A 72,089-nucleotide genomic window follows, 5' to 3' on the forward strand; every position below is an offset into this window, starting at 1 on the left:
CCATCTTAACTTTTTTCTCTACAGAGAGACTACAGCCCTGATTGGTGTGGCTCAGTGAGTCAGGCACCAGCCCATGAACCAAAAGTTCTCCAGTTCGATTCCCAGTCAGAGCACATGCCTAGCTTGCAGGCCAGGTCCCCGGTTGGGGGTGTGCAGGAGGCAACCGATCGAGGCTTCCCTCCCTCTCTTTGTTCTTCCCTTCTCCTCTCCCTAAAAATAAATGAAATCTTTACAGAAGAAAAAAAGAGAGAATACAAATATCTGCCCAATGTGTGGGACAGCTGTTTGGAACAAGTAAACCTGTAAATATAAAAGGGCTGTGTACAGTGTACAAATATACAGCATTATCATTCACAACTTAGAGTGATCTCTGCAGTCCGGGTTACTGAAGATCTTGTATTTAGGGGACTGCCAGCTTTCTTCTAATGATCACATCCTCACTATCACGGAATGAAAACGCTAGTGCATTTACTCCTACTGGTACACATACCTAAATCAGCCCCGTGGATAACTGAACAATAGAAAGGCCACTTGTGCCTGTGGCATCTGGGCTCTACCTGCCACCAAGGGTTCCCAGGCCAGCCTGGTGGAGTGTGGCCCACTTCCAAACCTTCAGGTTGTCGCCTGCTGTCTTGGACCACTTCCAGTACCTACGGCTGCAGGTTAGTGTTTCTCTAACTAAGCAGGGTTGCACAGGGGAAGAAATTAACTGTGAGGTTGGCCCAACAAAGCCTTTGGTCACCAGCAGGAAAATCTCGAGCCAGCATTGCCTGTCAGTTTCCTCACTTGGGCCAGAATGGCTATGCCTTTATATCCCCGCCCCCCTCAGTCATTGAATTCGGGCTCTTCTGGAAAGGGCTTTATCTCAGATGCGGCAGCTAGCTCAAGCCGCTGTCTGCTGATCACACTCCCTGTAGCTGGGCAGCACATCCGTCCTCGTAGGGGCACCCGAGGGGCACATCTCTGTGTGTGCCGCATCCCTGGGGTCGTGTTCTTCACGCCCGACTCTGCTGCAAATAACAGCATTACAAAAGTTCATTCCAGTTGCCAACCAATCACAGAGTACCCTAACATTACAAATACAAGTCTGATAGCATAAATCTCATCCTGAAACTGGGGAACAAGTCATCTAGCCACGTATTTTTGAGAGAAATAACACCCTTAGCTATTTCTTCATCACAATATGGACACTCAGAAAGAGATGAGTCACGTATATTTCCCTCTTTTAAACCTCTTAGAAAACATCTTAAATGCTTTTTCCTTTGTAGTGCCATTGGAAAAGCAGCGTCACCTAGTAAACCTTGACTAACGTACAATTAAACGGCCCCGAGTTAAACACAGCTCGCATGACTGTCATGGGTTCCCTCTGAAGCGCTGAGTCACCTGTACAAGAGCAAACTCCCCTCGAAGAAGAACAGAGACATGGAGAATGAGAGGAAGTCCTGCTGATAGAGACCCAGCAGGAAAGGGAGCTTGGAGGTTAGCCACAATGCGAACTCCCATGGTGCTAAAATAACAAAATAATTTAAGTCCACCAAAAAAGTGTTTACTCTGCCTCTTCAGTGTTGTCTCTGAGGTCGCACCTGGTCCTGAGGGGAAGCTAGGGGAGAGCCACACGGACCGAATGACCCCTCCAAGGTCATGATGCCTTCACAACTGGGAATAATGCCTAGGCTGTCTGACTGGAAGAACGAGCTTGTTACTCTCTTCAGGTTGCTCTCTCTTCAGCGCTGAATATACTGGTATCCATATGAATATGAGACATAGCAAAATCAGAGCTGTACTTTGTTTTCTGCCAGCTGCATTTTCAAGATCCCCTTAGCAACGCTGTCAGTATGCACTGGCTGTGAGCGTGCCTTCCACCGCCAGCCACACGTTCTCGGTCGCAGCCCACTTCACCTGTGCTCCATAGGGAGCAAGATTTCCCTGGTGCTGTCGCCTCTTCCACGTGCCCCAAGAGCTGCCTCTAATCCATGACTGGCAGATGTGGGGCGTTCTGAAACCTTTCCTCCGATGGGACAACCCTGAGATGGGCTCTACCTCCTCCCAAGTCACCTCTGCTTGGTGTCACCCCCTTACTTGGTCCCCTTTTCTTTCCTGTCCCACTTCCTTATTTTCCTTGTGGTTTTTCCTGAGAACACTCCCTTGTTAGAAATGCTCAAGAAGCAGAGGTGGGAGGAACTGGATGATCTGATCCAAGTACCTTTATTTGATGCTGCACTTACAGGCGGTCTGAGTCTAGACTGACTGCAGCCGCGGGGAAGGTAGGAATGTGGTTTTTTTAAAGAAAAAGTGCAGAGTTTGTGGGGGATGGGGGAGGGGGCTAGTCTCTTGTTCTTCTGGGTGGGTGCCTCAGGGTTTCAGTTTGTGAGCTGGGACTATGGGTTAGGGGAAGGGCCGGGCTGTTCCCAGGTACAGAAGGGTCAGTCTGAGCACCAGCCATTGTGGCTGGTGCCAGGTGTCTGCTGTGCAGGGTGGGAGGGAGTTTTGATTCAGCCTCGGGCTATCAACTGACTTGGGATAACTGAGTCACGAGCAGCCCAGTGGGTTGGAAAACTGGCCTGACTGGGTCTTGAGCAGTCTGGCGGGCTGGGAGCTGGCCTGACCCTTTCATCCCTAATGCATCATCTTCATATGAATTTTCTGTGTCTCAGAATCTGCTTCCAGGGAATCCAAATGAAAAACCAACTCTAAAATAGCCCCTCCCCCTCCCCCCACCAACAAAAACCACCCTTTCCTGAGCACATACCGTACAGAGCTGAGCATCAGAGAGCCTTGGTTCAAATCCTGGATCCACTTCTGATTTGTCATTTGATGTGACGCATGCTATGGAGACCCTTTTATCGAAGTCCCCCTTGTGTAAACAGGGAGGTAATCTCGCTCTTGAGGATGCTAAGTGCCTGTGTTTATTGAGCATGGGTTGGGGCTTGTACTTAATTAGGGAAGAGGACAGGTCAGTGCCTTGTTATGTACTGAGGCTGCCGTCAGATAACCTGCCCAACTGTTTATCACTGATGCCTGTGACTACAGAGTGAAAAAATTTATTTCCAAACCTGGCTGATGAGCAGGGCAGGAGGAGTGGTATTTTCTCCTCCTGGGGCTTGACCATTGAAGGGCTCTGGAAGCACTTGTTGACAGACTGATGAACACAACGAAGTAAGCTCCCGGAGTCGATGACAGGAGCTTTGTAGGGGACACCGTGGGAAGTATTAGAAGAAGCTATAGGGAGCGAGTGGAACAGGTACGAGCTGGGGTGTCAAGCCTGAAATGCGGAGGGGAAAGGGTGCCTGGTCCAGCAAGGTCCCAGGCAGTAGTGGAAGATTCCAGAGGAGGACGGGCTGGGGTGGGAAGGCCTGAAGGCTTAGTTGGAATAGGTGAAACCGGACGGGGACACAGCACGGGCAAACATCCCAGAGGAGAAGCTTCCAAATAGATGTAATCCCTTACTAACTGCTAGGTAAACTGTCAGAGCTTGTGGCTAAATAACCCACCTTGCCCTATTTGTGTAGGAAGAGCCTGCACTGTCCAGCTGCAATGACTGGAATTCCCACAATTAATCAATCCATTTGATTAAGGCCAGATTTCTTAACCTAGTCCCAAGGCCCAAGGACCTTGAATTCAGGGAGCTCATGAACTTACAGGAGGAAAAAGGACACTCTTGACACTCTCATCTAACTGAAATTTTAATTATGAATGTAGTCCACAAACCTTAGCGCTACCTAAGACTTTGTCACCAACAGAAATCATAGATGCTTTTGTATAGCATTACAGTTGCTGTTTTAAGAAAAGTATTAAGTTTGCCTCTAAATCTTGTTTTCTAATGTATTATTAAAAAAAGAACACGTATCACCACATCACATTTTAAATGCATTTTATGCATTTTATGTGAGCAGTATTTTGATATAAGTAGTCTTCTTTTTATTTTATGCATTTAAAACCAGTATTCTGAAGATAGGTCCGTGGGGAAAAAAATAAGAATTAAGGCCCTAAAAGCCACATATTAACAAAAGCTCATGTGAATAAAAGTTACTGTTTTCCTTAAACACTCATCAGATGGGCGTCATGCTCCTGTGAAGAAAGGGGACAACAGAAAAGACGAAGTCTGGAGGAGGAGACAGAAGGGAAAGCCGTGGGGGAACAGAGCTGGGTGGGTGTGGTCACCACACCTGGAGGCTCTTTAGCATCCGGGCAGGTCCTGCCTCAGAAAAGGAAGGCAGAGAGGGTCTGTTAACACAGCAAACACACACCAACCTTCTTTCTGCAAAGCGATTGGAGATTGAGGATGAGTCAGCCACCACGAGGGTGTTTGTTAAAAATACAGATTCGTAGGCCCCGGGTTGTGTGTGGGCATTTGTATTTTTAACAGGCACCCCAGCTGATTTGGGGATAAAACTCGAGTAGGGGGTCTCGCCTATATAAGAATGTTTGGATGGAAGGAAATGCTGTCATTTTCCAGGGAACAACTGGGCTATCCTTGACATGCTAATTTGTGCCTGAATTCCCAAGGAACAGAGACTGTGACCCTGCAGGTTACAATCCAGCCTCCTACTGGGGCAATTGGATCTTCTACCCTCTAGAAATTTTAAATCCTGCGACACTCACAATGTATGGTGCCCTATTTTTTAAAGCCTTAGGTCTGGGATTTCCTTGAACTAGATGAATCTTTTATAGTAGGTCTGTGTTCTAAACTACACTTCCCATCTTACTTTTATAAAGAATGAATACTTATTAAAATATACTTATTATGTAAATCACAATGTCCTAACATTAGTATAACTGAATGAAGTGGGCTTTCTTTCTTTCTTTCTTTCTTTCTTTTTTACTTTGTGAGGAGTAAATCCACAGTATGTTTCAAAGAGAGATTTAAATTGCTAATTTCCCAGCATTGAAATGTGAGGAAGGATTGTCACAGATTTAGCATGGAAGCCACGTATGTATTTAACATTCCTAAGTAGTAACTGTCTCTTAGGTTGAATTTTAGCTTGAGAAACTGCAAGAACAGATTCCGCAGGATGGGGAAACCTTGTTGCTTATTTTAAATGTAATGAAAATGTGTGAGAGCCTCTGCCCTCCAAGAAAGAGCTTTCTCTTTAGCCTCCCACATGATTTTGTACCTCTGATCACATCGGAAAGAACCTTTTTTTTTTCCCCCCCAATGCTGCCTGAGTTCTGCATTTTGGTGCCTGGAACAAGGAAGTGAAGGGATTGATACGTAGGACACACATGTAATAGAAATGTCAAGAACAAGCATATCACCAGACAATATATATAATTTGGAACAAAGATGTTGTGGACAAAAAAGGGGCCACACAGTAAACCCCACAAGCTTAGGGGAGGCCTGTATGGTGGCCTTACACACTCAGACTGAAGGTAAGTAACCACGTAGGATGGTTTGAACATAAAAATTCCTAACCAAAGGAAGGCCATGGGGGCAGTCCTGTCCTGGGCCGGTAGCTTCCTTGATGAGGGTCAATCTTCGCCTTAACTGAGCCTCTCTATTGTCTTTTTGCTTCTACATAATATACCTTTGGGATGTCATAGCAATCCTTTTTTCCCCCAGACCCCTCAAGGCACAATCTCCCACCAGAGCAGAGACCACAGAACCCCTTGTTGTTATCTTGTTGCCCACATACAATTTCTCTGTGCTGTAAATGTTCACTGTTAATGATCCTGTACCCATCAATGCAAAAGAAGTATTTGTCTCTCCATTTTTTAAAAAGATTTTATTTATTCAGTTTTAGATAGAGGGGAAGGGAGGGAGAAAGAGAGGGAGAGAGAAACATCAGTGTATGGGAGATACATTGATCTGTTGCCTCTCACACACCCCCAGCTGGGGACCTGCCCCACAACCCAGGCATGTGCCCTGACTGGGCATGGAACTGGTGACCTTTTGGTTCGCAGGCTGGCACTCAATCCACTGAACCACATCAGCCAGAGCCGTCTCTCCATTTTACTTTTTATCCAGTCTCGGAGATTTCCCCCTTTTGCTTTCTCCTGCCTCCCTAATTTACCACCAATGTGAAATTTCATATAACATCCCTTTTATCTCTTCCTTTGATTCTAATGTATACATTAAGCAGTAAAGTTGCCATTCTCCAGAGCATTTTCTCACTCCATTGAGATTTTGTTTCCTGGCAATTGTCATTAGTTTGGCTCAAATAAACTAAAAAATTCTCTAAAGGTTTGGACATTTCTGCCATCAACATTTTATTTGCCTAGGGCTCAGAAGTCATGCTGGAATTACTGGGAGGGACTGAAACCCGGTCTCCCCTTTCCCAACCCCTGTGTGGCCTTCCAGCTATTCCCTTTGGTGCTCGTTCTTTCTTAAGTGGCCAAGGCATGTCATTTTGACTGGTAGCAAAACCTCATTGTGGCTTTTCAATGGCATAATTGTTACCGTGGAGAGTTAACTAATTAATTAATTATTAATAAGAAAGAGGGTAAAGGGAATTAGACATTGAGCTTAATAAACTGGGGACAATGAGTCTATTTGTCTCACAAGGAAGTCACAGCTTCACACCCCAGAGGATCATAGCACTGCTCAGCCAGAGGGGTTAAAACTCCACCCCTCTCTCCTCCTCTGTTGGTATCAGATTGTTGGCGGTGGGGGGGGGGGGGGGGGGGGGGGGCTGTAGGAGGAGGTGCTTGACCATAAAGGCCTGTCAGTCTAGCCTGGGGAAAGAAGAGATTGGTTGGGAGGTGGACCCATCAAAAGCCTTCAAAACTTGGGAAGTTGATTGGTTGTTTTGAAAAAAAACCCCTGGTTAAAACCCAAGGGAATAAAGAAGCGCCCTCTCCCTCTCCCTCTCCCTCTCCCCCTCCCCCTCCCCCTCCCCCTCCCCCTCCCCCTCTCCCTCTCCCTCTCCCCCCCCCACCCCCACTCTTACTTGGGCCATTCTTTCATGCATTTTCTCTGACTCAGAAGCATGTGACCATGCAGGCCTAGCTGCTACCGGGACCCACAGCAGACTATGGGGGCTTCAAAGGACCAAGCTTTGATATGGCAGGGGATCTCTGGACATTGACTCTGTTTCTGGCCCTGATGTGCCATGGCAGGATGGACAGAGAGGGGACACTGGAGGGCCATGCTTTTGATTTTGCTTCCTGAATAAATCTTACCACCAGACCTCATCCTATTTTCTGGGTCCCTGAAAATGCTTTCCCTTGCAATGCCACAAGAACCCCACTTCCACTGGCAACATACTTAGCGACAATTCAGCCATTTTTTATTGGTCACTTCCCACATGTCCCAGGGTCTGGGCTCAGCCCCACACGTGCATTAGCTCATTGACCACTCACAGTCACTCCATTAGGTGGGTTTTTATCACCCATGTTTGGCAAGAATGGGATTGTACACTGGCTGGCACGGAGTAAGGGCTCACTGAATGGTAGCTCTTGTTTTCAATCTTTATTATTACTTCTATGATAAACTTCCATATGCAGTGGTCAGGACAATTGCAGACTCTTGGACTTTGACAAAGAGGTTCAGATTTGATAGGTGGAAACAGGGAGGAGGCAAACAGCCGTCTAATATGAAGCCAAGGCTGAAGGAAGGGAACCATAAGGAGTATGTGGGTAATGAGGAGTAACCAGCTCTTTTGAATTGCAGAGTTTGTATAAAGGCATATTTGGAGCCATGCTGGAAAAGATACTATGGGCCTAATTTTGGAGCCTTTCTAGGCCAAGGAGTGTGGATGTGAATTTAAATGCAGTAGGAGCTCACTGGAGGTTTCCAATTGTTCTGGATTTGGTGGTGAAGGGAGAAACATGGAAAGGAATTCATTTTAGAGACATCACAGTATTCCAGGTTTAAAGAGATAAAGTCAGAGTCTGAACCAGGATAGCACCTGCAAGAACAGAAAGGAATGGGTGCGTGTGAGAGAAATTATGGAAAAGTACTTGTTAGGAGCTGGAGACAGGTGAAAATTAAGAGAAATATGGAAAAATCAAAGAGCAGTTTGAGGTCTTAATCTTGAAAAAATTATAGTATCAGTTCCTAAAAAAGAAGATGCCTTTCAGATATAAATTGGTAGGTCTGACTTTGAACACACTGATTTTGATTAGAGTGGAACATCTGGGTGAAACTATCCACTAAGCAGTTCAAATGTGGGATGAGGGACGGTTTAACTTCTAGCAGAAGGAACAGAGAATGGAGAAGCCATTCTTTGGGAAAACACATCTTTCATATGTAAAGGAGAAAGGGAACCATTGAAGGAGAGGAAGGACGGGTTTGATGAGTAGAAAGAGAAGCGACAATGTAAGCAGGTGTCAGAGGAGCCGAGAGAGGAGACTGATGGAAGCCGGGGGTGGGGGTGGGTGGTCGAAAAGGAAGACAACAGTGGTGGCCACTAGATGTTTGTGGGGGCCACTCACCTTCTCATGACCTTCATGCTTCTGAATGGCACGCAGGCCAAGGTTATAGGGGCTTAGGGAGAAAGAGGAAGGCTCTGTGGAGTAAAGATTGTAGGTCCTGCGTTGATATTTTTATTCACAGCCTCACAAATAAATCTCAGTCATGGTCAGTGGCACCATCTTTGAATACAGCAAGTCTATCAATTAATATGGCAAGTTCTTGTCAACATCATCTTGAGCTACCCTGAATCATCAGTTAGGATACTTTGGCTGCAAGTTCAGAAACTGGCTCACACTGGTGTTAACCATACGTTGGAAGTCCTGAGGTAGGGTAGACGTTGCAGTTCGTTGATTAGTCATGAAGGGCCCAAGTTGTTTTCATTCCTCCTCTCTGTTCTCCCCCACTGGGAGCTTACTCCTCAGGGAAGTGGCAGGATGGCTGCTGCAGTTCCAGGTATCACAACTGAACTACAACTATTGGGAAGAAAGGAGAGACCACTTCTTCCTGCAGCTCTCCCCTAGGAGTGAAGAAACTTCACAGAAGCCTCCCAACAGAAGCAGTTCTGTCATGCTTCACTGGCCAGACATAGGTTGCCTGAAAACACCTGTCACAACATCTCAAGCAAGGGGTGTGACACGCAGAAATCTGTGATTGTGACAAGTCAGGAATTCACCATAAGACTGGCATAGAGCCACACATCTCTGAGCTAGTGAGTGAGCCTAGCTAACACTTCAAGGTGGCAATGTGACCACAATTTATCACACGATTCCACTGAACTCTTACAACAATACAGGTAGATATAGTTTCAGTTTTACAGACACAAAACTGAGAGAATTATATACTCTTGCTGTTGATCAAGAATTTGGGAATCTGAGAATATTGTCTAATACTGGGGTTCTGAGCCGCAGCACCATTGACATTTTGAATTGGGTCATTCTTTGTTGTGGGGCTGTCCTGTGCATTGTAGGGTGCTCAGCAGCATCCCTGGTTTCTCCTCACTAGATACTGATAGCACCCCTTTTTCACAGGCTGTGACAAGCAGAAATATCTCCAGACATCACTAATTGTCCTCTGGTTGAGAACCAAGGTCTTCCATTTATTAACCCTGATCATTAAACTCTAAACATTCAAGATATAAACCTCAATCCATTTCAACACTTCATTTCCATCAGGGGCTTAGTTCTTCAACTAAGGCTAATGAATGGTGTTGATGATAAAAACATATATTAGGGTGTAATGAACATATTTTGCACACATATTTTCCTATCTTTTCCATTATTTTTACCCTAATGTAGATCAAATAGAATGAGACTTTTTAAGGCTTCTCATTCATACGCTCAAATTGCTGACTGTAAAGGTTGTGTCAATGTATTGTGAGGTTTCTCAACAATGTAAGACTCTATCTTAGCACACCTTCCCCTGCACTTTCTATTATGTCAATATTTCTATATTTGTTCATAGAAGATCTTATTTATATTTATTTTTCATAGATGATTATATTGCCATTGTCTTATATGTTTGAGCACTAGTAAGAGTGAATGTTTTCCCATAAGGTTTAGGCAGTGGTACTTCTTCTTTTCTCAACTGTTCATACTTCTTGCTCATTTGTGTGTTGAGATCTTATTGATTGTTCTATTCACTTTGTCCGAGCTCTTTATATTACATAACCTGGATAGCATATATTTCTACCAAAGAAGCTCATATAAAGCATATGATCTTAGACTTTATTAAAGTTTGAGGTGGATGGCTAAGGATTGACATCGTAGCAATTGAAGGAAATATCTGGTGGAGTTCTAAACACTCCTATTTCTACAAAGCCTTTTTTCGCATTGCTTTCTTCTTTCCCTTCTCTTTTCCTTCACTGGCCTATGCTTCCAGTCCTGCCTTCACTCCACTCCCCCACCACTCCTGCTCCTTTCCGATCTCTGTAGGAAACAAGTTTAGTTATGGCTTTCGTTTCTTTGTCTCCATTTACCCAAGCTCCCAGTGTATCTTCCACTCTATTAGTTCATCTAGGTATTTCCCTACACAAGGACATTTCCTTTCCTAAGGGGAATACCAAGTTTCAAGATTTTTTTGATATTGTGGGGAGGTGAAAAATGATTTTGGTTCCTATTGTGCTATTTTAAATACTTTCCTGTGTTTAATAAAAACATTTGTCTTTTTTCTTTGAAAAAATAAACCTTATCTATGCATTTTTTCAGTGTTTTAGGCTTAAAAGGTGTTTCCAGATGGAAAGTATTTAGATAGTTGGAAACAGAGAAAAAGGCGCGGCATGCCTTTTATACATACTTAGATACATAGCTTGCTCTCACATACTCGTATAGTGAAGCAAGCTTCCTTTCTCTTTATAAAACATTGCCTTACTATCAAAAGTCACTAGGAAGCAATCATGCCCTGCTTATACTCAACATATTTGCTAGGTTTTTACATGAGATATGGGAGACCTAGTAATAACTAGAGCTGATATTTATTGAGGACTGCATTATACTGCCTCTCAGGTGGAACATGGTGTTTAAAACATTGGAAAATGTCACATCAGAAGTGAACAGTGGATGCACTTGACTTGAAAAATTAAGAAGCTGAGATGAGAATTCTGCTTCAGGCCCATACACAAGCATAAAGAAAGCAAAAGGTTCCAAATGTAAACCCTAAAATCACATTGTCCAAACCATTTGCCACTAATTAAAGTGAAATAAACTTTAGAATCCAATAGTTCAGTTACACTAGCCACGCTTCAAGTGCTCAATAGCCACATAAGGCTGGTGGGTACCACATGGACAGCACAGGGGAACATTTCCATCATTGAAGAAAGTTTTAACGGACAGTACAGATCTAACAAAATATTGTCTTTAGGCCCATTTTGTGATACTAGATAAACTCTTTAGAATGCCCTCAGGTTTCCAAAGCTGTGTTACAGACCGGTTGTTGGAATTGCCTGAACTTCATCCACAAATGGTATCAGGTTGGGAATAGTTGGGTTGGTTGTTACTTTCTGTCCAACCTGACACTGAGGCTCCAAGAAATTCTGTGGTGAATTTCTGCAGGAACACAACAGAAGAAAAGGCATAGGATAGGTCAGAAAACCTGGGTTCTATATTACATGGTAATAATGGGAACCATTTACTGGGTGTTTCCTATGTGCCAGGCACTGTGCTAAATACAGACTTCATTTGATCCTCACAATACCTCTAGGTATAAGATATGTATTATTACCACCATTTCACAGCTGAAGAATTTGAAGTTTAGAGGCCTAAGATCACACAACTAGTCAGCACCGGAGCCGGGATTTAAAATCAGATGTCTAGTCATTCCCTGGTGTGACAACAGCGGAGACCTATAGTTCTTCACTTTTCTCATCTCCGAACTTAAAGAACTGAATTAGAATATCACAAGTTCTCCACCACTTCTGAAACTATATTCTAAATTCGAATAATACCATCTATCTTTCTATGCCAATGATATATACAAGGTGTAGAAGAGCGGTTGCTACCTCCCCTGCCCACCACTCTCTCCGCTGCCGCGCAGAGGATGTGCTTCCTCTTGTCCACGCCTTTGACCTGAAACCCTCCTTGGTTTCTTTCTGATGTGCTTTCAAATATTTATGTTTATCACACACTACACTACTCCTGAACTAGATAACGTAACTAGATAACATGCTCAAAGAGTGATTTGCTCCGATACATAACCCTAAAAAAAATTAGCTCAATGCCTAGGGCACAATCAATGCTCCGTGAACATTCACGGAATCAACTCCAAGTGGGCTGGAAGGAAAACGTGAATCAGCTGAAGTGAACCAGTAAGGATATTACTCAGAAAACGGGGCTGTCTGAAGAAAACCCCGAGGGAAGGATCCTACGTAGAGAAGTACTAACCCGCAGAAACCTACAGAAGTGAGACAAGGTTAGGGATGGTAGCGATGATGTTTATGGGGGGCGAACCAGACTCCGCCCGGACCCTGGCGGAGCGGGAAACTCCACCCACTACGGAACTCGGCGCCGCCAGCCCCGACTCCCGGGTCTCCCAGCTTCCCCGAATCCTTCCAGCCCCGCCCCCCTTCGGAGGTCGCGGGAGAGGTTGAGGCTGCGCAGTAGCGCGCGCGTAGGCGGAGCGGCGCGCGCTGCGGTCAGCTGACTGCTCCTGCTGGCACGTGACTTGCTCCTTGGACGCTGAGGACGAGGAAGCCTTGAGGCCGGAGCTTAGGTCTGGGAGGGATGGAGCGCTGAGCCGTTAACGTCTGCCAGGCGGCCCGCCTCCGTACCTGTTATCTGCTGCCAGTTCCTCGTCAGACACCTTCCTGGGTTAGTGAGCGATGACTTCCCCAATGGGCGTCCTGGCCAGGCCGAAGCTTGCGCTGCGGTCGCTGGCTGGGAAGGATGGGGGCGGCGCGGGGCCCGAGGCTGTGGCGTTGGAACTTGCTGGGTGGCTGTGACTGGTTTCTCGGCACAAGTTCTTCGTAACCTTGGGCCCAGGTTATGTCTCTTAGGAAGAGGAAGGAGGGGGAAAGCGAAGGGGCTACTCAGTGGCAGAGGCAGAAAGGAGAAACACTGCGAATCTGGGACATTTTTCCTTGGATGAGGTTGGGGGTGGTCACAGTATCCACGCCCCCTTGATTGATGGGGATGAAGGTGGCAGAGTGGCCCAAACGAGGACCTGGGCTGATGTGTGAGATCACAGGGAGCGCAGGTGCTTTTTACAAGGTGTAGGAGGGTGGCAGTTTAAAGGGACTGGGAGCCCCTCCGTGTAGGGGTCCCTCACAGAGGACGCAGAGTCCTCGTAGGCAGGGGGAAAACTAGAATCCAGAGAATTCAAACCATTCGTTAAAATGGGGGAAGGGCAGGCAAGAAACCCCTGAAAAGAAACTTGAGGGGAGAGTCACATGCGGCAAATTGAATCACTGACCAACAGGAGTTAGGGGAAACTAATATTCTTTTTAGAGATAAAATGTGGTATGTCGGGGACAACATTTCAGTGAGCGCTCAGTACTCAGCAGTGCTCTGGGAGTGGAGGAGCGGGGTGTGAACAGTTCAGTCTGAGGGTTTGCACCAGTGTTGGGGAGATAAGTCACACACATGACACATTGAAGTACTATGAGGTTACATGTAATTATCGAAAAGAATGTTAAGTGCTTTGGAATTGTGGAGCAGGCGCAGATGTATGGACTGGCACTATCACGAAATATCCCGGAGGAAAGGTAATGGGTTAGGTCTTAGCAAGCCAGTGGGATTTAAACAGGTGGAGAGAAATGGGGAGAACTTCTAGGCAAGGAAAGCCGCAGGATTTGAAGACCTGAAGATGAGGGGAAAAGTATTTCTAGGGGAGTCAGAAGTCTAGTTTTGTGGTGGATTTGAATTACGGAGAAGTGGGAAATAAAGTTGGGGGCAGGTAATGAAGACTTTTGAACGATTTATTTACTTACTCAACTAATACGTGTTGCGCCATGTACCAGGTACTGTGCTGATGCTAGGGTTTAGAAAACACACAGGATCTCTCATAGAACTTACAGGCAAGCGGAGGAGATGGATTTTTAATAAATAATTGTATAAGTCTGATACTTGCTTTGAAGGAATAACAGAGTGATGTGAAAGAATTTATAAAGGACATGACCTTTATAGAAGGTTCAAAAAAGGCTTTTTGGAGGCTATGAGTTTCGAACTGACATCTGAGAAGCAAGTGAAGATGTAAGTGAAGTCAGTTCAGGCTGAGGGAACAGCATGTGTTGAAGTCCTGAAGCCCTGGCTGGTGTGGCTCCATGCATTAAGCACTGGCCTGCGCTTAAGGGTCGCCAGTTCGATTCCCAGTCAGGGCACATACCTGGGTTGCAGGCCAGGTCCCCAGGTTTCGCTCACATGTCGATGTTTCTCTCCTAGCCTTTCTCCCTTCCTACCACTTTCTTTGAAAATAAAATCTTTAAAAGAAATAAAAATAAAGTCCTGAGCTGTGAGGAGGAATAAAGCTGTTGAGGTGTTGTAGGGGGACTAGCATGACTGAATCTGGAGGGAGCCACGTACGACTGGTGGGTAGGTGGGGGAATCCTGGGGTTAGGCCCAGCAGGGCTTTTATTCTTAAAAACAGAGGGAAACCAGAGAAGATTATAGACAGTGAAGTGAGTCAGATGTGGATTTGAAGAGAAAATTTTGTTGTGAATGCAGAGGATGCAAGAGTACTAAATGAAGAGAGATCACTTTAAGAAGACATTGTAACTTTACCAAGAGGTGGCAAAGTAGTTGAAACTTTCCAGAAACATTGGAAGGCAAAATACTTTATCTCTTCCCAAAGGTAATTAAAGAGAATGTTTAACTATATTTTTAGAGGCTAAGGATTTGGGAAAGGGAGAGAATGATTCTATTTGCACTTTCAGCAGGGGTTGTTACAGCTACTCCTAAGCAGTCCTGAAGTATGCAGGGGAGCCTGGGCCATTTGGGGTTGATGAGGACTTCCTTACAAAAATCCGTTTTTGCCTTCCAAGTTTATCCTTTGGTAATGTCATCTACTCCAGAATATCTTTCGCTGAAGAATAGTCACAGGGAGGACTTAGTTACCTTTCATGTTTATTAGCACAGGTTTTTGAGGGAAGTAGATGAAAATGCTATTCACTGTATAAATAGGACTCTATCTAGGACTTTGCAACTAGGAAATAAAGTGATTTGTCTAAGTCTGGCATAACTTCCAGGGTAGCTGGTGTATTGTTCCTGCTGATTACCTATGTAGTGCTTAACACAGTGGCATCTAGAGAGAATGGTCAGTTTCTTGAAATGCTCTGTAGTCTTTGATTCAGAACTTTGGGGTGAACTTTTCCTAGTAGGACAGCTTCAGGGGATTTGGCAGCTAGTGGTCAGTGCTTTAAAAACCTGTTTCTGTGAGCCTGGGTGATGCTGTTTGTTCAGTTGGAGGTGATAATGAACAGCAGAGGTGAGCACAAAGTGCTCAGGTCGTCAGTTGGTTCTTTCCGCAATAACCAAGTCTCAGAATGTGCTGAAGACTGAGCCTCAGGGTTGTGTCTCAGAGTTCCTGGATCTTTTTATCTTTTGGTATGTTTCGCAGGGACTAGACTAGATAAAATATAAAACAAACAAACAAACAGTACTTGGGGTCCGACTAAAGTAAATGCTGAAAGTTAGGTGGTTAGAGTAATTCTGCTTTTAAAACTCTGCAGGAAATGCTCATTTTTGTTGGCTGGCATGTTAGTCTTTAAGAGCCTCGTTTACATTAGTTTTTAGAACCTAAAAAGGAACTTTGGGCTTCAAAAGACTGATTCTCTGATTCCCTGCCCCACAACCCTCCCCACCCCCAGCTTATGAAATAATTCCGTTAGCAAGAGAACAAAACTGGAATGCTGGAACAAACCTTTGCGGAAGGATCTCCTTGTAGCCCACCAGTCCCTGAGCAGTCTTCCTTTGGACCTTGAATCCGCTTAGGGGTAACTGCAGTTGTGTAACTAGCTACCTCCTAATTAAATTGTTGTTGTGTGTATTCTGATCTGTCTGCAAGAGTAAATCTTTTTCACTCTTTGGGTGTGGATTTTTATACAGTTTTCATTGTAAACTAATTCATATTAAATTCCCATTTCACTGATGTTTTTAAGACATAGGAGAAACCATTAGTATAATACCTTTGGAAAGATAGCTTAGGCAGTGAGCCAGAGCAATCTAAAATTTCCTGCTAATATGAGTGACCCTTGGAAGTAGAAATTTCAAACTGTATTCTTTTTTGTTTTTAAAGATTTTATTTACTTATTTTTTAGAGAGGGGAAGGAATGGAGAAAAAGAGGGAGAGAAACATCAGTGCGTGGTTGCCTCTCGTACACCCCACACTGGGAACCTGGCCCACAACCCAGGCATTGTGCCCTGACTAGGCACCAAATCGGCGGCCCCTTGATTCACAGCGGGGCACTCAACCACTGAGCCACACCAGTCAGGGCTCAAACTGTATTCTTGATAATGAAACAGAATGATTTTCCAGTTGCAAAGCTACTTCAAATGCTGTATCATTATGCAAATCTGCTGAGAGGAGTCAGGTGGGCAGTGGAGGAGAGGTGCTTTGGTTCCATCCAAGAATAAACGATGGAGCATTGGCTCTACATTTAAAATGATATGCGTGTGTATTTGAAAATAAGTGCCAGGTAAATGCAAAAATGGTGTTATGTAAAAAGAGATTGATGTGTCTTTTAGGACATTTAAGCAAGCTATTAATAAATACGAAGTTACTTGTAAATTAAACTGATGAGCAGGTGGATTAACTTTACCATAAAAGGATTTCTTTATGAATGAACCTGTGAATTAGAGTTTCTCAATGGGTGCTCTTGGTATTCAGACAGTCCCTTGTTCATCCCCCATTCACTAAATGCTGATAGTGACCCTCACATTGGGACAAACTAAAATGCTCCATTTCCAGACTCCTGGAGGAGAGGGGTGCCATTTGGTTGCAAAACCCCATGAGTGGTCACCATTTATTTGTTGGACAGATAGATATCTGAGGGCTTGTTAGTGACAGATACTCTCCTGGATGTTGGGAGTGTGGAAGTTAAGAGTAATTGAATAAACTAGCGTGTAAAATGTATGTTGTTGCCAGCTGTGTGACCCTGGGCAAGTAATTTCATTAATTTTTCTCTCATCTGCAAGTGGGAGTGGTGATAACATCTTTGAAGGAATTAAGCACAAAATTGCTTAGCATAATTAAAGTGCTTATTACATGGTACATATTCAATAGGTGATTATCCTTACCAGTAAACAGAATCTCAAGCTTACTACAGTGATGAACTGAGGGAAAACTAACGTGTTTTTAGTCTTTTACTTGATGAATGTCAGGTTAGAATACATTGTGTTAGAGGTATCAGCACCTTCTAATGCAGGGGTGTTCAACCTTTTGGCATCTCTGCACCATACTGGAAGACGAGTTGTCTTGGACCACATATTAAATACATTGTGACACATAATCACAAACAAATCTTAGTGTTTTAAGTAAACTTAAACGATTTTGTGTTGGGCTGCATTCACAGTTGGGCTGCAGCCTGGGCTACATGCAGCCCATGGGCTGCAGGTTGGACATCCTTGCATAGAATCTAATGAAACATGGTATTGTGGTCCAGTCACTACTCTAAAATACTAGTCTGAGAGAAAAGGGAAGTGATATTTTGGGAGCCATGAGTGTAGATTCAGGGAATCCCGTGGCATGGAAGGAATTGGTTGCTCCTTGGGCGGCTGCTGAGTTGCCTGTGGTGGAGAGGAAGTCTCTGGGAACTCAGAAGGCTCTGATGATAACTTTCAGTAATAAGTATACAGTGCCCTCCTGGCCATGCCCACCAGTTTATCCAGCTTTACCAGAAATTACAAGAAATTTTTTGACATTGAAAATACTCTGTATTCTGTCCTCCATAAATTAAATAAAATTGTGCATTTCTTGACAATGAAAGGGTTTACCCAGATTTTGTTTTGCCCTTTACTTGATTTTATATATCATATTGCTTTTCACTTTTTTTTAGGTTTGTAATCTTACATAGACAGCATGCAATAAGTCAGTTGATGTATTTAAGGTTTCCAAACTCCATAGAACGAAAATCATTTCTGTATTACAGGGCTCACAATAGTGTGTGATTCTTGATGATGATACGGCATTTAGCCATCTTAGTAAAAAATATTTCCCATTTCTTGTAACATTATATAATTACTATAATCACAGAAATGCCTATTTTAGTACAGTGTTCTGAAACCTGACTTAACTCTCTGAATTACCTGAGGTACTTAACAAGAAAAGAGAAAAAAAAGAGTCTTGGGTCTCACCCAGTATAGATTTGTGGTGTTTAGGAGCAGACGAAGATCCTGGATATCATAATCCAGTTTCATCTTCCAAATGAAATTTATGCAGCCAGTGATAGGCAGAACTGAGATTAGATTCGAAGTCTTCCGTTCTCAGTGCAGTGCTCTGCTCATGCCAGTGTGCTCCCTGAAGTCGGCACTGGGTTTTCTCTGGCTGTAATTCCCTGTGAGATGAAAAGGCTGGTACCCGCCTCGATCTCATGCTTCAGACATAGCTGCTGCTAACAGCCTTGCCCTTCTGTGTTGTGTTACCACCAGACTTCTTTCTGCCATGCTATTTAACGAGTGGTTTCTAAACTTTTCAGTCTTTTCAAGAGTGAGGATACCACCCTACCCTTTTTATCTTTAGGTATTTTGGGTGTGTGTGCGCACGCGCTTACATGTAGTAATTTATTGTTTACAAAATTAAGAGACAAATATACAGAAAGAATGTAAACAAACATAATCCACTCCCAGGAAATAATCCTTAACAGTTTTTTAAAAAGTAATTTACTGTTAATACCGATATATATCCTTGTTTCCTTTCTTAAAGTTGGAAAAAACTAGGTCAAAATGTGGGCACATATTTATGACTCTTTTAATTTTTTAAAAAAGATTTCATATTTATTTTTAGAGATAGGGGAAGAGAGAGAAACATCAGTGTGCCAGAGATACATCAATCAGTTGCCTCTTGCACACTCCCAACTGGTGACCTGGTCTACAGTCCAGGCATGTGCCCTGACTGGGAATCAAACCAGCGATCCCCCGCTTCTGTTGGTTCATAGGCTGGCACTCAATCCACTGAGCCACACTAGCCAGGGCTATGGCTCTTGATAAATAGTGACAAACTGCCTGTCAGAAATTGTCCCACAACCTCCTTTTAATCACAGCACTTTTTTAGGCTCTCATGTGATAAAATTTTAGATTAAGGACACATTAATGATGGCAAATTATATCTTTATTAATGCTTTAAAATAGATTTATATTTTATCACGATAGCTTGCCATATATCTTCAAATCAATGACACATGTGCATGTAGGACATGTAGGACATTTATTCAAGCTGCATCTGTCTTCTTATTTTTAATGAATGTGAACATTATTTTCTTATTACCAAAACAGTACATGTTCATTGTTGTGCCTTGTTCTTCATACAGTATTACTACGTTCTTTCAGCCTAGACTTGTTACATTTTTCATGTTCTGTTGTTGTTACTCCTGTTTTCTATTAAATGTATAAAATATGGGGCTGAAAGGGACTGGGATATTGCGGCTGAATCCCAACATAGAAACAAACAGCAGTTTGCTAGCAAAACCAAAGACGAGTAGTTCATACAACAAAACTGGGTAAGACTTTAATGTCTGGGTGATGGAATAACTGATAACATATTTGCTTTCCCACCATAAAAAATAGAAAACTGAACAAAATGCATGAAAAAAACTGCTTCCAGATGTTGGGTGACAGGTAGTATAGGAACTGAGAGATAAGAAACAAATGAAGTGAACGCTGTAATCCCCCTGGCCGTCTGCCTGAGGGTCTACTCTCTGTGGACCACGGTTTAGGAAGGGAAACCAAGCCAAGCATGTTGTCTTGCTGAGTTGAAGACACTGGAGTTGGGGAAGGTTTATCTGGCTGGAATTTGCAGGTCATCTTGGCAGAGAGGAAGGGAGCAAGACAGGAATCTGTATGGGGTCTCTGGAGAAAGGCTAGCAAAAAAAACATTAGAGAGCTTTAAACTAAATAATTTCCAGGGCTCATGGGGCTGAGAGGCATCTGCATGCTTGAATACCTGGAGCATTCAGTAGAACCCCCAGAAGGTCCGACCTTAGAGCTAAATGAGCCCCAAAATGCAGCCTTGGACCGTCTGAACAAAGTTTAAAAATAAGCCTCGAATGGATCATGCTGCTCCTCAAGTGACCTGACTACCTGTCAGAACAAAGTACAATATTCTTAAAAAAGGAAGGCAACAAAATCCAGTGATCGACATTGTAATGTTGTGAATTACACATGTGCTCAGTGATGTAACAGAATACATGAACATAATGGGAAAAGAAATGGAAGGTTTAAAAAATGGAACATATAAAGGTGAAAATATATTTAAGGTGAAAAGTTTACTTTATGAGATGAATATCAGATTATTCTAAAGAAAAAGTCAGCAAACTAAAATACACAGCAAGAGACCATCCAAACTGAAGTGCAGAGAATAACACAACTAAAAAAAATGAGACAATATCAGGTGGTTTAATGTGTAATTTCCATCTCAGAAGGGAAAGGGAAGCAGAAAAAGACTTGAAGAAAATAATGGATGAAGTTTTTCCAAATTTGATGAAAACTAAATAAAGGTCAAAGAAGATCAGTGAAGTCCAAGCAAGATAAATCCTCGAGTTTGGCACTTTCTTTTTTTTTCTGGTGAAAAAGGTTTATTCAGATGCCAGCAATCTGAGAAGATGGGACACTCTTGTCTCAGCTCATCTTAACATTTCAGTGCAGGCAGAGGCTTTTATAAGGAGGGAGAGTGGAAGCAGAACAAAGAAATCGGGGCGGGGGGGGGGGGTGTTGAAAAGTTCTTTACCTGCACACCACAGAGTCCATTATGGTAAGGACCTCAGGGACCTCAAAACTGGTCAATTGATGGTCTAGTGTGTGTCATTCTGGAAGATCAGCAAATCTCCCAGAGCTGGGATGCCTGAAGGTCAGAGTCTATATCTTTTGAGGTTAGTTCTTAGGAGGCACATTTTTCTAAAGCCACAGAAAGTATATACAGAATTGGGCAAAAGTAGGTTTACAGTTGTTCATATGGAAAATAATACAATAATTAATAAATAATAATGCAAGAATAAACTGATTTTTATACTGACAAATGTAAACCTACTTTTGCCCCACCCAGTATTATACAAGAAAAAGACTTCCCAGAACTGAGTATTGGAGAGCATGTGGAACAACTGGAACTTGCATACCTTGCTAATGGGGATAGCAAATGTTATAACTACTTTGGAAAACAGTTTGGCAGTTTCTTATAAATATATGCTAATCAGTCAACTCAGAAATTCTACTTCCAGATGTTTATCTGAAAGAAATGAAAAAAATATTTTTTATAGCACCCTTGTTAATGGTCCCAAACCAGTAACAATCCAAATTTCCATAAATGGATGGACAGATAAGCAAATAGTACATTCATGTGATGAAATGCTAAGCAATAAACAGAATGGACTGCTGCTGATAACACTGAACATGGACAAATGTCAAAGACATGCAGAGCAGAAGAAGCCAGATGTAAAAGAAGACATAATGTATACTTCCATGAATTGGCAATGGAACTCTAGATCAGGCAGAAGTAATTCCACAGTGTGACAGAAAGCAGAGTAGCATCTGCCCAGTCTGCCAGCGGGTAGGGACTGACTGGGACTGGGTGTGAGGGAGGCTTTGGGATGACAGAAATGTTCTTAGACTTGGTTTTGGTGGTGGTTACACAGATGTATACATTTGTCAATAACTCACGAAACTGCCCTTCTAATGGGTGTATTTTATTGTATATAAATTATATTTCAGTACAGCTGATTTTTGAAAAATACAGGGGAAGTGAAGGGGGCTAACCAATTATAAGGAAGATACTTTATATTATCTCATTTTATCCTCTCAGTTATTTATTTGTTCAAGACTATTCAACAAATACTCTTTGAAGTTCTACATGCCAGCCTCTGTGACAGGTACTGAGGATACAATTGTGGGCAAAAAACTATCAGTGTTTCCACCTACCCTAATGGGCAGCTTATTTGGAAGAGGGATGTTAATAGAAAACGTCCCTCAGGAAGGTGCTATGAGAGCATATAATACATTTATTTTTAGCATGGAATATATGCTCTCATATGTTATATGACATCAATATATATTATGTGATATATCATAATATATGAGGCACTTTCTGTGCCTTGGTTTCTTCATTTGTAACTACTACCCATCTGATAGGGTTGTTTTAAAAGTATTCGGTGACTTAATACATGTAAAGTATTACATTTGACTGGTGCTAGTAGACAGGAAGTGCCAAGTAAGTATTGCCTGCTGTCTTGATGACGCTTGACAATTCTAATTGACACCTGTGCCAACTCAGGAAACACTGGAGTACGGCCAGGTTTGGGAGAAGAAATAATGAGTTTGACGAGAAATGTTGGGTTTTAGGTGCTTTTGAGACACCCAGTTGGAGGTATCCTGTAGTTATTTGTGGAGACTTGTTGGGTACGGCTCTAGAAGCAGTGGAGGGGCTTGGGCTGGAGGTACAAATTTGGGAGAGTGTTCAGTATCTAGACTGGAAATTGCCTTGAGTATAGATAAGATTATACTATAATATATACACGCACATTCAGATGCCCATATAACAGAGGTCTTGGACCTAGATCTGAATCTTGAGGAACTCCAACATTTAATTGGTATATCTTTTTAATAATATTCTCTTTTGTTTAACATAATGATTTGCCTGTATTTTTGCCTGGCTTCCAAAATACGAGATGAAACAAAAGGAAATAATGAAGAATAAAAACAGAAGTCATGTGAAGCCATTAGAGGAGGTGGAGGAAGGTGCCTAGTTTCTTGGCGAGATGATGACCAGTGGACACCAGCTTTGACCCTCTGTTTCCATGCAACAGAGAGAAGAAGGGGAAGCAGCATGGGTTTCATTTTCTGACCATGAAAGCGTGTACACTGTATGTTCATCTGCAAAGATAAGTTTTGTTTGGAACTGAGCTTAAATTGTTCCTACATTTCAAGGAGAATTTTTTTTTATGTGACTTGCATATATGACAGGTAACAGTGGACATTGTTTTAAAGACAGAGAAAACGGTTTTGCAAAAGACTTACTGATGCTGCCCTCATGGGCAGTTCTTACATTTATCCTTAGATGTTTAAGTTTAAGTAAGCTTGTATTTCCTGTGGGCTCTTTTCATAGTTTGCTTTGACTAGGGGATCAAAGAACTGAGACCATGGCTTTGTAAAGTACAGATAAGTTTTTTTCTGAAGCCCTCTCTTATATTTTGACTGAGTTCACTCTTAAATAACAAAGTCTTAGTAATCTGCAGCTTAACCAATTTTTAATTTACAAACTAAAATTAGAATTTGTTTTCTGAAAGCCTCTAAATAAAAATGATTACATAAATTTTTTGGTCCTTTTTTTTCCTCTAATTAGCTGTTTTGATTAATTGAGTCACTTATAATTACATTTTATTGATTCATAAAACAAGTCTTTATTAATTGTGTATGCTGGCTTTTAGGACTTCAGAGACAATATGATTCTGGCCCCTCAGGATTTCCCAATATGGTGAAGAGGCAAGTATGTTATTTAAAAAGAGGGAGGATAGTGTGATAAATGCATAATAGTGGCATTTGTAAGATAGTAAACAAAGTATCTCCCGTCTGGGATACTGGGAACAGCCTTTGGAGGCAGGATAGGTTGGGACAACAGCTAATACAGTCAGGAAGGGAGGGAGGTCTAATGGAAAAGAGAAGATCTAGGTACATCATTTTATTTATTCTAATAGTTCTGTGAGGATATTTGTAATATTCCACTTTACAGATAAGGAAACTAGTAAGGCGTAGGGTGGAGTCAGGGTTTTAGTTATGAGAGACTCCAAAGTTTGTGCTGTTTGTGCCAGGTCTCTTGAAGATCTAATTTTTAAAAAAATGCTTTTCTGTTCAGAGGAATCATTGTTTGTTCTAAGAGACAGAATAGTTTTGGAGGCTGGATGATACTGTTTTAGAAATGAAAGCAAAATGGAGAGGAAGTCTAGATCCCTCTATCTGCTAGCAGAACTCACTCGGCCTGCAGGGTACTATGAGCCTGGAATCAGACATGGGGTGAAAAAGGGTTTAAGGCTGTGTGTGGATCTCTCTTCCAATAGGAGAGCCCAGGTAGGCTTGGGTGCAGAACATTTCTCCTGGCGTGACACAATAGAAATAACATGACCTTTATAGTCAAATTCAATGAGATTTGAACCCTGTCTGCTAGTTGTGTGACCTTGGTAAATGACTAACCTCTCTGAGTATTACTATCTAGATAGATTATAGGGCTGGCGTGAGAATTAGATAATGAATGAGAAGTGTATATGTAACAGTATGAAATACGGAAGATATCTTTTCCACCTGATCTCCAAACAGGCTCCAGAGAGAGCTCCATTTAAAGGATGGACTTAGAAAACATAATTTTCCTAAATATTTCTGGACTTCAGTTTTGTTTAGAATTATGATATCATTTTACTTGATCCTGATAAAAAAGCTCAGTGATGTAGGATAGGGCAGGTATTTATAACGAGGAAATAGGATCCTTTTTCTAAATTCTTGAAATCTTTAGAAACCTGTTGGATAGAAGAGATTTTTCTAGAACTCTGGTATGATAGTGACATCTACTATGATAATGCATATTATTACAGCTTCAGTTTAGATAGTTTAACAGTATCAGGAAGGACTTAATAATTGATTTCATCACCTGCCATGTTTTGGGAGAGAGGAGGTATAAAAAGTGTCATCAATTATACTTCAACAGAACTGTAACCGAGCAAACTGGGGCTTATTCATGTGGCACCTTGGTGCATGACCCTACAATTAGTGTTCAGGGAAACAGGTTTTCATTTACAGGATTCCATCCTCGGGCCTGAGAGCATTCCTGCTCGGACCCCTGTTCTCCCTTGAGACCCAGCACTTCCCTTGCTCCCCATCAGGCTATAAGCCAAAAACATGCCCAGAAGTTCCCCATATCTTATCTGTCCTTAAGCTGGCTGCGCCCACAGTTCTCTGTCCCCCCTGGAATCTGCGCGTGTGGGTTTCAGAGTTGTCATCCTCTCACAGCAGCTGTCTCCTTCAGGATCTGGGGTATGTTGTACTCAGTCTCCATGTAGTAGTCCAGGAAAACATGTGCCATGTACTGGATCATGGTGGAGTCCAGGAAGGCACAAGTCCCAAGAAAGTGGCTTCTCTGTATATCCTTCAGAGAATTAGAAGTCTACAGTCTCAGCATTCCTGGCCACAGTTCAGCATTCCAGGCATCTCCCACTAATTCATGCTTGGTTAGACGGGTTCCCACATAGCCTTGTAAGTTTTTCTGGATCCTTGCATGGCTCCATTAGCTCTCTCCTTACACCCTTTCCTCAGCCTGCATGGCTGCCTTCCTTACTACCCCAGGCTGCATGGCAGAATCCTGACTACAGATTGCACAGCCACTTGCTTCCTTTCCCAGTGCTCATAGCCAAATCCCCCTACATCATTGCTCTTTCCTCATGCCTCCCCTCCTCATGGTTGGTACCTACTCTCTCAGCCTCTGTGGCAGACCAGCTCCCTCTCTTTCAGCCCACCCTGATTTTAAATGCTGACCCAGAGCTTCCTATGTGCCCTCATATCTGGCCCCTCCTACAATATGCTACTTTTGCCAGTTCCCCCATATCTTTAACCTTCTTTTGGCTGCCATCTTTAGTCAGGGCAAAGGTACCCCATGACACAGGAGCTTCTGTCTCCCTGCTGTATAAGCTGTCCTCTGCAACCTCCCACCCCCCCACCACCTCATGAGTCATTATACGTTCTGAAAGTCACATATGCCTTTTGCTCAGGGTTGTAGCACAGCTATCAACTTGCCATTGTTGTGAAAAGTATCTTCCTTCTTCCATCCCCCAACCATGGACTGTGGGGAATATGCTTTGTTATTTTGGGAGACCCTCCACTCTGCATGATGTTACAGGACCACTTGTATAAATAATTAAAAATAAAGCCTCAAGTTTCCAAAACTACGATCACTTAGAAGATCTGGTTTATTAAAAGATGTTTAAAGATACAGTATATTGGATTCAACTGAGAACTTCAAAGTTCAAGGTTGTTCTATGATTGGTATTTCGGCTAAAAAAAAAAGCCAGATTTGTTAAGTACAAGAATATTAGATCCAGAGACCAGAGACAAGGAGACGGCCAAGGCCAAGTGGCCAAAGGAAAGTGGAAAGGTGGAAAGGGAAAAGGTAGCAAGTGTTGGAGCAGCTTGGGGAGGTGACCCAGCTGCAGTGGTGCAGTGGAGAACAGCAACACAATGATAAAGCAGGTGTAGACCCATACCATTTCATTAGGAATTTAATTTAAAAAGCAGTGTAGACAAATGCTGGTATTAGTACAGGTGTAGCCCAAGCTCTGACTTTTGCAACACTATACAATTAGAATTGTGAAATATAATGACCTGAAAATACTTCTTAAAAAAAATTATGAAACATCAAAACAGTTGGTATTCAGAATAATACTCTTGGTTATAAGATTAGAAAGCATATCCACTAGGGTTAAAACAGAAAAATTGTGCTTAGAGGATTAACTTGGTATGTAGACTATTTGGCTAGTCCATTTGAAATTTCACCGAAGTTGTATTTTTTGTAAGTTTGCTAAGCATTGTACTATTTAATTTATCATAAATTACATTCTTATAAGAGTTTTAAAATATTTAATTTTGAAATAGTTCCAGTATACAAAAAAGTTCAAATTTTTCAGATTAACAGACATTCACATACCCACTACACAGATTTAACAGGATTAGGATGAACAGTTTGCCAAATTTGGTAATTTATTGCACCAGGCAATTTATTAAAGAAAACTAAAGAAGCACCTTTCTCCTATGTATGTTTTTGAACTTCCTGTAAGCATATAGTTATGAACAATGTATACCATTGTGTGGGAATTTAATGCTGGTAACTGCTTTTGAGAACAGGTTGGCAGCACCCAATAGCGTTGATGTGGTCTTTTCAGTTATCTCATCCACAAGGTATGTCCAGAAAGTATCCAGCCACACAATATGAAAAATAGAGACATTTGAAGAAGATGATACAAGATACAAGAAGTGTTGTACATAGGACAATGACACCTCAGTCCCCTTCAAAGTAGGCACCTTGGAACCTCTCACAGTTCTCCCAGTTGCCATCAGCTCCTCCATCCAGTTTTCCCGAATCTCATCAACATTCTGAAATCTCTTCCCTTTCAAAGGTGATTTTAGTTTTGGGGAAAGCCAGAAGTCACAGGGCACCAAATCTGGGTGGTAGAGGGGCTGAGTCACCTGGGTGATCTGATGTTTCACCAAAAAAAACTGCAAGAGACATAATGCATGAGCAGGCACATTGTCATGATGAAGCTGCCAATTACTAGTTTCCTACGGCTGCGGCCTTCTGAATCATTCGACTAGTTTCTGTGGTAGAATGTTCAAGCTGAACACAATTTTGTTGCTCTACTCAGTCATTTTGAATGTGACAGCCTCACAGTGCACATGCTCACTCAGTGGCACCTACTGCCCCCAGTAACCAGTACAGTGAAGTTATCATTCACACAAGTGCATTCCAGTTCACTCTTCTTGGCTGCCAGGTTACATCAATATTGTGCAAATTGTTCTCATTATATTAACAATGGTTGGTCTTTTTCCAGGCTAATCTCCTCATATATAACAGACCACCCTGGAATTTAGTGGCTTACACAGTGATTTCTAATTTTTCCTGGTTCTGTGGGTTGTCTCGGTGGTTCTTCTGCTTGTTTCACATGTGCTCATTGATGGGACTGCATTCGGTTGGGATATTGGCTGGTCTGGAAGCTTCAGGATGGCCTCACTCACCTTTGCCTGTTTATGCTGGTTGTCAGCTACAGTGTTACTGTTTCTGTGCCATGTGGCCTCTTGTCTTACATTAGGCTAGACTGGCTTCCTTCTGTGGTGGTCTGAGAGCAGCCGTCCAATGAACATAAGTTGAAGTTTCAAGGTCTCTTGAATCCTGGGGGCCCTGAACTTATAGTAGCGTGGTGTTTTGTTGGTCAGAGCAAGTTACAGGCTATCCTAGATTCAAGGGTAGGAGAAATAGGCTCCACTTTTGATGGCAGGAGTGACAGTCACATTACATAGGAGCATGGAAAGACTTGTTGCCTACATCTTTGAGATAACTCTACCACATTATCATACTCTTCCGCTGAACTTTTTTACTCCTGTCTGTCCTGGAGAAACTCACAAAAACTCAGGAAGTACAAAGTTGTTCACTGCAGACTTGTTTATAAAGCAAAAAAGTAATTTATTGCTATTCATCCAGAGGAAAATAGATAATAAATCTTGGTTTGCTCATAGAATACCATATAGCGTTTAAAATGAATGAATTAAATTGATAGGTATTATTATAATAATTCTAAAAATAGGTTGAGTGAAAAAAACAGGTTGGAGAAGAGTATGGGTAGGATTATATTTATATAATAACTTTGAAGTTTAACATTTGAAGTTTCTCATGTAGGCTAAGGAGGGTTTTGTTTTTGCTTTTGTTTTAAATCAAAGCTTATTTTTGGATGTCCTCCTTAGAACTTGGTGTTTTGAGTGGCTTCCATCCTTGGCAAGCCAGTTAAGTTTGCCATTTTTCTGGCTGGACCGATTGCTTTGTCTGGTCTGGTCATCACTAACAAGTCTGTGTTTAGTTGTTGGCCATCTGATTGTAGCTCTTTGTGCAGCTTTATCACTATTGTGGGGAAAAATCATCTTAGTGTACAGTTCTTGAGGTTACTTATTTAATACCACCATCTAAATTTATACCAGTTTAACTTCTCTGAGTTTTTTATCTGTGAATGGGGAGGATGGCACATATCTCATAGAGGTGCTGGGATGACTGGGATAATCGTAAAACATTTAGAGCAGTACTGCTATTTGGTAGATGCTCTGTAAACTGAAGTTCAAAAGAGCACACAAGCAAATAGAATGGCATCTATGTTAAGTTCACTTTCAATTGTGTAATGACTAGGTAGGATTACTTTAATTGCAGTGGGCTTCTGAAATTACGAAAGTAAATTTTGATGAACTATAATTTACATTTTATATACACTTTTAGATTTTATTTATTTATTTTTAGAGAGAGGGGGAGGGAGGGAGAAAGAGGGAGAGACACATCAGTGTGGGAGAGAAGGTTGCCTCTTGCGTGCTGCCAGTGGGGTCCTGGCCTGCAACCCAGGCATGCGCCCAGGCCAGGAACTGAACTGGCGACTTTTAGGTTTGCAGGCTGGCACTCAGTCCACTGAACCACACCAACCAGGGCTATAATTTCATTTTAAAGGAGATTTAAGTTTATCAAGTTCTTTATAAATTTCACTGATTTGTTATCAAGACAACTTTGTAAGAATTTTATCTTCTATCTAAGACTTCAAGTGTCAGGACAGGCTAAATAAGCAATGGTAGTGGAAAGCTAACAGTGGTTCTACTAAAGGCATATTAAAGTGGAAATAATGATATTTTCATTTTTATGATTTTTTTGGTTTGTATACTTAGATTCTGAATACAGGTGTCTCTGGACTTATTTTTTACATGCGCATGTGCGGGCATGCGGGAGCAGGGGAGAGGGAGGGAGAGGAAAGGAAATGGAGAAGGAGAGAAAGAAAGTGGGAAGGAGAAAGACTGTAGAAAGTTGGTTCTTAATGGGCCTGGAACTCTTGGAAAAGGAGATCCACAGCCTCTTTCTCTCTCAGTTCAGTACTGTTGTATCCCCCACCCAAGGTTATAGATTTAAAAGAATAAAAGGCTGATTGGGAAGATTTTTATTTATTTATTTATTTATTTGCAAATTTATAAATGTTTTATGGCAGCTAAGTATATGCTAGAGATTTGAGAATCCTTAGGTTGAGTGTGGGTTAAAATGAACCCCATTTGGTTAACCTCGTAGGGTTTGCTAAGCCAGATGTGGCAAGTTTGCTTGGTGGTTACTATTCAAAGGCATTGATTCAAGTTGTCCATGTTTTTTATTTCCTATTTTCGTTTGTGTTTTAAAAGTTTAAGATAAACTTATAAATTTGTGACTCTCTGACTTTTGTGGAATGAAACTATTAGTGGTCAGTATTTTAGGTAGTCCATCTTCTTGAAAGAATTCCCATTTTAGGATGTTTTCTAATTTTTAAAAAAAATTAGATACTTCATGTATTAGGTCTTCATCATCTCTTTTATATTATAATAAATAAGTCACATTTTACCATTTATATGGATTTACTTCCAGGTAAGTAAATTTGACTTTGCTTGGGATCATGTGCCAGTGGTAGATTAGTTTTGAAATATGACTCTGAAATATTTTAGAAACGTGACACTAAATTTGTTTTCTGTTTTATTTTATATTTCAGAATCTCTCTTGATTTTGGAAGAAATACTGGATAACAAACATGACTGAGTTCTGGCTTATATCAGCTCCTGGGGAGAAAACCTGTCAACAAACATGGGAGAAATTGCATGCAGCAACTACAAAGAACAATAATCTTGCTATTAGTTCAAAGTTCAACATTCCTGACTTAAAGGTAAAACTGCACTGTGCAGAATAGTGTATGAAGGACAGTTGTGTTTCTGTTTACCTTTTGGTATAAATGAGATAATAGGTTCTTTCTCTAGCCATTGGCTAGAGAAACCTGTCTTGTTCTTTTCAAGAAATTGAGATTTTAGAAGTCAGCTACCAAAACAAGATAACATTTTTCCTAAGCATTTGTGCTTTTCTAAATTAAAATTTAAATTGTAATGAGAAATCTTATGAAAAGATGTGATATATTACATTCACAAATATGACTTTGAGGAGGGGAAAAATCTTAGTAATATATATTCTTAAATATCACAGTGAATCCACGTTTCTGTAATTAAATTCATATAATGTTCACTAATGTTTTACCATTGTACCTCTTTAATCATACTTGGAAAATTTAACCTAATTATTTAATCTAGTTAATCAATGTAACATTTATTAAATACCAGTAACCTAGCAGTCTCAAAGTGAAGCAGGTTGCTAGTGTAATCATTTGACTGACCTTTTGTAAAGAATGAAAAAGATCGTGACAATTTATATTTTGCTAGGTAACTAAGAAGTGAGGCAGTTATACACAGCACTCAGTATTCAAATATTTCTTAAGTATTTAAGAAATACTTAAATTGACTGGTTTTTATAACAATATTTTGGGAGTTATGAATTCCTTCAAGACACGGATACAGATCATGGATGTTACTTCCAAAACATACTCATTTATGCACATACAGTGTTGTATATAAATTCATTACGTACCCTCTCATGCACAGTCAATGGACCTGTGCTTAAGAGCTGCTTTTGTAAACCATGGCTTCGAGTGATCCACCATCACTGGGCAGTACAAGCAGAGGCACAGGCCGGCCGTTGCAGAATCATCGCGTCTGAAACGGTGGTTGTAACCCTGCATTAGAGGATTGTCTTGTAGATATAAATAGCTTTGAAATGTCTGGCAAGCATTTTTTAACCACACTTGCACATTATGAAATAAAAAAAGGAGGACTTAAGTTTTGTGGGTCCTTCAAATTAAGTGTTGTATCATCTTGTAAAAAGAAAACTAAGTAATAAAATGCTGTGTTGCCCTTCTAGGTCGGCACACTGGATGTCTTGGTTGGTCTGTCGGATGAACTGGCTAAACTGGATACATTCGTAGAAGGGTAATGTACCTGTATGCACAGATCAGAGCAAAGTGAGGGTGACTGCCATCAGGCTGCCTGGACATTGGGTTTTTTATCACATGTGTACTGTGCTTATGGAATGGTTTTAGATATGATGACTCTTTTTCTTTGTAATCAACTTTGTGGTGATACAGTTTACATACGATAACATATACCTGTTCAAAATGTGAAATTACCATTTTTATTGAGATACAATGTACATATCATACAATTCACCTATTTAAAATGTACAGGGCAGTGGTTTTTAGTATGTTCACAGAGCTGGGCAGCCACCACCACAGTCAGCCACTCCCTGCCTCCCAGCTGCTCACTCTGCTTTCTGACGGTACGAACTTGCCTCATCTGGGCATTTTGTTGGAGTCCTACAACATGTGATCTCTTGTGACCATCTTCAAATAAATGGCATCAGGAAAACATTTTTTTAAACAGTGGTTTCTCTTAAATTTTTTTTTTATTTTATTAAAACTTACAGTGAGTCCTGAGGCATATCATTTTCCATTGTGTGATGGTTTATTTATTGGCTGGCACCTAGAAACAGTACTTCTTTTGAAAAATTCACAGTGGGAACTGACAAAAGGGAGAGAAACTAGTTGTTGAGTGATATATAAGGGCAAAAAAAAAAAGAGGTGGTGACCAATCATTTTTGTTTCCTTATATCTAACTCTAAGATGGTTAAAGTTCCAAGCAATAATACTGTCACAGTGCACAAGAATATTATTATTACCTCAGCCACTACAATTGACAAAATTAATTTATAATTAATTCACCTGTAAAATTCAATCTAACAGTGTTTTCAAGGTTCTTCCACATTGTAGCATGTATCAGTATTTAATTTCTCTGTATTACCAAATAATATTTCATTGTGTAGATATACCACATTTTATTAATTTATTCATCAGTTGATGGACATTCAGGTCATTTCCACTTTTTGGCTAATATGAATAAAGCTGCTGTGAATACTTGTGTATAGTTTTTGTACATTCATAATATTTTCGTTCCTCTTGGGTATGTATGCACCTAGGAGTGGAATTGCCGGGTCATCGGTAACTCCGCTTTTAACTTTTGCAGAACTGCCAGGCTGTTTTACACAGGGGCCACACCGTCTGACAGTCCCTCACAGTGTCCGAAAGTTCTGATTTCTCCATAGTCCTTTTTTTATTGTTGTTCTGTTACAGTTGGTCCCAAACACTTGTTAACTGTTCACCTTTTTGGTTAGAGCCATCCTAGTGGACATGAAGTAGTATTTTATTGTTTTTGATTTGCATTTTCCCAGTGGCTAATGAGTGTTTGTTGATCAAGCATCTTATCATGTGTTTATGGGCCATTTATGTTTCTTCAGAGAAAGGTCAATTTTGGATCGTTATAATAATTCTTTATATATTCTAGATATATATCAGATGAATTGCAAATATTTTCTCCCATTCTGTGGGTGGTTGTTATTTTCTTGAGACTGTCCCCTTTGAAGCACAAATTTTTTATTTCAGTGTCCAATTTAGTTTTGTCCAATTTAGTTTTAATTTCATATCTACAAAACCTTGCTTAATCCGCAGTTACACAGTTTTATGCCTATTTTTTCTTCTAAGAGTTTTGGAGTTTTAGCTTCTATGTGTAGGTCTTTGATCAGTTTTGAGTTTATTTTGTATAGGGTGTGAGATAGGGGTCCACCCTCATTCCTTTACACGGAGACGTCTACTTGTTCTAGCACCGTTTGTTGAAAAGGCTGTTCCTTCTCCATCGAGTTGTCTGGGCACCCTTGCCAGAAGTCAGTTTGGACATAAACACGAGAGTTTATTTCTGGACTTGCAGTTCTATTTCATATTTCTCTATTCCATATTTCTATTTTTGTGCTAGTACCACATTGTCTTGATTATTGTAGCTTTGTAGTAAGTTTTGAAATGAGGAAGTATGAGTTCTCCAACGTTGTTTTTCTTTTTCAAGATTGTTTTGGCTATTCTGGTTCCTTGCATGTCTGCGTGAATTTCAGCATCATTGTATCATATTTCTGCCAAGAAGTCAGCTGGAGTTTGGGTGGGGATTGTGTTGAACCTGTAGATCAATTTGAAGAGCATTGCCATCTTAATAATGTTGATAAGTCTTTGATCCATGAACATGGGATGCTGTATAATTTATTTGAAGACGGTGATGCTTTTGTTTTCAGATTTTAGTTTCATTAGAAGAATTTTTCTAACCCACGGTTTCAGTAGCTTTTAGAATTTAGTTATTGTGTATTTTAGCTGAAGTTGGGTATGGGATCCTTGATAACTCTCTGCATTTTGATTAATTGGCAGAATCAATTCCTTTACTTTTGGTATACATAGCTTTTAAATACTTAGGCTTAAGTAAATAGGCATATTTTGTAAAATACAGAATTTTGGAGAATCTTAGAAATGTACATTTGACTAAAGCTTTAAGGGAACAGGTTTGAATAGAAGGGGATTTATTCTTGAAACCTGTGCAGAAGGGTGTACTATTTATGCTGTCAGGCTTTTCTGAATGGATAGAACCACCACAATGCAAGGGCTCCGGTGATAGAGGCTGAGATGTTCCAGAGAGATCTTTGAACATAACAACATGTAGTAAGGAAATAAACAGACCTAAAGATAATGCTGATAGTCTTTAATACTGGACCCAAGAAGACTGGTTAGGAGACAGTTTTACAGTAGATTAGGCAAGAGCTATCAAAGGCCAGGCACTTGACAATAGAATGGGAAAGAGAGGATGAACAAAAATTAACTCATTACATATAAGGTTAATAATTCCATGCATTCACGTAGAGCAAATGTGAAAATAATTATTGGTGGTATTCTCAAAGAACTACATGGTCATCTCTTGGTTTCTTGAGTACAGGTGTTTTCATTTAGAGTTTGAAGAAACTTTCTGTGGTTGCTCTTCCTGAGATTATGGTCTTCCCTTACAGTTTCATCTACCTCATTACAGTTTCAGGGCAGGACAACCAAGGAGACATTGAGAAGGGTGGATCCTGAGAATGTAATTATTAACACTTACCTGAATCCTTACTAAATACCTTTATGTCTTTATAGGTCTGTCTTTAAATTGTCAGCGGACTGTCCCAAATGTAGTGAAGGTTTGGCCACATTTTTCTAGGAAGGAGTCCGAAAAGTTTTCACAGCAATGTAGTTCATGTAGTCCGTAGGATTGGGTCACTTGTGTGGTTTGTCAGCTGTTCTTTTGTGCACTGTTGTGCAGTCTTGTCTTACTAGTCTTCCTGAAAGAGAGGAAGAATTTAAAAGTCACGTGGTTGTTAGGCCTTGGCAGAATTGACAAATGGTAGCTCAGTGACTTAAATGTTCCAATTTTTAAAGTCTAAACATTATGCTGTGTGGAACAAATTATAGTTTAATCTTTTTCAGCAGTCTGATTATTTGAGCAGTTTTTGTTTTTTTAAGGTGACCAGGTGTACGTTGACATAGGCTCGTAGAGATGCATAGGGAGGTTGTAAAGGTCTGAATCAGTATTACATTAGTGTGTAAATGTGGTGCCAGAAAGTTCTGTACTTTGAACTGTTTCTAAGGTAAATGTATGCACATTTTTGAATGTTCATAGCAAACGATTCTGCTTACAAGATACTTGCTAACTTACATGGGAATAGTAGTTTGTTTCCTTTGAAGGAATAGGTGAAAATTTTGGAGACATGGCCAAAAGTGTATGTACAAACCTCAAGTTAAACATGTCGGAGACTTATAGCTTACATTTTTTTCTGAAATTGTTTCACTTTCCTAGCTTGAGGTCATTCAGATTTAGCCCTTCTGTCCATTTTTCTGGTCCTTATTGGTTATTGTGCAGGAGTTTCTTCATTTGACTTCCAGTTTACCCTCCCTGCCAGTGAGCACACAGTCATCAGATAATCCGGAGCCCTGATTTGACCGCGTTACCCTTCCTTCTGAAGTGTGATGTCGGAGGCTGCCTGCGGCCTGTTGCTGCCTGCGGTCTGTCCTGTCCCGGCCTGCCCTCCCAGCGCAGCAGCCCCTTCGCCGCAGTGTGCCGGTCCATGCAGTCTGGACCCGTCGTCGTTCTCTGAGCGTCAGTTGCACTTCTGCCTCTCCTGGTTTGGGCTCATCTGATGCCCTGTGGCAAGAGTGTACTTTCTTCTGGTCTAGTCATCCTTTCAAAACCGTTCCTGCCCTTCATGACCCTGTTCATGAGCCACGTGCTTCGTGATTACAGTCGCTGGCAGTGATCCCTTTTCCTTTATGCTTCTCTGTTCCCCTGACCTGATCATCTGCACTGGCACTTATCACAGATTGCTTTGGATTTAGTCATTTGTATGTTTTGGTAGCTCTCCAGTTCACCTTTAAGCAGTGTGAAGTGAGTGATCTTTGTTTGCCTTACATAGTGTGGAATATGTAGGGCCTAGAGGCACACGTGGACGGGGGAAAGAACACCGAACTCCAGAGTCAGGACACCATGTTTCTGATCACAGATCTGCCACTGACTGGTTTTGTGACTCTGACTTTTGTGACTTATTCTCTTTGTAACTTGGTGTCTTTTCTTATAAAATGAAGGACCAACAGGGTGATATCTAGGTGCCTCAGAAGTTTTGGCACTAAGGTTTCTTGTATAGGCTTGCTCCTTGCAAAAGTAAGTGCTCCATAAATAGTTAATGCATAAATGAGGTAGGACCTCATTCATCGTCAGTGTTGTTGCTTGTATTCTGTTGCATGCTGGGAAAGCATGTAGTTGGTGAGTGCTGGCTCTCTGCCTCCTCCTTTGTTCTTGGTCCTTACAGTCAGATCCATTGCCTAGCTTTTCAGTTTATACCACATGGCTCTTTATAGGCTGTTTCTCACTACTTGTTTTTTTCCAGACTAATAAACAGTTATTCAGCTGAGTTATACGTAAAAATTTTGGTCTGTTCTGTCCTTCAAACATTATTTATAGAAGCTAGGATCCATTTGTTCTATATTATATAGATATGCATAATGGAGACATATAGTCAGATTTATGTCTTTATGTAATGTGTTCATTGTATAGCATGGAATTCAGGTCTTTTTTTTCCCCTGAAAATGATGTGTGTTTTTTTTTCTCTCTTAAGAGTGGTTAAGAAAGTGGCTCAATATATGGCTGACGTATTAGAGGACAGTAAAGACAAGGTTCAGGAGAATCTCTTGGCAAACGGAGGTAAGCTAATGTTTCATGATTTGATGTTGACTTGTATAAAGAAAATGACTAAGCTTCAAAAACAAAAAAAGAATTTAAATCTATAGATAAGGATCTTAAATGTAATAGACAGCTATTAAAATATAGTAATTACTGAATTCAGTGATACTGCTAGTTACAACCTGCCCCCTGAAACACAGGCTCATGTGAGACAGTCTTACATAATATATAATATAGCTTATGATACGGATGTCAGGTCCTTCCAGACGCAGTATTATAAAGATTTACCTTAGTTCTTTCCGGGATTTATATGTTAGCTGACATTTACAAGTGTGTTTCCAAGTTATGTGTTTGAGCATTTTTTTAGTTAAGTACTTTTGTCTTTTCTAACTTTTAAAAATTTAATAGCATCCAACTGCTAAAGCCTTAGAATAAAAATTATTTTTTTATTACAGAGTAATGTCCTCTGCCTTGAAACTTGAATGCGACATTTCTTTACCTTAGTACCTATACAGTAGTCTAGTACTGATCTTTCTGTAGCTAGAACCTAATATTTACATAGAGTTTGCTCTGCGTAATAATGGCTTTGTAAAGATGGCTTTGACATTGTCATTTGTACTTGGATTTGTTGTTTTCTTGGAAAATACCATGTTAGCATTTGCATCATTTTAAAGTAGGCTGATCTTTAGTTATGTCTTTATAATACATATAATTAAATCCATGATAAGGTCACTGATGTGATTTTGTCAAATTAACATTTGTTAACTAGAGCTCCAGGGGGTCATGGGATGGGAGTGTCATGGAATGGTGAGCTGCTGTCCAACGAGAGACCTCAAGGGAAAGTGAAATAGAGAAGTGTATTACTCGCAGCTCCTGGAGGAGGCAGGGCAGGGTACAGCCGAGAGTGTTGGGACAGGTGCCTTTAATAGGGTCTGTGGGTGGAGTGCTTTGTGGTTCTCAGGCTAAATCCTAGTAGGTCAGTTCAGACCAGAAAGAGTAGGGTTTTGGTAACTTGGGAAGTGTCTTATCTAAAGGGTCCACGAGAGGAAGGCCCTAGGCAGTGGGAGAGTTATCTCAAGAACTCACACTTAGTTGTGAGCCTGCAGGCTATTATATAGGGCTGCTATTGAGGGGAGGGGTAGTGTAATTCCTAGGCCCCTCCAGGTCACTTGGCCACACACAGTGGATGCCAAGGCAGCAGTATGGAGTAGTATGGCTAAACTCTCTAAAGTAACAGTATTTTAAATCCATGTTTCTCTAATCTCATTTCTTCTCATTGCAAATAAGTATATCTTCAATAAATACATAGTCTATAAAAACATATAATTTATTCCTGCTCTTTGTTTTGAAAGTGCTGCTGATCTGATTTACTGTTTGTGTTAACTTTTGTTTGGGACATAAGGACAGAAGGTAGATATGCTAATTTCGGGCAGTTTTACTAATCTTTTAGGTGTTTGATGAACTAGGGCCCCAGTCTAGTAGGCGGAAAGGGGCTTGACAGTCTAGGGGGCAGTGCCTTTCAAATTGATTTTGGAAGCACCGTCTCCGTTGTTGTTGTTGGTAATAAATGGGGAGAAGCTGAGGAGAGAATGATATTTTGAGATGAATTATTTTTGCCAGTTAGCCATACTTGACATTTGGGTTCCCTGACCCCAAGTCTGATGGGATCAGGCTTGAGGGGTAAAGTCATCTTGATGATTAAAACTTTCAGGAAAAGTTATTGACTGTCTCTTTGGCTCTAAAATTCTTATTCTTTTTATTCAAAAGTAAAAGGTTCTGTGTTTTGAAGATTGTTGAAGTATAGGCCCCTAGGGACAATCATCACATGGTCTTAACAGACAAGTTTATTTTCAGTTTGTTTGGGTCATTTGGCAAAGACGGCATACTTTTGTCAAATGCTGCTAATTGAGAAAATTTGAAGCAGTTTTCTTTATCTTTGTATCTCTTTCCTACATATGAGGCATACCATGGGAATATTCATATTGCATTTATTAAGTCATCAAATTAGAAGGAGTATTTTAATATATATTAAATGTTGAGTAAGGATAAGAGATCCAATCAGATTGCAAGGAGAATTTTAATTAATTCATCATACTCAATATAGTTCTACCGTTACTTAATCAGAATGCTTTGGAAATGATGACCTCTTTACCAGTTTTTTCAATAGCAATTTCAGTATTAAATTATGAATGTTTACTGTACAGCAAACTACAAAAAATCCTATTGCTTCTCCTTAGTAATTAACTTATTCCCTTATTTCAGTTGACTTGGTTACTTATATAACAAGGTTTCAGTGGGACATGGCTAAATACCCAATCAAGCAGTCCCTGAAAAATATTTCTGAAATAATTGCCAAGGTAAGATAAAAAATGACACAGGTAGGACACATTGATTTGTAGTGGCTTCATTTATTTTATAAGCAGTTAGCTATGGAAATACTCTTTAGGTTTTGGAAAGGCAACTTAGTTATATGTGACTGATATAAATAGGAGGTACTCCTACTACTTTGCTAAAAACAAAAGGATAGCACTTTCATGTATAGATTATCCAAATTATGTAGTTCATTTACATAGTTAACTTTAATGTTGCATCAACAGAGTTTAAGTAAGAAAAGAAACATTAAAATTCTATATTGTATGTAGATTTTAAGGGTAACTGAGGTCGTGTAGAATGGGAAATCAGAGTCTATTGAATAGGATTTGTGAGTCACATAGATGGTAATGGCCCCTTAGGTGTGTTTATGTCCAGCACTGACTTAGACGTTAAACTTTGTGTCCTCTGATGCCTTCTGACATTCAGTATTGCCCCTCTACCTGGAAAGGTGCCTGTGTTTATGTACCACGTGATTTTATGAACAGTTCCAGGGAGTACACAAGTCCTGCAACCCATCCATGAACTCACTGAGTTAAAAGCTCCTTTTTATATTGCAAAGTCCTGGAGCTTGAGAGGCAATGTGGAAGTCTTAACCTGAAATTATAATGAGGCAAATAGATGAAGACATACTGTTGTCAGTATTTTTGTGACCTGGCTATAGAATAAAAAGTGTGGTGTAAATTACTTGAACAGACATTTCTTGGTTCTCAATGACTTTATTTGTATAGTCTACTCTATAGTTAAATGTAACTGAATAGATTATCAAGGATTTAACTAAAGTCATCATGTAATTTAATGAGAATTAATAGTTTGATAATATTATACAATAGTGCTCATACTATGACTGAGCCTATTTTCTTTCATTTCTTGTCAAGGATTTAGTGTTCCTCTTCCTGATATTATTATAGATGAGGAAGCAGGCTCAGAGCAAGTGAAGTGACTTACCCAGTATCACACGGCTAAGTAATAATGGTAGAGCTGAGCTGAAGCTGGTTTTTCAAATATTAAATCAGGATGTCAGGATGGTTAAATGGTTTAAGGGGCCAGACTCAAGGTACTCAAGTGTGAAATCCACTGCTTTGTGTTTTCTCCCTAATTGTTAGCAGTTTTAATCAGCTCTTGTAACATTCATAAATAAATTCAACTGCAATTCAAATTACATTGAGAAAACTCTTTGTGTAATAATAGTGGAGTTGTGAACAATAAAACTAACTTAGTTCCTTTTGGGAACAGTCGGTCAGCCTTGTGAATTAAAGCCTTTTAATTAGTAATCTCTAAACCTGTTGGCCTGGATTCCATTTAGGTTTAAGAAGTAATACAGTAAATAATTAAAATACACAAAGACTAAAATATTATCTTGAGTAGAAAAGATTCATATGGAAGTTACCATTGTTATTAGAAATGAAGTATGTTATTTTCTTTTTTCTTTTAAATTTAATCTTTATTGTATTTTTTTTCCATTACCATTTAATACACCTTCCCCCCATTAGGTTATTTTCTTAAATGACCTTTTAAAGTTGTGCTTTAAAAAACAGAATATTTTTACATCAGGAACTAGGAGTTTTTTTAAAGTTAATGTTTGTTTAAGTACAGTTACCTTATATTAGCAGATGTGGATTAGGAATACCTGGCCTCTTTCTTTTTTTTAAGGGAGTAACTCAGATTGACAATGACCTGAAATCTCGAGCATCTGCATATAATAACCTGAAGGGGAATCTTCAGAATTTGGAACGAAAGAACACGTAAGCACACCCAGTGTTTGTGAATATGAGGAATCACAGAAGTGCCTGGCCGGGTGGCTTGGTTGGGGTGTCATCCCGCACACCAAAGGGTTGCAGGTTTGATCCCTGGCTGGGGTGTGTACAGGAGGCAGCTGATCCATGTTTCTCTCTCTGTCCCCCCCCCCCTTCCTCTCTCTTTCTAAAATCAATAAACATATCCCTGAGCAAGGATTTAGAAAAAAAAATTAGAGAAGTATTCTAGCATGCACTGAATGAGATATTGTTGGGGTTTAGTGAGTTACAGCTATTTATTTTTTCACTTCATGGAGAAAAGTTTATTAATTGAGTCTAATCAAAATAGATGTGAGACTGATTTTTCATGCTTGTGAGTGATACTTAAGAGCTCAACCCTGGTTTATGCCTTTGTGCATTTGATGAAAAAATGTCTAAAATTGTTTTAAATCATAGTTTAATTGCAGAATCTGGTTAAAAGACTTCTGTAGAAGAATCCTTTTATAATGCAGTACTCATTCTTCATTTTCCCAGTTTAGAGGTTTTGCACAGTAAGTTTCCTTAAACTGAACGCATTCCTTTTGGCTGACCTCTTGGTAGCAGGACTACTACAAGCACAGCTTTAAGCACTTAACTGTTAAGCATTTATATCCCAGAGGAAAAGCTGGTTGATTTCGTATACTGTCAGTGGTGTGAACAGGCAAGATACATCCATCAGGAGAGGATCCGTACTGGGAGACCAGATGAAGACTGATTTGGAAGAGCTGACTACTGGACTAATAACCAAAATTGCCTGGTATCAAATGATACCCAGGGAGAGGGAGGAGAACCAAGGGTTGTGCTCAGATCATATAATTTCATAATTACAATGAAATAGACTTTAATTAAAATCTAATGAATAACACTTTCTCAGTCTAGATATTACATATGTAATCAAGAGAAGACCCGAGTTACATTAATTAGAGCAAACACTAAGGGAGACACTGGAGACCTATTTTGATAAATTGACATTTCTTTGGTTGCAGGGGTGAGAAATGGCTAAATTTTGACAACTTATAAAGTAAAAATGTTAACTAGACCAGTGCCTCTCTTGAGATGTCTGTATAGTATATGTGGATATAATTAGCTTGCTGTTTCTTTACTTGTGTTGTGGGAACATGTAATTATCAGCCTAATGATTTCTTTCTCCTTCCTCAGGGGAAGTTTGCTAACTAGAAGCCTAGCAGAAATTGTGAAGAAGGATGACTTCGTTCTTGATTCAGAGTATCTCGTCACGTTATTGGTCGTAGTTCCCAAGTATGTCTTTTTATTACGAAGGTTTTTACTTGTTAAAATACAAGAAAAGTGTTCGAAACTGGCATGCTAATTTTAGGTTTTCCACAAAACCTGGAGGTAAAGGGACTGTCACCTGTCCTTCTTTCTGTCAACCAGCATACCCACATGGCACGGATGGTCGAGTTTAGTTATAACCTGAGACCTCAGTTATAAACTGAAGCTTCAGAATGAATTTAGCAGCTTAATAGAGTTGGCTCATTAAAAAGTTAGGTTAAAGTATTTGATTTAGAAAATAGATTTACATTTTTCAAGATATAGAGCTCTTTGTTCTTGTGTTTTTGTTTTTTGAAAAATCTCTATGCTTGGTTAGGATGAATTAAGCCATATAAGAAGCAAAGGATGGCCCTGGCTGGTGTGGCTCAGTGGATTGAGCGCTGGCCTATGATCTGAAAGGTCACCAGGTGATTCCCAGGCAGGGGGCACAAGCTTGGGTTGCAGGCCAGGTCCCCAGCTGGGGGCATGTGAGAGGCAACCGTCAATGTTTCTCTTGCACATCAATGTTTCCCTCCCTTTCTTTCTCCCTTCCTCCCCCTTCCACCAAAAAAAATAAGATTTGTGTTTAAAACCAGAAGTTTTCATAGTTTTCTCTACACTGTAATTGAAACGTAGGACCGAAGAATACCTTATTTAAGGTGGTAATGAATTATTCTCTGTCCTGGCCTACAAATACCATAGTTCTTTATTTTAAATTACAGACATAATTGTCTCTTCCCACAACCCCCAAAGCCAGTGTTCTCTAGAGAAGGTTGTTGCACAATTGTTCTGTGGCAGCAGGGTTTACTGGCACTTTGCTCAACACTTCCTGGCACTCAGTGCTTTCAGTAAATACCCTCGTGTCCAGCCTTCACATGGCCGCCAACAGGAAGTAACAGTGCTCTTGGTGTGGCCTCTTTCTTTCCCTGCTTCCCTCCCTTTCTCTCTTTCTATTTTTCTCTCTTTCTCTCACTCTCTTTCTCTCCCTTTCTTTCTTGCATGAGGTAATGCATGTCAACCCTAAAGTTGAAAAGTAATTTAGAAAATATGCTTTGCCTTACTTCCTTTCCAAACTCAGCTCTAGGATGTGTCTGCTTTGCAGTAGGTAGTGGATATAAGGGTGGTGAACCATAGTTACCTCTTCGCTCAGTGTGTTTGAAATTCATTCTCAGTAGGAAATGTAAATATTTTTATTAGATAGATTTGACATATATTTACTATAGCCAAATTTCCTATTTGTCCCATGATTTCTTTTCTTTCTGGATGTGGCAGGAGGTAGGACTTATTTTTCTTTTCTAATGCTTGTTGTACCTTTTCTGCAGGCTAAACCACAATGACTGGATGAAGCAGTATGAAACACTAGCTGAAATGGTAGTTCCAAGGTCTAGCAAGTAAGTAGTCGTCTTTGTAATCCGTTTCTTTCCTAGAAGATTCCTTTCATAATTTGGATGTTGGATTAGGAAATATCTTTATGGGAAATTTATACTTTTAGAACCATCTTTTTCACCTTATAAATAAGTTATATTAATTCTGGCTATCATAATTTTAGACCTGGGAGGGACACACACAGTCTGATTCACCCACTCGTGTTTACAGACGTAGACGTTTGCGGCCACAGAAGTGAGGTGGTCTGCCCAGGGTCACACGTCCTGTGAATGCAGGGTAGCACCGGAACCCAGGTCTCTGGTGTGGCACCTTTTCTGCTGCACCGTGCTGCCTTCCGAAGATTGTTTGTTCAGTGTTCCAGGGTGCCCACGGCGAGTGCTCGCTCCCTTGTGAAGGCAGCGCGCCAGAGCGGCCTTAGGGTTCTGTGTTGCTGTCCGATTCGCCACTGCCATTGTCCCGTGGCACATTCTACCTGATTTATACTTTCCATTAAAAAAAAAACCTTTTATTAAGCACTTTATAATTTATGGATTAACATACATTGTCTGGTTATAATAATTCTGTGAAGTCGTTTGAAGAGTTACTCTTACAGACGAGGAAGTCAGAATGCAGAAGGCTTAAATAGCTGCTTAAGGCCTAAGGCTCTCCGCGCCACCTGGTGGGGTCGGACCAGCGCTCCCGGGCGTGTACTCTTTCTGACACCGTGCCGTCTCATTTTCTCTGTACTCGGCTGTTCCGCACCAGGCGTTCTCTGAGACGATATTGAATGGCAGTGTGTGTACTCACACCCTCGGAGGTGGCGGCGTGGTGAAGGAAAGCATGGGCAATGGCAGGAAGTGCTACTCGTGAGGCCAGGCCCGTGAACCGTTTTCTTTCCCAGTTTCATTGTGTCAAATGGGAGGCAGCTTAGTATAGTGGGGACAGTCCTGGACCCAGGGGTCTGAGTTCTATTGCTCGTTCTGCTTCCGACTTGCTGTGTGACCTGGGGTAAGTCCTTTAACTTCTCTGGGCCTCATTTTCTTTGTAAAGTGAGTATAGCACCTACCTTGTACATGTTGTGAGGTTATTTTAAGGCTTTGATAAGACTTACAAAATACAAAGTAATGTGATTAGTATTGTAGTTTCACAAATGCTGAGTATTTTTGAGACCTAAACCACAAACCTGTGCCCATCACGAATTTCAGAGTGGGGACTGGGAGGGGCGCTGTACCTTCCACTCACATCGGCCCTTCACGTGGTAAACGGGGCAGGGTCTTGATGCTGGTTTTCTGCCGAAGCTCTTTATCCTGACGGAGAGCATGTCTCACACCCCTGTGCCCTGCGGGGCATTAGGGCCAGAGAGGTTGGCTTTGTCTGGGAGGCCGGGGAGGGACGAGAGTAAGGACCCTGCGCACACAGGACGTCCGCCCGAGTTGTACGTGTGCCAGACCTGAGTTCCAGGGGAGTGGTGAGCAGGCTAGTTAAGTAGGCCCAGATTTACTCTGAAAGAAGGACTGTAAAATACTACTTTAGAAATGTACATCTTCTGAAAGTCACTTTAGTAGTTTCAGAGGGAAAGTGGCAGGCAGTAACCATTTAGTGCGGGCAGTACTGGTCTTCTGACCGACCCGTAGGCGCCCACTGACCACCTGAGCGTTCCCAGCCCTTCCTCACCCAGCGAGAATGTCTGTGCTGCTCTGTGTCTCCACCCAGACATCATTTGGAATCACTGACGTGAATACTTCCGTTTGGGTTAGTCGCCAAGAGCAGAGCAGTGGTGCAGCCTGCACCGGGAGGACAGTTAGTTCGCGGGGCAGGCAGGCCCAGTGGGTTCGTCGTCGGGAGTGTCATCCGCTGTTGAGGAAAGATCTCTGTGCCTTGAGGCTAGATTTTTTTGGCTATCATAGTACTTAACATTTTTGACTAATTACTTTGTGATAGTCATTGTTCTAAGTGCTTTACAAAAACTCATTTATAAGTAGTAATACTCTGACTTGTTGCTTTTTGGTGCAATACTTGAGTGACTGTCTTGGGGGAAGTGAAGATGACAGTGTGGAATTCTGAAGTAGAAGAGTAGATTGAGAAATACCATCTCAAACCTGGAAGGAACAGTTTTATTTAAAAATGCGTAAAATCTGCAGAATGTTCTACCTAAAGGCTTAAACGCTTGCAGTTTGCAGTACCGCCATGTCGTGTAGTTATGCGCAGGGATGTGTAGAAGTGCATGTCGGTGTAGCAGAGAAGCGGAGGACGGGCTGCTGTTCTGCTTCTTTTTGGTTGAAAAACTGTTCAGAGCGAGGTGCTTCTCATTCGTGCTTTCAGAATTACCTCTTTCCTTTTTGTCCGTGCACTTTTGCTTGTTAAGATGGTTTGATTAGGTCCGATCACTGTTCCCTTCTGTCTCTCTCAGTGGTTGGCAGCAGTGCCGCAGGCCCAGCGGTGCTTCCCGGAGGTGTTAGTTCAGGGGCCTAGGGCTGCAGGTGAGGCGCAGGAGCCGAACTAGGAAGGCCTGGAACAAACCACACAAAAGCTGTTTTGCCGAGAAAACTTTCTTGTGTTTCGCAGCAGAGATCGCAGAGATCACTGTTATGAAGAAAAGCAGGGAAGGTGTCTTGACAACCAGGCAGGTAGGTGGCCTGGGGAGCCGAGAAGGTGGCAGGTCTTTTCAGTGGTGACCAGGAGAGCTGTGACTGGGTAGAAGTGCTGGCCTCACCGGATCTTCTAAAGCCACACGCGGGGCCCTGAGATGAATACGAAAGTGTGTTTTCTCAGAGGTTATTTAGGCAGTTGTGTAAGGTTTGATCTAGGCTGCGATGAAAGAAAGGGAAAGATCTGAGGAAGGAGGTGCTGGCAGTGCAGAGGGTGGGCTGGAGAGGGGAACAGAGAGCTAGGTTTCCAGAAGAGAAGAGGATGCTTAGCAAGGAAACAGGAGACTTGGGGAACAAACCCGCTAAGGGACAGTTTTGCCTCAGTCAGCCCAGCACTGATGTGGATTGAAAATTGTGCTTCTTAGCGTTTGGATGCTTTACTTGAGTTCCTGTTTAACATTATTGGTTCGGAAGCAGTAGATGTCATGTGGGCTATGACGGTAAGCAGAAACATCGGGAACACTGTGTCTTCAGCGTGGAGGCAGGTTTGGGGAGGGCTGCCGTGGTCTGCGCATCCCTCTCCTGCACTGTTGCTGCCTTCTGTCTGCCGTGTGAGAGAGAGCAGGTACACGCCAAGTTTTCAACGGACTTTGTCTTTTTTCCATAGTGTTCTCTCAGAGGACCAAGATAGTTACCTTTGTAATGTCACGTTGTTCAGGAAGGCAGTTGATGACTTCAGACACAAAGCCAGGGAAAACAAGTAAGATTACTGTTTTTTTGTTGGTTTGTTTCTTTGTTTTTTAACTTGTTAAATCACCTGTGCATGGTATGGACAATTTTGGTTTTTCCTCCCAAATTTAGATTCATTGTTCGTGACTTCCAGTATAATGAAGAGGAGATGAAAGCAGACAAAGAAGAAATGAACAGGCTTTCTACTGACAAGAAAAAGCAATTTGTATGTGTTCTTAATATTTAGTGTTCTCAGTGTTAAGCAGAAGAAAAACTGGTGTTGCTTTTATTTGATTTAAAAGACAGCAATACTCCAATTTTTCATTTAAGACATTTGATTTAATTACTTTTTCTATGAAATAATCAGAAGGAATTTTCTCTAAACAAGCTTGGGTTTGTGAGTGATTATCTTAAAATACATACCTAAAATTCATTACTCCATCTCAAGCCATATCAGAAATTCACTTTAAATTCAGGGTGTTAGAGCCCCTGCAGTGGAATGGGCGATTAAATAGTGTAGTTTTCTCTCTTCAGTAACAATTTTCACTTTCTTAAAGCGGGTTTTTAGTGTCCCAGGTTCGATTCCCAGCTAGGGTACATTCCTGGGTTGCAGGCCATAACCCCCAGCAACCGCACATTGATGTTTCTCTCTCTCTGTCTCTCTCTCTCCCCCTCCCTCCCTTCCCTCTCTAAAAACAAATAATAAATAAAAAAAAATCTTTAAAAAAAAGCGGGTTTTTTAAATGCCACAGTGTTTTACTGAAGCCATTTGTACTTAAACCATTAGAGAGTTACGATATTCTAGGCAAAACGGGGAACAGGCGTGGGTTTGGTGTCCACTCTCTTGCCGTCTTAAAATACAGGATAACTCTGAGGACCAAGGGAGTATACGGGAGGGGAGACGTGATTAGTGCAAAGGCGTTTCTCTCGTAGTGAAAAGGAAAATACAGGCAGTTTCACTTTAAATTATTTTAAGTACTTTATAAACCATATTGTCTCAGTTGGGAGAAATCTAACCCTAAGCAGTTAAATGTCTAATAAAGCCAATTGGTTCTTCTAATACCTAATTGCCATTTTTCAAGACCAAGTTTGTGGTGATTTTTTTCCTTCTTTATAGGGACCACTTGTGCGGTGGCTGAAAGTGAATTTCAGTGAAGCATTTATTGCGTGGATTCATGTGAAAGCCTTGAGGGTTTTTGTTGAATCTGTTCTAAGGTAAAGAAAGTTAATTGAGAAACTTGGATCTGAAGAGTTCTTAGGTGCCCTTATATAGGACCTCTTCACTGTAACACATGGCCCAGTAGCAGGAAATGCGTTTGTGGGAACCAAAGGGCCCATCACGAGCAGAGGTTGCCCGTGTCATACAGCTTGTTACGTGCACACTTGTCGTGTCCCTTAACGCTGGGTTCAGACAGAGAGGCCCGTGCTGCTGTCCTCTGCGACTCTTTCCTTATACGTTTGTTCAGGTTAAAAGTAGATCAGAAAATATTAGCCAGCGTTTGTTTAAAAGAAAGATCTTTCAGATATTTACATGTAGTTTGGTACACAGTATAGTAATGACTTATTTGAAATTATTGTTTTATTTAACCAAAAATAGTTCATATTTGACATACTTAAAATCTAAATATCTTATGATCTTCTGTACCTGTTACTCATATTAGAGATTGTTCAACACTTATCTGCGGCTATGCTCACTATTTTTAAATTACTTTGAATTTTTAAAGTAGATGTTAATTTCATGTTGTTTATCATGAAAGTACTAAGTTTACATATTACCATTATTTTATTCATAGAGTCCCTTAAAAGTTGAAGAATAATTAAAGTAATTCCTAGTAGACAGTGGCTCTAATTTTAAAGAAAAATACCCAGTGGACAATGAGGACCAGAGAAGGTTTGAGTTTGTGTGTATGTTAGTTGAACTTGTGGAGGTGGTTGTTAGTATGAGGCACCTTCTTCCCATTAGCTATGCTTCAAGAACAGTATGAGAGTACTTGCTTTAAAAGTAAAGTCTATGTGTTTTCTTGTGTTAGATACTATATTTTTGCTTCCTTATAAGGTATGGCCTGCCAGTGAACTTTCAAGCAATGCTACTTCAGCCCAATAAGAAAACAATGAAGAGACTAAGAGAAGTATTATATGAATTGTATAAACATCTAGATAGTAGTGCGGCAGCTATTATTGATGTGAGTACTTGTTAGATGGCCTTGCAGAATAAGAACTGGAATGAGTTTCAGAAAAAATTATTGGAAAAGACAGAAAAGGGATAGTGAACATTGTGATAACTCATTTTGTTTTTATTATTGAGATTCTCAATTAGCTTGTTAGATAAATGTAACAAGTAATTTACCTTGTTTACTCTGCTTTATGGTAGTTAGAGCTGTGATTCCTAAAAACCAATTATTATCTTGCTATAAATCAGATGTTTATAGTTGCAGAAATATAGAACTGATCAGTGATACTATTTGTCTACAAAAATTATAAGTTGCAGAGAAGAAAATTAACAGTTATTTTCACTTGGTAGAAGTAATGAGTTAAACAGACAAGCATTGTGAAGCAAATTGTTTTTCTAAAATGGTGCATTTTTATATCTTTTATACAGAAAATATAAAGTATATATGTTTTTTGTCATTGCTGCTGTTTAAGATTGTAGTAGGCTTTTATTTTATATTTTTGATTTCAAACATGTTGATACTTTTCCTTTTTAGTTTAGGATGGTATATCTCACACATACATTAGTTTAGAACCCATGAAAACTTAGGTTTATTTGATAGAAGGAAATGCAAGAAATGACCTTCTGCATTATCATGGAATTGTCAATAAAATATGAGGTCTAAATATTTGACCTACCAGTAAATTCTTATACATACATATGATATCTTTAAAACCATATTTGGTTTATTGCTATTCAATATTTTATAAGCCTTGTGTCCCATAAACCAAATACCCCAAGCTTGAGAAAAAATATTTTTTTACAGTTACGTACAGAGGGGTAGGATCATGGTAAACACACAGGCATTGGTGCCAGAACGGGCTTGAAGTCGGCCTTCCCACTCACTGTCTGTGTTTCCTGGGGCAAGTCGCCCTTTCTGGGGTTGTTTCCTCATTTCCAAATCGAGGTAATGTGTACCTGAGGTTAAATTAGCATGAATGCATAAACTTAGTCCAGGGTAGGTGTTAATGGAAGGTAAATGGTAATACTTTATTTCTTTGTTTGCTTTCTGTAAGTACATAATCAAATAATTTGTCTGATTTTTCATAGGCACCTATGGATATTCCAGGCTTAAACCTGAGTCAACAGGAATACTACCCCTATGTATACTACAAGATTGATTGCAACTTACTGGAATTCAAGTAAAAACGAGCTCCTCCCAGACAGCCCTGTCCTTGTGTTGGTGTAATAGCTAACAGAAATAGGCTGAAGTATGGCAGTACCTTTAACTCTGTTATCCTTTGCTTGCTCGTGACCCCTTTTCCTAGGTGAACTCTCCCATTGTAGTCCATTTCTGAACAGTTTCTTTTTAAAGGGAAATGTATGTCTCGTTTCTTTTTATTGATCAGGTCTGTAAATGTGTACTAAAAAGAATCAGAGTCTATTTATAAACAGAATAGTTTATTTAAAGAGGTCTTTCCTCATCGATGTTGTGATAGGCATAATTCCATTTGTTACTATTGTGCGCAAAAGCCTTGTTTACAAGGGAATGGTATAAACATTTATACCATTTTGTTCACTGTATTCAGTAGACATACTGTTTAATAGTTACTTGATCATGATGTGAAGACATGTGACAATATTCAGATATGTGCTTTCTGAATGTTTTAAATTATAATTGATGAGCTTTGTGACACCCACAGGAGAGAATAAAATTACCTGTGCAAAGGTGTATTGTGTGTATAACTTCAGAAGATTACAATTCAGTTTGAGAGTTTGACAAGTGGTATCATAGCTAACTTCCTATGCCACTTTTAGGGTTTTGTTATATATGAGGTGTCTGACTTGTGTTATGATTTAAATGTGTCAAATTTGGATCAGAGCACAAATTTGAAGATTATTTTTCCACGCATGATAGGTATTTCCATTCGGACACTAGACTCATAGTTCTCAAATACAGCGTTGGCCACAAAGTTCTTTGTTTTTCTTCTGTAAGGTGGCTGTAGTAGCGCTGAGCTGTCTTTTTGACTTCATTTGAAACACTTTTGTTAGCTTGTATTGTGACAGCTGTCATATCATCAGCATGCATTTAAAAAAAACTTGTCAAAATTGGTGAATTTTTGTATAGCCATTTTAACATTGAAGATGAAAGAAAATATGCAACATTTTCAGCATATTATGCTTTATTATTTCAAGAAAGGTAAAAACGCAACTGAAACACAAAAGATTTGTGCAGTGTACGGGAAAAGGTGCTGTGACTGATCAAATATGTTTAAAGTGGTTTGCAAAGTTTCATGCTGGGGATTTCTCGCTGGGTGATGCTCCACGGTCAGGTAGACCAGCTGAAGTTGATAGCGATCAAATCGAGACATTAATTGAGAACAGTCAATGTTATACCATGTGAGAGATAGCTGACATATTCAGAATATCCAAATCAGTAAAATTATTGGTGAAAATGAAAAACCTGTCTTTTATTTTATGGAAAAAACAAAACAGATTTTTTGGCCAACCCAGTAATTAGGAGGTAGGGCCAATTTTGAATGAAGTGTAGCAAAATTATGCAGCGTTAGTCATTTGTTTAAGTATTTTACACATTTTAAGATGTATACTTATAAGAGCCTTTATTCTGACGTGTATGACATGGTCTGAAGCAGAAGCATCGCTGGCCGTGAAGGTGCGCATCAGTGACTAGTGCACGGCTTCCCGAGCGGGCTTCCGAGAGAGGGCTGGGTGGGCGTGCTGCCCTGCCCAGGCCCCCACTGCCTTGGGGGTGGGGCAGAGGAGTTTACCTTTTGTTTTAAGGGCTTTTATAAGCTATTCTTTATTCTTTAGAAAGTTAGTCTCCAGACTCCTTTTTATTTTGAAAGTAAGTGTTAACTTCCAACAATACACACTTCTAAAGGTAAAACATAAGAGAGGAGGCCTGCTCCCTGCCCCCACCGCCCACTCCCCAACCCTGCAACTTCTTCCCGAGGAAGTTGACGTGCTCCCCCAGGTCTGTCTCTGCTCCACAGCACGCATCACACACACATGTGCACACAGAGTTTAATAAAAGTGACAACATACATATGGTACATACTCTGTCACCTTTTTGCTTACCAGTGTGCCCAAGACATCCTTACCTGCCTGGATATCTGGAGCTGCCTCATTCTTTTAACTGGCGACATGGTTTTCCATCATGGGTTTGTGCCGTAATGTACCTGACCGGGTGGATATTCAGTTGGTTCTAATTTTTGCTGTTATAAACACTGCTTTAGTAAACATCCTTCCACAGACATCTTAGTTTCCTTACTAGGAGAAGTAAGATCCTGGAAGTGACATTGGTTGGTCACAGGGTGTGTGTGTGTTAAAAGTTCTGACACATACTGCCAAGTTATAATCTGTTCATTTTAATTCAAGACATGTTTGGGATGCAGATTTTACTTTCAGTTTTCCTTTGGGTAAGAGGAAGCTGAAAAGTTTTCATTTTGATATTAGGAAATTCTGGTTCTCTGTCTTTCATAAGTGTTCTTTGAGTCTTAGTATCTGTAAAAGGGGTATAATCTCTCTCTCATGGGTGATGTGTTTTGATGATTAAAAGATTTGTGTAGCCTAGCAATGATTTTAAGGTTTGATTTAGACCTTAATACTGCTTTTAAGATTTCCTCCTTCTCTTTAATCTTGGGTAATGTAATTATGATGTGCCTTGGTGTGTGCTTCCTTGGGTCCAACTTCTTTGGGACTCTCTGAGTTTCCTGGACTTCCTGGAAGTCTATTTCCTTTGCCAGATTGGGGATGTTCTCCTTTGTTGTTTGTTCAAATAAGTTTTCAACTTTCTGCTCTTCCTCTTCTTCTGGCACCCCTATTATTCGGATGTTGGAACGTTTAGAGTTGTCCTGGAGGTTCCTAAGCCTCTCCTCAGTTTTTTGAATTCTTGTTACTTCATTCTGTTCTGATTGACTGTTGATTTCTTTGTTCTGGTCCAAACCGTTGATCTGAGTCCTGGTTTCCTTCCTGTCACTGTTGCTTCCCTGTACATTTCCTTTATTCCACTTTTCATAGCCTTCACTTTTTCCTCCATTTTGCAACCATACTCTGCCAGTTCTGTGAGCATCCTAATTACCAGTGTTTTGAGCTGTGCATCTGATAGGTTGGCTATCTCTTTGTCGCTAGTTGTGTTTTTTCTGGAGCTTTGATCTGTTCTTTCATTTGGGCCATTTTTCTTTTGTCTTTGCACACAAATCACATAGTACGGGACAGAGCCTTAGGTGTTCACCAGGGTGGGGTAGCCCATGTCACTGCCTTGTGGCACTGTGTGTGGGGAGGTGTCTGAGAGGGAACAGTGTTGCTTGTTCAGCTCTCTGTCAGCTTTTAGTCACTTTCCCCACTACCCACAAGCACATTGGACCCTTCTGGTGCTGATTCCTGGGTGGGTGGGTTTGTGTACCTTTTAGGACCCTGTGGGTCTCTCCAACGAACTCTCCTGTGAGTCTGGGAGTTTCTCCTGCCACCTCAACACCCACAGGTTTTTTCAGAGGTTTTACAGCTTTATTTCCCCGTACTGGAACCCTGGGTGGCGTGGTCTGTCTCACTTCCCAGTTGTTTCTCTTGGTTTATCCACATGCACATAGGGGACCACCTGCTTCACCATACACCTCCTCACCTACCCTGGTTCTCCAGCCCTGCTTTGCCATGAGTTCCCTCCACCTGGCTGCTCATCTCCACTCCTCCTCCCAGTGTGGATGAATGTTTCTTCTTTAACTCCTTGGTTATCAGACTTCCATACAGTTAGATTTTCTGTCAGTTCTGGTTGGTTTTTGTTTTTAAATTTTTTCTCCTCCTTTCGGTTGTGTGAGGAGTCACAGTGTGTCTACCTATGCCTCCTCCATCTTGGCTGGAAGTCTGCCCTTCCGTTCTACATAAAAGCTTTGCTGGATAGAGTAATCTTGGATGTAGGTCCATGCCTTTCATGACTTTGAATACTTCTTTCCAGCACCTTCCTGCCTCTAAGGTTTCTTTTGAGGAATCAGCTGATAGTCTTATGGGAACTCCTTTGTAGGTAACCATCTGCTTTTCTCTTGCTGCTTTTAAGATTCTCTCTTTTATCTTTAACCTTTGGCATTTTAATTATGATGTGTCTTGATGCTGTCCTCTTTGGATCCAACTTGTTTGGGACTCTGTGCTTCCTGGACTTGTATGTCTATTTCCTTCTCCAAATTAGGGAAATTTTCTTTAATTTTTCAGATAAATTTTCAATTTCTTGCTCTTCTTCTTCTCACTCTGGCATCCCTATGATTTGGATTTTGGTACATTTGGAGATAACGTACCAGTGATCTGGTACATCCCAGAGTATCCTTATAGTATCCACATTTTTTAAAAAATTATTTTTTCTTCTTGCTGTTCTGGTTGAATCCTTATTCTTCCTTATGTTCCAAATCATTGATTTGAATCCTGGTTTCCTCCCCTCCACTGTTGGTTCCCAGTCGGTTTTTCTTTACTTCACTCAGTGTAACCTTCATTTCTTCTTTTATGTTGTTGCTGCACTCAGTGAGTTCTTTGAGCATCCTGATCACCAGTGTTTTGAACTCTGCATCTGATAGCTTGGTTATCTCTATTTCCTTTAGTTCTTTTTCTGGGGTTTTGTTCTGCTCTTTCATTTGGGCCATACTTCTTTGTCTCCTCAATTTGGTGGCCTCCCCGTATTTGTTTCTGTGTATTAGGTAGAGCTGCTTTGACTCTCTTAGTAACATGGCCTATTGTAAAAAGGCAACTGTAAATTTTTTGGAGTGGAGCCTTAGGTTTTTGCCAGGGCAGAGCAAACCCACTTCACCACTTTGTGGCTGTATGTCGGGGGAGGGCTCAGGACAGTGCCGCTGCCTGGCTTCTGGAGGTTCGCTCAGCACTTGCCCTGTTTCCAGGCACTTCACCCACTCTCTGTGTGCGACTGGCGCCCTCCCAGCTGTTGCCCTGGTGGTGAATTCCCAACTGGGCGTTTGCATATGTGTTAAGTCCCTGCAGGCCCTTTAAGCCAAGTCTCCTGAAAATCCAGCAATTTTTTCTGCCACCCCAACCCCCACTGGCATTTACAGCCAGATGTTATGGGGATTTATCTTCCTGGTGCTGGAACCCTAGACTCTGTGGTATGGCCTGGGGCAGTGATTGCTTGCTCCCAAGGGGTGTCTCCCAATTTTCATCCGCCATAGGTGAATGTGGGATTGTCTGTTTGCTGCCCCCGCCTCTCTACCACATTTCATCTCCTTGCCTCTCCGCCGCTCCCGTCTGTTTGATTGAATGTGTCCTCTTTAAATCCTTGGTTGTCGGACTTCCATACAGCTCGGTTTTCTGACAGTTCTGGTGTTAACTTGTTTTGAGATCTAGTTGTGATCCTTTTCTATGGTTGTTCGAGGAGGCGAAGCATGTCTACCTATGCCTCCTTCTTGACCGGAACCATGTTGACCGGAAGTCTCAGCTGCCTTTAAAAAAACACATGTCAAGGTTAAAAACCATATACCTAAATATTATAGAATGGCTACCCTTTCAAGGTCATAGTATATCAAATTGAAGTTTGCAAAAAAACTCTGAAACGATCAAGGTCACATTTTTATTGTTTAATTCAAAACCCACTTTGGATGTGATTTATCACTGCTTGTAAAGTTTAAAAGAACAATCAAAACACTTTCAAGGAATGTTCTGTATGAGGAAACAGAAAGAAGGCTATTAAGATAAAAGTGAAAAAGGAGTTGAATGCGGCAAAGATTGTTGGTTTTAGACAATAAATAAATAAACTGTACAACAGCATCTGAATTTGAAAGCAGTGTATTTTTTTAAGCCAAAGGATGAACAGAAAGATCCAGAGTATTAACTCCAAAGAGCAGCCCTCGTGTAGTTCACCATTTCCCAGGTGTGGGGGTGACTTGATTGGCGAGTTCTGTGACAGAGCCTCCTTCATTTATCTTTTTCACCGGTACGACTTGCCAGATTTCATATTTAAAGGTCTAGGTACATATTTGGGCTGATTCTTAGAGTGATCACACGTCAGTACAGGTTTTAATGTTACTAGAAACATAAATAACTTGTTTTTTAAAATAAAAGTTGACTTGAACAGTACACACGTACTGAGTTTACCACTAGAGGGCAGTCTGGTGCCACCGAAAACCCTACAGCTGGCTGCTTCCCCCTCGCTCCCCCTCATGGGTGGTTATGAAACAGCCAATTTAGAGAAGCCCATTCAGATTTGGAATATTTTGCTAGAAATGTTTATTAACAAAGTTCTCAGAAAACATTAGATGACGCATTCATTCTGTGACTTAATCCAGCCTGTGCGCGTGTGTGCATAGAATCCAAACACCTTTCAGGTGACTGGGGTCAACTAGTGAGTTTTCATGTGCCAAAGGTAAAATGAAGAAGTAAGGGTATGTGTATATATGCATATACATGTCTGCATGTGTACATTCGTGATCACATATTCAGCAAATAGTTACTGAGCACATACTGTGAACCAGGCTTTGGGTTATGATGCTGAGCAGTAAGAAGGCCCCGTGCCTGCCTGCCTTGATGGGCCTCGAAGCCTAGTGATCTGTGGACTCCAAAGTCTGAAAACATACTTAAGGGTATCTGTCTCGGAAGCCAACCTGTTACACCAGTCAGTGGGTGCAGAGTAGGCCCTTTTTTTGCTCTGGTTGGGCACGGTCCAAGAGACTTTCCTGTGATGGTGGACATTGTGTACCTGTCACCCAGTGTGGTAGCTTCTGTCACCCGTGGCTGTAGGTCCCTTGCCATGTGGCAGGGTCTAAAAACTACACTTTAAATCCTCTGTAACTTGAATTGATGTAAGTAGCTCCGTGTGGGTAGGGGGCGCTGCATTGGACAGTGCAGGTGTGGTGGGTTACATCTGAGTGATGAGCCAGTTTGCTCTTGTTTCCAGAATGCCCCACGTCCTTTGGCTTCTCTTCGGTCCTGTAACTGGAAGAGCCAGCTTGTCCTCAGTTCACGTGGACTGCCAGATTTCGTCTCTCTATGCATCTGAGAAACAAGGAAAGGATTGCTTTCTGAATGACTGTTGATGTGCCTCGGATTGCTAGAGAGACAGTTTTCTTGCATCACGAAAGACAACACATGCTTTGCACCTTTATGTACGTGAGGGCAAACCGGTTGCAATACTGAAAGCCCAAAAGCTGTTTCTGATGGGAAATACTGAATCAGTGGGATCGAAAACACAGCTGTGTGGCTCTGACGGGAGTGTAATTTCCGCTGTCAATCATTGCTCACTCAGAGCTCGTTGCGTGCAGGGCATTTGCTATGCCAGGCTCTGTGAGGAGACAGCAAGGAGACGCTCAGCGTGTGTTCTTCAACATCATTTGTCTCTATTAACTCTGTTAAGGATTTAAGAGGTTCATAAAATAGCGAACAGCTCACGTCTCTGGCAAGAAGTCTAGGAACTTACAGGGAGCCCTTGGAGGGAGGAAAGTTGCATACAAAAGGAATAGCAGCTTGTCTGCAGGTGCTCATCAGTGTTTGTCAGCATGGATCTCACCCCTTTCTTGAGTCCATTCACAGCACTACAGGACCACGGCTGGCCGAGGGAGGAAGGAGTATGCTCAATGCTCAAGCTCCTCCCTTCCAGCTGTTTGCTCCCACCTCTGCTTTTTGCTCATTGTTTGTCTCTCACGCTTTGCATTCAGGCCCTCCAGCATTCAGGGGCCCTCCTCCCCTCCACCATTTCCCTCCCTCCTCTCCCCAGTCTACTGACAAGCCTCCAAGTGACCTTCTGGCCCCTCTCTCTGCTCACCTTCAGTTCACCCTGTTGCTGGTGGAAACAGGGTTCTTTCATGGTTTCGCAGGAAACGCATTTCAAGGATACATGCATCGGAGGAGGGGCGGTATTGTGGCAAGATTTATTGGAGCGAAAACAAAGGACTGTCCCCAGGTGCCCGATAGCTCATCCAAGACCAGATGGCTCAGCTCTGTCTTGCTGAGAAGAGTCCGGCCCCTGGAGCCACAGGCCCATACTTGTCCTCGCCAATCCCAGGAGAACAGCCAGGGCTCAGAGATGCTGTGCCGTTACCCTGGCATCGGTGTCCGCAGCCTCCGTGGTCTAGCTCAGTCTCTGTTCCCGGCTGCGCTTGCCGTGTCTCATCTCCCTATAGGCATGTCTGCTGCCCAGGCTCGATGGCACTGGGGTCGTGACTGTGCAACTGGTAAAAGGGAGAGAATGAGCAAAGGAACAAGCAAACCCTGGGCCTTTGTTACGCTTTGATTATATCTCCTTGGGTTTGGGAAGGAGTAAGCTTTCTTTCAAAGTATCCAATCCCTCTCCTGGCTCTTCGCGGGCTTGTGCTGGGCCCTCTCCCTGCACCATCGTGGCTTCTGCGCATCTCTCAGCAAAGGAATTTCCCTCTTACGATCTCGCGCCGTCCCCTCCTCGCCCACTCACTGCCCCCAGTCCCGAGGGAGATTGGAAAGCCCGGCCTTCCTCTCTGCTCCATGGAGGGAGGGGTGGTAATCCGCTGAGGAGGGCCCTGCCGCTATCCCCTGGAGGGTCTGGAGGCAGTCCCTTCCTAGTCCATCGGGCTTAGCCAGTTTAGCTCCTTTCTCCTGTGTTAATAACCAGCTGGCTGTCCACCGTCGGCCCGGCGCCCACTGGCGCCAGAGGAGTGCCCAGCCTCTGTTCCCGTCCCGAAGAGCACCTCGTTCACTCACGGAATAAAGTCCCTTTGTTCAAGCTGGATTTTTTTCTTTCTAACTTTAATTGGCCTCTCTTTTCTGAAAGCAGAATATTGTTTAATATTAGTTTGCTTTTTATTTTAACCAGAGTCTCTTTGATGGGGGAATTGGACCATGGGGGAGTGCGTTGTTAGTTATTAGACCGTGGTTGGTCTGCTTGTCCCTCCCGCCCCTTGGAGCCCCGCACCTGCCAGGGGCAGCTCTGTGCTCCCTGAGCAGGGTCTTGGGCAGCCTGACCTGCTGGCTTCTCAATCAGCTTCTCCATTTGTAGGAAAAGGGTAATTGCAAAAAGGAATTACTGTGAGGATTAAACCTCACGGTGCACGTGAATTTCCAGTGAGGTACATGGCACAGGGAAGGTGTCCAATATCCAGCATGGGCAAACATGGGTTTACAGTTATTTGTATGGAGAATAACACAATAATTAATAATAATGCAAGAATAACCTTCTGCATGCTCACAACTGTAAACCTCCTTTTGCCCCACCCTGTATTAACTGCTATTTTCTTGTTAGTATTATCCTTTTTTTTTTTTACACGATTTGGTTTTTGTTTCTTTTTTGCTTCTTGCCTTCTATACTTCATGTGAATTCAAAGAGAATTGAAAACACATCCATACAAAAACTTGTACACACAAACAGGTTTGCAGCTGCATTATCTTAATAGTCAAAATTTGGAAACCACCCAAGTGCCCATCTACTTACAAAACACGAACAGATAAACACAATGTGGTGTGTCCACACTGGGGAGCAGCACTCAGCCGTCACAGGGAGTGAAGCCCCCTCCATCTGTGCCGGGAAAACATCAGGCTCGGTGAAGGAATCCAGGCACAAAAGGCAGGTATCGCACAATTCCTTCCATAAGAAATGTCGGGAATAGGCAAATCCAAAAACATAGGAAGAGATCAGTGGTTGGTGGGGACCAGGGAGGTGGAGGGGCTTGGGAGTTTGTTTTGGGGGTGATAAAGTGTCCAGGGTTCGGTAAGGGTGGTGGCCACACAACATTGAGAAATTCTACTTGAAGGGGTGAATTTTATGATACATGCTATTTCATGATTAAAAAGTCTACCAGAATTATCTCAGATTTTCTATATATTCTCTCAGTTCTTTGCTCGCCGTCATGTTTACTATCATGGTAGTTTTTAAAAATTAATTTGAATTCTCTTTGATGAAAGATAAGCAGTGTTGCACTTTGGGATTTTACTCCTTTCCAGGCTCTTGCTGTTTATTCTGAGGTTTTATGGTCTCCCGTTCTGCCAGTTCCTGTTCTACCTGCCCGGTTTCCCTTTGTTCTCCTCGCATCCCACTCAGAGGCCGCTGCAGCAGCCCGGCCTGCACCTCCCGGGCCGGTCACACTCACCTCGAACTCTGAAGCCACTGGTGGTCACGTCCACGGGCAGCACTCATTCCCAGCATGCTGTGAGGAGGAGAGAAATTGGGACATTACTGGTCAGATGATTCCGTTGCGTTCGTATCTCTGTCATTGACAACCTGTCTGGGTCAGAGTATCCTTAGTTCGTTCACTCTATAGCCATTTACTGAGGGCTTACAGGTTCCTTGAGGGGAACCTTCATTCACTCAGCAAATACGTACTAGTTACTGAACACGGAGGGTCGGGGGTGCTGGGGCGAGAGTAGTGAAGTGAGGACAAGGATCTTGCCCTCCTGGAGCTGCCTGCTAGAGGCTGAGAGACAACAAACACATAGTAAACAGGATCTTTCACCTCTGAACTTCTGTTGGCATGTGACCTGGGCTGGGAAAGGAGAGGAGAGCTACTTCAGGGGGGTGGTTAGTTGCCCAAGATGCCAGCCATGTACCCGAAACACCCCTGGCTGCAGAAACAGCCGATGCGAGGGCAGTAGCCCTGAGTTGGCTGCAGAAGGTCAGCAGTAGCTCAGTGAACGGGGAAGGGGGGGGGGCAGGTGGAAAGCGCAACCACGGCAAGGGAGGCAGGGGCCTATGGGAACCCTCATGGGGTCTAATTTACATTTCTCAAGGATCACCCCAGCAGTGGTCTCACTCATGAGTTTGTAACCCCCATTTCCTGCACGCATCAGCACATGCCGATAGAAGCCGTGGACAGATTTACTGAGTGTATACTATGCCCAGAAGTGTCCCCGGCTCTGTGCCTGAAAGCCCCCCACCCTGTGCTCTCCTCCAAATGCCCTTGAAGATCCAGGTGGCGTGTAGGAATTTATAAACTTCACTTCTGATTTTCCTGCGGCTGCCCTGATTTCTTCTGAATCACAGCCTTTGTGTGTTTATAAAATTAGTTGGCATTTTAGATCATATTCACTACATAACCAGGTAACCACAGCCCTGTACTCGCTGCACGGTGGTCCCTTGATCATAACTAACAGAAGACCATGGGTTTTGGGGGTGGGGGACACTGGTTTCCTTCTCGTTTTTCCAATGTGCCTGTATTTCCCTCTTCCACATTTCTTAGAGAGGAAAGTTGCCCTTTTATTTCAAACTGTTGCATCCCTTTCCACTCACTAATATAAGAAGTGTGAAATCTGTCATATACGTTGCTGCTGCTCTAACTTCTCTGTTGCCTCTGCCTCTGAAGTCGTTTAAGGTATCCATTTGCTTCAGCTCTAACAGATCCCTGACCTTCTTCCAGAGGAAGTAACATTGGGATGCGTGAACTGATTGCTTGGCAAGTGTTCAGCTCAGGAAGGGACTTGTGTAATTAGGTACTTACGTTGAAAGGAAGTGTCAAGTTTTCCATCGTCATGGCTTTCCAGACTTTAATTGGCTGCTTGCCCTTGGGTCAGAATCTCTTTTCTGAAATAAATGATTTGGAAGGCTCTTATCTGTACACCCAGGCACCCAGCTTCAGTGCCGCACCCTGGGGAGTGAACTCTCCCGCGGTGACGCGACACCGGTGTCGTCCTGGTGCACGCGGCCTCTGAAAGCCGGCACAGCCCACGTTCAAGTTGTGCAGCAGCAATAATAGTAATGACACTCCTTTTTTTTCTCCTTCTTTAATGCCAACTTTTGTTAATTTATTTTTCTTGCCTTTCTGGTTTTCTAGTTTCCCCTCTATTTTTTGCGTCTTAATTTTATATGGGCAAGAAAAAAAGTTTTTTTTTTTTAACATTCTGATACCCTTTTGACTTCTTCACCTGGGTAATTTCTTCTGCTTATTTTCCCCCTTCATTTCAGAACCCCTTCCCAACAGATCTGCTTTTTCTCCTGTAAGGGCTGCTGTTTAAAAGAAAGCACCCTTGCCTGAAGCTTCATGTTGCTGAGGAGCCATTTTTAATCTTCCCTGCAGTTGAGAGGAAGAATATCAGTCCTGCACTTAGGGAGTGTAGCAGCTGGGGCTCTCCGGAGGAAGAGAACCAATAGAAGACTCCACACACACACACACGTGTGTGTATATATGTGTATATGCATATGTGCATGTGTGTATACATATATGCAATCTGTATGTATATACAGATATACATATGGATTTTTATAATGAATTGACTCACAGGGTTATGGAGGATGAAAAGCCTAAAATCCCTGGAGCCAATGTCCCAGTTCAAGTCCAAAGGCCGGAAGCTTTTACAGAACCAGAAAGGGTTCATGTCCCAGGCTGAAAGCCATTAGGCAGGAGGTCTTCTACTTGGGGGAAGTCAGCTTTTTGGTCTAGTCAGGCCTTCAACTGTTTGGGCGAGGCCCACCCACATGAGGGAGGGCAATCTGCTTACTCGAGTCCACCAATTTAAAGATTAATCTCCTCCCAAAACTCCTCTCAGAAACACCCACAATAATGTTTGACCCCCTTCCTGGGCACTCCATGGCCCAGTCAACTTGACACATCAAATAAACCCAGCATAAGCCACTCTTGCTTTCTCACTAGTAACGGTACCATCCTGGGTTAGGAGCATTTTGTTGTTTGAAGTATACAGAAGCTGGACCAAAAGAAGGAAAAAAAATCCCCTGAAATCTCAGCTCAGAGCTGGAACATTAGTTTCTAAGTTTACATCACCCTGGTTCTGCAGTCTGGTCGTGCACCCTTTTACCATGTTTCGTATGTGGTCTTTTTACCCGTCTCTGGTCAACTGTCTCCCGATCCCCACAGGGATTGTTTCAGATTTCCTCATTTCTCAAGGTCCTGTCCTAGCTCCTGCCCCCTGGCTCTCCCCTTAAGATCAGCCCTCTTCTTGCACAGGTGAGAGAAACTGAGAGTGGGGACCCACTGGGGACTCGTGCCGAATGTTTTGCAGCACCTCCAGACTGCTCTGTGCCTCTGTGCGCCCCCCGACCCCATTTCTGGGAAGGGATGTCCTGCTCTAGTCGCTGAGTCCCTGCCCCTCCTGCATGCAGTGCTCCACTCCATCCAGCAGAGCTCTGCCTGCACCCACCTCGCCATCCAGCACCCACCTCTTGGTGTGCAGGCCTCTGGCACTGCTTTTATTCCTGTAATCTTCTCTCCTGCTTATTATTCCTCTTCCTCCTTGTATTATAGGCACGCAAGTCTGTTCTTTTATCCTAAAACTCTCCCTGGACCCTGTGTTCCTCTAGAGCTATTACTGACTCCTCCGTTGCTTTTACTCTGCATTTATTCTCTTTAACTCCATATAAGCCCTCAGCCTGCTGAAAGCCTCTGTCCGTCCATCCACCGAAACTAAACCTTGGGAAAGTCATCAGAAGCATCCTGTTTAATCAAATGTAGTGGCTGCTCTGCTTGACGCCATAGCCTTTGCCACTTTTTATCGCTCTGTTTTTCCCAGAAACTCTCATTTCTTCTCCTTTCTGGCATTGCTTTCCTCTATGTCCCATCCGACCTCCCCCCGCAGCTCTCAAACTTGACTGCTTGGCAGGATCACGTGGGGGGCTCATGGCGCCGCAAGCTGTTGGCCCCACCCTGGTGCTTCTGGTGCAGCTGGTCTGGGGGTCCACGGTTTTGCATCGGACTGGTCCCAGGTGATGCTGAGGGACCCCACGTGCAGCTGCTGCAGAGACCCCACTTGGACACGGACATCGGCGTTTGTGGATTTCCAGAATGTTCTGTGTTGTGAGCTCTCCTTTGTGTCATCCTGTCTGGTATTGTCTGTGTTCTGAGGTTTTGTCACTCATTCCCACATCTCTCCAGCCTGGCAGGTAGATGTCCTTTGTGATTGTGTCCTGTGTCTCCCAGAAGGGGCACGCTTGGTGTTCTGGCCTTGGCAGTCCTCTGTTGAGTGGACCGTCCCTGTGCCTTGAAGGATGTTTGGTCCTGCCCACTCACTGGAACACCGGCAACAAACAACCCTCCCCTTCCCCCATTTCTAAATGCCCCAGTGGTGTGGCGTTGCCTCTGGTTGAGAAGCACTGGCTTCTTCCATCCAGTTCCCCCACCCCCAGCTCACCCCGGGGCACGTGAAGTCAATCGAGCAGCAGCCTCTCCCTCATACTCAACCCTCCTCACTTTTAACTGGTCACCGGACCCCATTCATTTATTCCTAACATAGCTCCCAACTCTGCTCTCCCCTCTGCATTACACAGAGCATAGTTAAAAGCACAGGTTTTAAAACCTGGTTCCTTGAGAGGAGTGTCATTTAAAACCCCAAATTGGCCATTTAGCAGCTGTGTGACCTTAGGCAAGCTAACTGACCTCTCTGAGTCTCTGTGTATCCCATCTGCAGAAGGTCGGAGCTCCTCTGCAGGGTCATTGTGAGGATTAGAAGTTAGAAGCACTGAGCATTTTCCTCTGACACTAATGGGGAACTCAACAAGTCACAGCCCTCTTTACAGGCCTGGCGGCCTCTGCCCCTGACCCCTGCAGCTGTCCTCTCCCTGCCCCAGTCTCTGTGCCCAGCCCCAGCTCGGCACCTCTGCGGAAGGAGCCTCCAAAACCCAGCCTGGCCAGGTCCCTCTGCATGGACATCTTCGCGGATCCCCACTGAACGTGCAGTTAACTTCACCTCCACAGCGTGGCCTACAAAACTCTTTGGAAATATGATTCAGATCTAGTTTTCCAAGCTGGCTGGCTGTCAACCTGCTCTGTCTGCTCACCCACCTCCCCACAACACACTCTCCCTTCCTCCCTCCCTCTCTCTGAAGGGTTCACGGCTCCCACCCCCTTCTCATCTCCGAGCTTCCTCCTTTGCTAGAAAGTGCCTGCTCCTTGCAGACCAGCTCAAAGGCCGTGCGTGTCTCTTCCTACAGAGAGTCTCTTCTCTCCCCGCCTCTCTGAGTCCTCGGCCCCTGCAGTGGGGTGGTGTGCCTCTGGTCTGGTGCCTGTCCTGTCTTTAGCTGATTTGGGGTTTCTCCTTCATCTGCTGCGTGTGACGTGGTGGAAAGAACACGGGCCCCGGGAAGTCGCATGTCATGGGCTGCATCTGGACTGAGTCACTCCGGAGGGCTGGGACGTCGGCATGCAGCCCCGTTGTTCCCGAGCAGCGTGCGGTGCTCCTCCGCGCCTCGGTGGCGGCTCAGACGAGGTCGCGTCATTAACGCTTCCCACGGGATCGCCTGCCCAGACTCACACAGGACTCCTCCCCAAGCCCCCCCGGCCCACAGATGCCTCCCTAGAACCACTGGGACCCACTGCTTGGGAAATCGTTCTTTCCCTTTCAGATTGTTGTGGAGTGTTCTGGAAACCAGCCAGGTCTTTCATAGGTATATTCTTGTTTTGGACTTTGAGGGGCAGGGAGAGAGTATCATCACCTGAGGTATAAGGAAAATAGGGAAATGGTCTTATTTGTTCTGAAATGTGAAATCACATGGCAGGTGTAGGAATCACGTCAGCCAAAGTGGATTTTTGTCTCTGTTCACCTGGCCCGCTGCAGGTGCATTTGAGAACCGGGGTCTGTGTTTTCAGGCCCAAAGGCCCCTTTTCTTCTCTTGCTGGTCCAGGGTTAGTCTAGGAGGCCGGAGGCCCGGATTCTGGCCAGGCTGCCCCTCCAGCTGCCTTGGGTTGAGTCCCTCAACCTCCTCAAATCTCAGTTTTCTTGGGTGACAGTGGGGTCACCCAGAGCTCAGGTTGGCCAGGTCAGGTGCTGCACAGGCGTGGGCATCGCTGCCATCAGGAGGCCACAGAGGGACATGCAGGCACTGAGGGAGAAGCTGTGCCTGAGGTCCCCACAGCCTTCCTTCCAGGGGGCCGAGGGAGGGAACTGGCACTCGGCTGAGAGTGGAAAGCTCCACTGAGGTGTATTTTTGAGATGGATGCACCCCCCCAGGCAGTGACGTTCCAGTGACTCAGCCCAGTGGGTGGAAGGGATTTTACATAATGACAGGATCAACCGCTCCCTCCTCCCGCAGTGGCACGCATCACTGCACACACACTCTCGGCCGGCACCCTCTGAGTCAGCTGCTCTCAGGGCCGAAATGAAGGGGACGGCACAGGCACATCACAGCGCATCCCCCTGAGCCAATGGGAGGAACACAGCCCATCTGTCCAGCACCACCCGTCTCTTCCCCAGAAACCAAGATAAGCACGGGGTGACAGAAAGGTCACCTTGTACATCCCCCAATTTTAAAGTCCTCTTTGAGTTAAGTGGGACATAATTATACTGCCACCGTCAATGAAGAGGCCACTTGAGTTTATTAGAAAGGGAAGCCACCCAATTTCAGTGAAAAACACTTAGAAGTTGGTAGCGTTTTAGAGAGAAACCCCAGTGACTGGATGGGGCAGCTCACAGAGGTCTCCTTTCAGACGGAACAAGGGGGGACTCAGCTGGAGAAGAGGGCAAGGGTCACTCCTGGGTGGAATCTAGCGTTTTCCTGTGACGGGAGCACAGGCTGTGCCTGGCCACCCCGTGAGTCCTGTGTCATCCTGAGGGCCCTACTCAGGACTTTGCTGGGGCCTCTGAAGGGTTGCAGGCACACATGCAGAACTCAAAGCCTTCGAGCTGGCAGTGGAGGGAGAGAAGAGGGTGGTTTCTTAGGAGCAGCTGCCTCGTGAATAAGAACAAGCTGGACATGGGAAGGGTCGGCTGGCAGAAGGAAGCTGAGCACAGAGTCTGTTGCATGAGCCGGAGGTTGCAGGGGGCTGGAGCTCATTCCCATCCCTCCCCTCTGCTCATCCCGAAGTTGGAGGCTCCAGATTGGGATCTGGGCCCCCAAATGATTTATTTTTTGTGCATCACTTTAAGGAACACTCATTGTGAACGATCAGGACAAACGCCAATTAGGAAGAGGTTTATTTCCCTGTTGAAAATGTGGGAAGGGATTTCCCTCCTTCCCTTCTTCTTTGAGCACTGACTTTGGAGAACTTGCCGTTGTGAGTGCCTTCTCCCCCTTTGAAGGACGTACAGGGTCCAGCACAAAGAACACCCCTGTTTTATTATAAAATCTTTCATCACAAAACCATAAGCATGTGATTCTGTAACATAACAATACCACACTCAAGCACACCGTATGACATTTCAGGTGAAATGTTCAAATTAAAACTATAAATTATTACACCCGTATTATTACCCTACCAACCACACTCAGGCAGGCCTTACTTCTGCCTGACCCTGTATAAATCCTTTTCAAAACCAGGTTGGCAGCTTCACGACCCAGGGACCCTGCAAGCCATCTCTTTGAAATACAAATGTGCAGGGAGACAGCGTCCCTGCCTCCCAGCTTAGGAGGGAGGGTAGGAGCCCAGCCTCAGTGGCCGCCTAGACCAAGCTGCAAAACGACCTCCTGTCGTAAAGAAGAAGCTTGTTTTTCCTCCCATTAAGCTGGTTAGCTAATAGATGGTTTCCCCACTTCGCGGGTAGAGTTAGGATGAACTCTGTGTGACAAATGCGGCCACCGAGTCCGCTCAGTGAAGTCTCGCGGTGGTTGGTCTCGAGCTTAGGTTTGCACGGGGCCGCGTCTGCTTGGCTCTGCGAACGGGCGGGACTGCTGCCAGTCTCTGCGGTTCCTGGTGGACCGCCTGCGCCGCGCGCCCCATTCTGACCGAGCGCTTATTCAGTAAGAAAACGGATGTTGCGGAGGGGATTTCTGGGTTGGGAGAAGATTTTGGCTTTAGTTGCATTTCCCCAGCAGTACCCACCCCATGTCTGCTCTGTGCCTGGCCTCCCACACTCAGTCCATATTTGTAAATACAGCATATGTCACCTGCCTTCTCCTAGGTCAAATTCTCTTAAAGGACCCAAAGTTTTCTAGGAGATGGCCTTTGAGTGCAGTGAAGGAAGGATCAGCTGTGATTACAGCAGGTCCTCAGTGAACATCACCGGTAGGTTCTACGACTTCAAGTGAAACACACACAAGAAACCAATTTGACCACAGATTAATTGATATAAATGAGTTAGGTTTCTGTGGTATCTCATTAACATATCAAAACGACATTGAATTCCCAGTCACGGTCTGCATCATCACAGTTGATGAATTCTTAAAAATGCAGTTCATTCCACTTCTAGGTAAGTGTGCAAGAGAAAAAGTGAGTGCACAGTTCCACAGAAAGACTTGCACGTTAATATTCACAGCAGCATTCTTCATGGTAGCGGGAACCTGGAAACCAAAATGCAGTTTGCTTTTTCAGCCAAGGCGACCTGGTTCACGGGATGAGGCCCTCCTGCTGAGCCCTCTGCATCCGTCCCAGACTCAGAGCGGCCCTGAGGTTATCCCAGGCCATCCCTGATGCCTGGAAAGAAGTCAACAGCAGGCTGGCTCATGCTGACCTGCAGCTGGGAGTGGTGCGCTCCGAGCCCTTCTCTGGGGACGGCCTGCTCCGTCAGGAGGATACCGTGCCGCCCACAGCTGGTGGGGCTCAAGATGAATCACGGTGCTTTCACAGGCACGAAAGGGCTGGGATTCGCACGTGTCAGCATTGATGGGCATTTTTTTTTTTAGATTTTATTTATTTATTTTATTTAGAGAGGGAAGGGAGGGGGAGAGAGAGAGAGAGAGAGAGAGAGACATCAATGTGTGGTTGCTGGGGGTTATGGCCTGCAACCCAGGCATGTACCCTGGCTGGGAATCGAACCTGCGACACTTTGGTTCCCAGCCTGTGCTCAATCCACTGAGCTACGCCAGCCAGGGCTTGACGGGCATATTAACGGCTCCCTTCCCCAAGGTGGCGGGGGCTGGGGGTAGGAAGAGAAAACTCTGTCTTTAAATATTACCATTCTTTTTTTTAAAAAATGTCACTTCAGCTCCTCCCAATGATTCATCTGGGAGAAATACCTGTCAGGTTTTGTATTTGGTGAAGAAAATCCTTCCTCAGAGCAAGACAGCGTAGGGTGTGGGAAAATGCCCTAACTCTGTGTTAGGGCCTATTTCTGCTGCTCCGTGAGAAAAGGCAGTGGCATCGTCCTTCTCGGACTGGTTTCCTACCCTCAGTAAAGGGCCAGGCAGGGGAAGATGGGCCTGAATGGTCATTCAGTGTTTAAAAATCATGAAGGCAGCAGATAATCAGAACAGGATCCTAGAGAGATTTTTCAAGAGGCCTTCGTAGCTTCATCAGAGTTCCATCCACCTTAAGCGCGGGCTGTCTTGAAGGCTGGGGAAGAAAGTGACAGAGCAGATCGAAGTGGAGCAGGGAGCACCAAGGATTTCTGGATGTCATCAGAGGCCAGGAGAGAGGGACGGAACAGCTTCACCCTCAGAACCAAGCAGCCCTGCCACCACCTTGATTCCAGCCAGACTTGCAGCCCCCAGAGCTATGAGAGAGTCCAGTGCAGTGAGGACTAAAGTGAAACATGAGCTGCAGCCGAAAAGACAGTTTGCTGTTTGCATCCAACCAAGTTGATTTGCTTGCTACAACAAAATCGACACTCATTGGAGGAATGTAGCAGAACTCAGAATCTCTACAAGGTGGAATTCACAATGTCCAGGGTAAAACCCCAAATCACTTAACACACTAAGAAACAGTAAAAGGTGCCCCATTATCAAGAGGAAAGATCATGCATGGAGACTTACCCCGGGATGACCCAGATGTTGAGCAGACAAGGTTTTTAAAGCAGTTATTATAACTCTGCTCAATGACATAAAAATATGTTTTTGAATGTGGTCAGATAGGAAATCTCAGCAGAGAAATAGAGCTAATGAAAATAACCCAGTGAAAATCACAGAACCGAAAATACAATATTTGAAGTAAATATATTCAGTGGTGGGCTTAACAGCAAAATGGAGATGAAAGAGGGAAGTTTGTGAATTTAAAGACAGTTCAGTAGAAATTATTCAATCCAAAGATGATTACTTCTACTTAACAAAGTTTAACCTAAGTTTGTTGCCAACCAAAGCAGAAAGGGAAACCAAACGTTGTTGACAGAGTCACCTGCCTGGAGAGTCACGTTCTGTGGCTGGAGGCTCTCAGAGCCACTAGCCCCTGCGCACCCTGGAACACACCTGGTGCCTTTACTAGCCCACCCTCTCTCTGCTCCAGCGCCCTCCTCTACTTTGCTCGGTGATGCTGAGGTGGGTGCCCTACAAACCACATTTCCTTTCTGCCGGCTGGGTTCTTGTTAGGTTCTGCTTCTGGGAAGCACAAGAGGGAGACGGGGAGGCTGGAGGGTGGACCAGGGACTTCATTTCTGCTTGCTCACCATTCCAGCATTCTCCCTGGCCCTTTGACTTTGGCACTTGCAATTTTTGGTCTTCAACTTCTTTCAACACTTCCCTGCACAGGCACCAGCAGGGCGGTGTCTCTTTCTTAGAGGACTGTTATTCTAGCTCTTGGGGGTCCCTCTTTTCAGCATTTAATTTCTAATACCCCCAAACTCTTTCCTTCATTCTCCTAGCCTTAGGGGTGATAGCTGCTTCCTGCATTTACTGTCTCTGTGTGACTTCGGTTTTTCTTTTGAAATCTGATGCCTTTCAACACTTACTTTAGTGTTAGAACAGCTCATGTGGTTTTTGTTTTCCTGACTGTCCCCCAACCGTCCACATTCCTGGGAGACTGATCATCACGTGAAGAGCAGGCTGTGGAAAAAAGCTGTAAAGATGAAGTTTGTGCTTGGACCCAGGACACCTCCTCTCAGGGCTCCGACTCCCGACACTCGGTGCAGCCACGCAGTGCCCCGGGCGTCACACCCTCCCACCAGCCCTGGACGCTTTCCTTTCCATCACCTGCACCCTCGGGACTGCCTTCTGGTAGGCAGTCCTGGACTTTGGTAAGATAAACGAATCCCCTAGGATGCTATGGAGTTAGCATGTTTCCCTCCCAGATAACCTACTTCCTTGGTTTAGATAAACATGCTTCTTCAGAAGGCCTGTAGGTAATGTCAGAAGTGGAGAACTTCTCAGGCCCAGTGGCTAACCATTGGTTTTCATGCACACAGACACAGCCATCTGGTATACCCTGTACATGGGTAAAACAACATGGAGGTGCTTGGATGTTCCTTCTTCCTTTGACACTGTCCCATTTGGGCCAGAGGGAAGGTTAAAGAAACTCATGAATGTGAGCAAAAGCAGACTCATACATCCTGACACTGCACAATGAGACCAGGGGAGGCTGCCAGAGCCTCAGAGATGCTATTTGTTAGAAATACAGCCAATCACTTGTAACTTGTATAGATAAATTAGTTTAATTTTCTCAAGTAGTCAGTTTAAACAAAATTTACTAAGCTTTGCTTTGAGTAATTGGATGCAGTTCAAGTTTAGGTTTGTGTGTAGCTCTTGTATATTTGCTATTAAACAACTGTCTCTAATCCCCCTTTCTGTGGAAAAGGATTTTACTTTCTTTGATTCTTTCAGATCCCTCATATTATGTATATTTCTAGGACTAGCTCCTAAGCCTAGTTTAATCAGCCAGTCTAGTGCTTTAAGATATTTCAAGACAACACATGATGGAAATTATAAGGCATATATGGCAGGTGCTCGGTAAATGGAAACTATAATAATACTTCCTCAAATTGTTTTTTTCCAAAATGGTCATAGCAACATTTTCTACCCCATACATTCTTTTTTTTAAAGATTTTATTTATTTACTTCTAGAGAGAAGGGAAGGGACAGAGAAAGAGAGGGAGAGAAACATTAATGTGTGATTACCTCTCATGTACCCCCTACTGGGGACCTGGCCTGCAACCTAGGCATGTGCTCTGGCTGGGAATCGAACCAGTGACCCTTTGGTTTGCAGGCTGGCACTCAATCCACTGAGACACACCAGTCAGGGCCCATATATTCTTTTGGAACCTTGCCACTCCCTATCAAGAGGTGGAGTCTATGTTCTCTCCCCTTAAACCCAGTTGGGCTTTTTGGCTGTCTTGACCAACAGAGTATGGAGAAAGTGATGCTCTGAGACTTCTAAGCTAAGTCATAAAGATCTCTCTCTCTCTGCCCCTCTCTCTGCCTCTCTGCTGTCTACACTTTCTTTGAAGCCCTGAGCCTCCATGTAACAAACGTGTCTATCTGAAGCCACCATGCCGAAGAGTCCATGGAGCAAAATGACATTGAGATAGAGAATGATGCTCGGAGCCCTGCTATTCAAACATCAGCTGTTTGAGTCTGATGTTTGGCCCAGGTGCCAGACACAGAAGTGAACCTTCAGATGAGTCTAGCCCCAC

The 72,089-nt window shown here is 42.8% G+C and overlaps 1 protein-coding gene across 1 annotated transcript; it reads left to right on the forward strand.

Annotated features, from left to right (window-relative positions):
- Nucleotides 1-12,450: 12,450 nt before the first annotated feature.
- Nucleotides 12,451-55,495, forward strand: ATP6V1C1 (ATPase H+ transporting V1 subunit C1). The gene is made up of 13 exons (XM_028533866.2): nt 12,451-12,654; nt 30,267-30,437; nt 31,517-31,584; nt 36,659-36,744; nt 38,986-39,080; nt 40,747-40,838; nt 42,027-42,125; nt 43,460-43,528; nt 46,758-46,850; nt 46,952-47,045; nt 47,937-48,034; nt 48,876-49,002; nt 50,079-55,495. The coding sequence occupies exons 2-13, from the start codon at nt 30,306-30,308 to the stop codon at nt 50,172-50,174; spliced, it is 1,149 nt and encodes a 382-aa protein (XP_028389667.1). The 5' UTR covers nt 12,451-12,654; nt 30,267-30,305; the 3' UTR covers nt 50,175-55,495.
- Nucleotides 55,496-72,089: the final 16,594 nt, after the last annotated feature.

The sequence above is a fragment of the Phyllostomus discolor genome, chromosome 7, assembly GCF_004126475.2.
Source record: "Phyllostomus discolor isolate MPI-MPIP mPhyDis1 chromosome 7, mPhyDis1.pri.v3, whole genome shotgun sequence".
Lineage (NCBI taxonomy): Eukaryota > Metazoa > Chordata > Mammalia > Chiroptera > Phyllostomidae > Phyllostomus > Phyllostomus discolor.

Excerpts from the sequence above, each read along its gene's own strand:
- ATP6V1C1 (XM_028533866.2), top strand. The coding sequence starts at position 30,306 with ATGACTGAGTTCTGGCTTATATCAGCTCCTGGGGAGAAAACCTGTCAA. Across the intron at positions 31,585-36,658 it reads CTGGATACATTCGTAGAAGG|AGTGGTTAAGAAAGTGGCTC; the intron begins GTAATGTACCTG and ends TTCTCTCTTAAG. Across the intron at positions 39,081-40,746 it reads TTTCTGAAATAATTGCCAAG|GGAGTAACTCAGATTGACAA; the intron begins GTAAGATAAAAA and ends CTTTTTTTTAAG.